The sequence below is a fragment of the Microcaecilia unicolor genome, unplaced genomic scaffold, assembly GCF_901765095.1.
Source record: "Microcaecilia unicolor unplaced genomic scaffold, aMicUni1.1, whole genome shotgun sequence".
NCBI classification, from domain to species: domain Eukaryota; kingdom Metazoa; phylum Chordata; class Amphibia; order Gymnophiona; family Siphonopidae; genus Microcaecilia; species Microcaecilia unicolor.
Window position 1 is genome coordinate 1 of NW_021963760.1, and position 55,522 is coordinate 55,522.

At 43.6% G+C, this 55,522-nt stretch overlaps 1 protein-coding gene across 1 annotated transcript; it reads right to left on the reverse strand.

Moving 5' to 3' along the window:
• Positions 1 to 1,429: 1,429 nt before the first annotated feature.
• Positions 1,430 to 41,039, reverse strand: LOC115459615 (heat shock protein 75 kDa, mitochondrial-like; the record flags this gene model as incomplete). Its single annotated transcript, XM_030189425.1, has 4 exons — positions 1,430 to 1,585; positions 9,104 to 9,177; positions 36,868 to 36,977; positions 40,879 to 41,039. Coding segments are annotated over 4 exons (501 nt in total), but the record flags the coding sequence as incomplete, so codon positions are not given.
• Positions 41,040 to 55,522: the final 14,483 nt, after the last annotated feature.

The following is a 55,522-nucleotide window of genomic DNA, read 5'->3' on the forward strand; positions in this document are numbered from 1 at the left end:
AACACACAACTTTACAGCATCATCAATCACAACAAATCACAAACATCTCCCTTATTACTGACTTAGTAGGGTGCAAGGTATGGAATCAATAATGGAAAACTACATAATGAAAGGAGAAATTAGGTCTCACCTGATAATTTTCTTTCCATTAGTCCTTCCCACTATTCCAGAAGACTGCCTGAGGTTTCCAAGATGTTTAGTCAATGCAAAGTAATGGGTCAAATAATGACTGTCACCTTACATGCACTTCCTGCATACCTCTTGTTCTCTACAAGCAGTCCAGAGATAAGCAGTCCACACATTTGCTCATCTGGTAAGTGTTAGGTTAGGGAGTTGTTTGAGGTGGTGTGTTTATTCTGAGTTTCTCTTTATCGCTTGTCTACGTAAATACTGAGGAGCAGGACTGGATGCTAAGAGATATGTCTCAGATCAGTTTTTAATTCTCTGTCTCCACTTGCTGGTTGATGGTGAACTATCCAACAGAATAATAGAATAAAGGTTTATGGAATTTTCTTTTAGGAACTTGTCCTAACCCTTTTTAAACCCTGCTAACTTGTTTTTATCATATCTAGAATTTAATTACATGTTAATGTTTTCTCATATTTGCTTTAAACTTACTACTTAATAGCTTCATTATGTGCCTCCTAGTCTTTGTATTTTTGGAAAGGGAAAACAAGTGGTGTTTTATCTTTGCTGTTCTTACATGGTATCCTTGAAGTAAGGTTATCAGTAGTGCTATGAAACCTGCTATATAGGCTGTGTTTTGACGGTTGGGTGGTAATTTGATGGATTTGAATAAAATTCAAATTGAAAAAATGAAAAAAGAAATCTTCAGTAGCATTTAGGGCTCTTAGAAGAACTAGTCCTCCTTGCTTAAATAAATAGCTGTCGTTTTATGAATCTTGCTTTTGAGAGTTAGTTTAATTTGACTTTCTGAAACACTTTCTGGCAGGCAGGCCAAGTGGTTAAGCAGCACTACATCTGACAAGTCTATGCACTTTCTATTCCATGTTTTATGGGCTACTGCTATGATTATTTTATTACTTGCCTTCTTATGAGTTACCACCTAGGTTTTCATCAATTATAAATTTATGAAGACTGAATGTTTTTATTTTTTTTCTTGTTTCCATTATACTGTCCTCTACCTTGTACATCCTTTAGAAAGGTGGGTTACAAATCAAATAAACAAGACAGTGACTCAGCAAGGTGAAGTGTGCAGTTTTCCTCATAACGATTCAAGGTGTGTGGCACCTCTCTCACTACTGACTGAGCAGGGATCAAAGTATAGGTTGTCTCCCTTTAGTGACTGAGTAGGGGGCAGAGAGAAAGGTTCTCTCCCATTTGTAACTGGGCCTTGGGTGAGTTGTGGGTGGATGCTGATGGAAGAGAAAGCAGCTCATTAGTGCAGTAAGATAATGTCATTCCTCACCATCTCAGGAATGTAGAAGATACTGCGGATGTTCAGAGGTGCATCAGTCTTGTAGTGGAGGATGTAACGTGGTTTATCGTAAGACTGTGCTATGAAGCGGTAAAATTCTTCATGCTGCCATTCACCAATCTCTTTAGGGTCCATCATCCAGAGCGCCTGCCCCAAAGAGAAAGGAAAGCATTAACTGAGAATCAAAGGATTTATAACAGGTAACCATGATACCCTGTCCCAGCGCCTTGGAACTCAGAACCCAAACTAACAAATGACCACACATTCACTTTGTCATTAGTGAAACAACTTGGCCGCAGCTTTTTACAACACAGGACTACATTTGATACAATCAAAAACAGGATACCCGAGCCAAACTAAGCTCTTAAAAGCTACCATTAAAGCACCCAGCACGCCGCCATAAGCAAGACTGACAAATGCGCTATAGGCTGTAACCAGGATGCTCTCGCCGTGCAGCAGGGTGCATCCAACCCAGGTGCAGTGAACCCATCTGCAGCAAACTGCAACTTGATGACTTAGCGCTCCTCCAATCACTCAGGCTCGGGTATTCCCGCCCTCCAAGCTGCAACATGCGTAAATTAACAGACATAATAAATAAAGCAGTGGGTGTGTGGGAGGGTATGCTACTTTCACCATCACTTGACCCTACCTGTCCCTCCAACTACCGCCCCATTTCCCTCCTACCCTTCCTCTCCAAGATACTTGAACGCGCTGTTCACAACCATTGCCTTGATTTTCTCTCCTCTCATGCCACCCTCGATCCGCTTCAATCCGGCTTTCGCCCCCTACACTCGACGGAAACGACACTATCTAAAGTCTGCAATGACCTGTCCCTTGCCAAATCCAAAGGTCACTACTCCATCCTTATCCTCCTCGACCTATCCGCCGCTTTTGACACTGTCAATCACAACTTACTTCTCGCCACACTGTCCTCACTTGGGTTCCAGGGCTCTGTCCTCTCCTGGTTCTCCTCTTATCTCTCCCACCGTAGCTTCAGAGTACATTCTCAGGGTTCTTCCTCCACCCCCATCCCGCTCTCTGTTGGAGTTCCTCAGGGATCTGTCCTTGGACCCCTTCTTTTCTCAATCTACACCTCCTCCCTGGGTTCCCTAATCTCCTCCCATGGGTTCCAATATCATCTTTATGCTGATGACACCCAGCTTTCTCTCTCCACACCAGACATCACTGCAGAAACCCAGGCTAAAGTATCAGCCTGCTTAGCCGACACTGCGATCTGGATGTCCAACCGCCACTTGAAACTGAACATGGCCAACACCGAGCTTATTGTCTTCCCTCCCAAACCCACTTCTCCTCTCCCTCCACTCTCTATCTCTGTTGATAACACCCTCATCGTCCCCGTCTCATCTGCCCGCAACCTAGGGGTCATCTTTGATTCCGCCCTCTCCTTCTCTGCACATATCCAGCAGATAGCCAAGACCTGTCGCTTCTTCCTCTATAACATCAGCAAAATTCGCCCCTTCCTGTCTGAGCACACCACCCGAACTCTCATCCACTTTCTCATTACCTCTCGCCTTGACTACTGAAACCTACTCCTCACTGGCCTCCCACTTTGCCATCTATCCCCCCTTCAGTCCGTTCAAAACGCTGCTGCACGTCTTATCTTCCACCTGAACCGGTACACTCATATCACCCCTCTCCTCAAGTCACTTCACTGGCTTCCAATCAGGTACCGCATACAGTTTAAGCTTCTCCTTTTAACCTACAAATGCACTCGATCTACAGCCCCTCCCTACCTCTCTACCCTCATCTCTCCTCACATTCCTACCCATAACCTCCGTTCTCAAGACAAATCCCTCCTGTCAGTACCCATCTCCACCACCGCCAACTCCAGGCTCCGCCCTTTCTGCCTCGCCTCACCCCATGCCTGGAATAAACTCCCTGAGCCCATACGCCAGGCCCCCTTCCCTGCCCATCTTCAAAGCCTTGCTCAAAGCCCACCTCTTCAATGTCGCCTTCGGCACCTAACCATCATACCTCTATTCAGGAAATCTGGACTGCCCCTACTTGACATTTCACCTATTAGATTGTAAGCTCCTTGGAGCAGGGACTGTCCTTTTTGTTAATCTGTACAGCGCTGCGTAACCCTAGTAGCGCTCTAGAAATGTTAAGTAGTAGAAGTAGTAGTAGTAGTAGTGTCCGCAAGGAAGAGGACGTGCCCACTAAACCCTGTGGGCTTTAAAGCCCATGTCTTTGGCCCCTCCTACCCAGTAGGGAGATCTTCCAGGGGTAAGATCTCTTCCGGCTGCCACGACTCCCTGCCTATCACAGCTCACCCTCCCTCTCAGCCGGGGCCTGGTTGCTTGGGTGCACGGCGCCATGTTATGGGTGGTTCCGAGCACTCCAGCCCTCCTCGTTATTTATGCTGATATCTGGATAACAGCACAGGGATGCCAGGAAACAACCACCCATAAATGAAGGACCGCTTGATCCACAGCCAGTTCGGACCAAAAACAAGTTTTCTTTTCAGATAGACATGACTGAAAAGACACTGAAGATGCTTGCAATAGGATCTTATCAGGGCTGTAATCATCAAATAGATTTCTAAAGCATGAATGGGGTACACAGCACTGTATAAGATAACCAGAGGGATTAAAGTGACTGGTCTGAACAAGTCAAAGACACCATATATAAGATGTGTCTCTTCTCCAGTGAGCTTACACTAAGTAGGGTGAAAAGAATACACCGAGGGGGTAATTTTTCAACAGCCTGCATATTTTTCAACATACAGTGGTACTTTTAGCTCACATACATTTTAATTGATATTCATTTTTATTTGCATTTTATATATACAAGAGAACATTTTATGTATGTAATTTTTTAATGTAACATATTGGGGGGGGGGGGGGGGGATATAAGAACAAAGTCCTCCAACACTCCAACAGTGAGGTTGCTGCTGGGTGGATGGTGGGAGGTTGCTTGGGGGAGCTCTGGGGGGGGGGGGTAATCTTATAGCATTGCTGTTGTTGGAATATGGAGCATTTTATTGGGGTAGTAGGGAGTGGGGCAAGGTTGAGAGAGCCTATTGGGCTCTTGTTCCTATCATCTCGGGAATATCTGGCCAGTGTATGTAGTATAAGGTTTCTCAGCTACTGGTGTTGCAATTGTAACAATAATTGGGCATGCTGTAATTTCTGTCTCTTTCTTAGACTGTGAGCAGTATGACCCCTGGTAACATATGATTTGCTTCTTGGAATGTCTGTGGAATTAACTCCTCGATAAAGCGCACTAAAATGTTGGGGGCCTGAACTGCCATAAAGCCAACATTATCCGCCTTCAGGAAACTAGATTTTCTTTAGCTAAACATCAGAAGTTAAAGAACCAGGTGTCTTCAGGGGTTATACTGATGCTGTTTTTTATTTCAATTCCAAGACACTATTCTGAGGTGTTCTCCAAAACAGGCAATGTAAAATGGCACTAGTGTTTACCCTGTTTACTAACACTACGTGCAAGTCAAAAGGGGTGGTTTATTGATTAATCTGCCCATGCAATAAACTTTACATAGGTCAGACTTCGCGTCAACTATATGTGAGATTGATTGAGCATAAAAGTGTCATCACTACTAAAAAAACGACCTCACCCTTAGCCATTCAGTGTACGGAACTGTCCCATGGTTTCGCTTCACTGAAATCTGTAGTGTTACAACAAATTGAAACAGCTGAGAATGACGATGAGCACCGCCGACTTCTGTTAAAGAAAGAACAGCAATGGATCTTTCGGCTGGACACTGTATTTCCCAAAGGACTTAACGGAAAAATAGAATGGGCACACTTCTTCTGAACCCTTAGACTTACCCCTCATGTTAAGCCGCTACAGGGTTGTAAATGTCAGGGTTTCGATTGGATAGACTCCTGGGTGTCTGACGTCATCATAGGCTTAAAGACCCACCATGTTTGATTATGCTTCCGTCTTTCGTGATCCGTCAATGTACTGAACGGACTGTAAGCATTATGCTCTGTAAGCTGTCTTTATAGTATTACTTTCATCTGACCAAGTCTGTTTTTTATTTTTTTGGCAGAACAATTGACCAGTGGTTCTGATGCAGCAGTGGCATAAATGGAGGCCACCATTAACAACGGTCTGACTTATGTGGATGAACACTAACTCTAACAGAAGACCCCTGACTTAAGGTAAGTACTTTTGTGGAAATGTACTGAATTATCCAGTAGGGGATTTGAGGTTTAATATCAGGAGGTTTTTTGCCAGTGATGAAGCAGTCCTAGCCCTTTCTCTACCTATAGAGCGGAAACGGTGCTTCTTGAGGCTTTTTCCTCCGAAAATAAATTTACTCCTGAGCTGCAGGCTTACACAACTTGTCTCTTTGGTTTATACTAAGAAGTTATTCTTTAAAGTACAGACTGGTACCCTGTGATATATATTATTAGCTCACCTCTACAACTAGTGTTTTTAATGCATACTGATATTTTTTTTTTAATAATTCTAAAGATTTGCTATATATGAAAAATAATTATGTGAGAATATTGTATTGAATCATCTTCCCTGTTCCTTATCCCAAGTGACTAGAATTTACCCAAGTTTAGAAATAATATAATTCATTAGGGATATCCTGAAACCACAACTGGCTGGTAGTCTCCCAGGAAAGGTCTGAGAATCACTGGCCTAGGTTACAGAATATTGACATTAAATAGTACTAGCTTCTGAAACAAGAGGAGCAAATGTGCTGCTTTGGAATGACGGCTCTGTTTCCAACAAAGCTGCTTAAAGCAAGTTTTTCATCTCTCATTCTTTCCATCTTTCTGCTCTAACCGAGACCTGCCTTTCCTCTGTGGACTCTACTTCAGTTGCTGCTTCCTCTCATGAAGGTTCTTTCTTTCCCCACACAACTCATTCCATAGGCCTTGGTGGCAGTGTTGGATTACTGCTTTCCCCATCCTGTAGGTTTTAACACCGCCTTCCCTGTTTTCTTCTTTCGAACTCCACTATATCCATCTTTAGGCCCCCTGATGTCCCTCTTCTCCTATCTTTACTAATGGATTCCTGTATTTATTTTTTCCTTTAATCATCTTCCCTGTTCTTTATCCCAAGTGACTTGAATTTACATACAGAAAACCCCTCTAACCCTTAAGTTTCCTTCATTTGACCTCCAACTATCCTCTACCACTCCTCTCACCACCATGGCCATTGTCTTGACAAACTCCTTTCTTCTCTCTATAACACTATTCTCTCCGTATGAAGGTCGTAAGATGATTCTTATAACCTTCATACTTAAGAATATAAGAATTGTCACATTGGTTCAGACCAAAGATCCATCTAGCCTAGTATCCTGTTCCCAATAGCCAATCCAGATCCCAGGCACCTTGGCAGGCTACCAACCTCCTAGATTAATAGCAGTTTAATGACTTTTCTTCCTGGAATTTGTCCAAGCCTTTCTTAAACTCAGCTACACTAAATGCTTTTACCATATCCTCCTGCAACCAATTCTGACCTTAACTATGGGTGAGTAAAAAACGCTCTCTCCTATTTTTACTCTGTCAAAAAATACAAATACTGGAGGAAATGTGATTTTCTAGACCTCTATCCTATCCCTCTTCAGCTGTCTCTTCTCCAAGCTGAAGACCTCTAAGCTCTTTATACTTTCCTCATACGAGTCATTCCAGTCCCTTAAGCAGTTTGGACACACTTTTCTGTACCTTTTATAATTCCAACGTAAATTTGAGATATGATCAGAATTGCACACAACGCTCAAAGTGCCAATTCTCTCCTTAGTCTTAACCATTCCCCTACAACACTTTCAGCAATGTCCAGGCTATTAGACTATTGAGCTATGAACTAGTTGCTACCGTCTCTACTCTCCCCCACAAACTTAAGACTGTTGATGAGGCAGTTTCTTCCTATAATGCTCTATTTCTGCTTTGTTTTTGACAGTCTCACAGCCCATCTTTTCTCCTTCTCCAAACTATTTGCTCCTTCAGCTCACCCTACTTACAAAATATATCTCCCCGGCTATCAAGCCCTCTTGTCTGTCACAGTCTCATTGTCACTTTCTACTACAATGCTTCCCACTGCTTCACCCTCTCTTAGCTGTATTTTGGAAGACACTGGGCAGGGGGACACACATGGAGCCTCAGATTCTGGGAGTCACTGGACAGGGACACACATGGAGCTCAGCCTCTCTTAGATGTACACTGGAATAACTGGGCAGAGACAAATGTGGAGCTTCAGCTTCTCTCAGCTGTATGTTGGGAGTCACTGGGAAGGTGCCCACGTGGAGCCTCAGCTTCTGTCACCTGTACACTGGCGTCAATGGACAGAGACTCACGTGGAGCCTCAGCTTCTCTCAGCTGTACACTGGTAGGTCATTCGACTGGGACACAAATGGGGCCTCGGTTTCTCTCAGCTTTACAAAGAGATTCTGTGCAGTATGGTTGTAGTCTTAAGAACAGTGCTCCTTTTAGACAGTGATTCATATGTGCCTCTGCAGGCAAACAGGATGGCTTGTTAGGGCTGGCAGTGTTACTTTTTCAAAGATATTTATTTAAAAAAAATGGAAACCTTGGAAGATTAAAAGTAAGTGAATGTGTCAGAGCTGTACCTGACTCAAGACTCACTGAGTGATGATAGTTCCTAGAACAATACTGTTAACCTGTTACATAACTCTTACAAATAATGTGGTTCCTTCAAATGCAGGAGCTGGCTTGCAGAAGGGTAAGGAGCACAGGATATTTTTATACTTTGACACAAAATAACGATGACAATTCCCCCACAATTGACCGCCCTTCCTCTGCTGCCTTGCCTGTTTTCTCAATGTCTGTTCTACATCCGTTATCGCCCTTTCTGTGAAAACAAGAACAGCACGTCTCCAGAAAAAAGACGTTTCCAAGGTAGTACCGCTGTAAACGACATCCTCTGTAATGGGTATATATTCAGAGGCCTGAGGATTTAAAGGTAGTTATCTGATTAGCAGGCACTACTAACTAATTAGTGCCACTGAATATCATGCTCATCCACACTTAACTGAATAGTGCTACTGAATATCCCCCCCCCTCTGACTACCTTGGCTCCATCTGGCCAGTGCAAGGGGCAATCTACGGACAGAGCTTAGGCAGAGCCAGAGGTTACCCGATTAGTGGCATATTCAGACCGGATTGTTTTAACTTCGTCTGGTTTATCTGGTTAGTGGTGTAAATATGACCACTAATTGGATAACACTTCTGGGCTGATGCTGAAAACCAGAGAGTTAGTGCCAGCCAATATTTTGATACCGGTGCTGAGTATCTGATTTCAGTTTAACCATGGTGGATGGTGTTTTACACACTGACACGACAAGCTGAATATTGGCTCCTCAATGTCTAGCCTTACTGTGTTTTTACAAAGTAGCTTGCTGAAAGGTTTAAGGCTGAGCTATGTACTAAGCTGTCCACTCTGCTCTTCATCCTGAGGAAAGCATCATTCTTTAGTCAGTCAGGAACTTTTATATGAGAGAGTACTGGGTGTCTCTTGGTAGTGCAATCATTATACTCAGAAACGTTAGCATCGATGGTAAGGTCTCAACACACAGCCGACAACTTCTCCTAGAGGTTTTCCTCCACCCTCAGCCGTTCTCAGAGTAATGAATGCTAGTGGTATTTATTTTACATATCTAATTGTCTTATACTTAAGGGGGACACTCAGAGGAACATGAGTCACCTGTAGGGTGTTGACGCGCCGGCCATTCAGGTACACGGGGAAGCTGATGAAATTGCTGTACTTGGTTACCACCTCTGAAAGAAAGAAGGGGAAGTGTGAAATTACTTTGGACACAAGTCATCAATCACCAATAGACATTTCTCCCCCTCTCTCATCCAGCAGATGTATAATTTTATCAGGCCAAAATGATGTGCACGGTTCAAATGCCCTGCCATAAACTGGACATAACCCCCCTGGAATCTATATATCACACCTAGAGAACCGCGTCAAACTCCAAGTGTATTCTATAATAACTTGCGTAACCTAATTGTCTAATCAGCGTTGATAACAGCTCTCAACAAGCATTAATGAGCACTAATTGACAATAATTAGAATTTACACACACAACTCGCTAAGTGCATTCTGTAATGCAGTGCACCTAACTTCTAATGTGGACAAGCAAAAAAGGGAGTACTTATGGACGGGAAAATTAGCATTTCATGGGCGTTCCAAAATGTACGAACTTAGTCATAGAATATGGTCCAGTACACCCAATCTACGCACTGGGATTTAAGCCACATTTTTGTTGGTGTAAATGGATGCGCATAGCATGCAGACTAAGTGTATTCTATATACCGCTCCTAACTCTAGGCGCCACTTATAGAATACGCTTAGTTGGCACTGATTTCTGTGCCGATTGTTTAGGTGACATATATAGAATCTCCCCCAATGTACTGAAATTAAATTGTGTTTTATCAGTAATGTACAACTTGTGCTCTTGTGTTGACTATGTCCATGTGAGACTGCAAGACCCTGACATTGCTATTAAAAGAATCAAAACACCTATGTAAGCAAAACAGTCTTATAATGGGAGTTACTTCTATAGACCAGAATAGACAGAGATTTATAAAAGATGTTCTGATAAAGAAAATTCAGTAATATAATTAATTCTTATAAAGAGATGCAAACACTAGCATTCTAGGAAATGTTCCAGAGTCTTTTTAGGCTGTGACCATTGTTACTGCACCAGCGTGTGAAGGGCTGTAGCACATGAGCTCTTGAAACTTTGCAGTTTCAAACTTTGGAATATATCTGAGGAGGCGCTCCGAGTGCCTGAAAGACTTGTACTTCATCTCTCTTTTGTTGGTCCATTAAAAAGGTACTGTGACAGAACAGTGTGTTTTTTTCAGCCTGTAAATTGTACTGAATATTTCTTGAAGTATATTTTTCTAGTTTGGCCAGCAGGTGGTGCATGTTGTTAATATATGGCCTAGCTTTAAGGCTACCACTGGAATAGTGATGGCCAAAGCTATGCAGCCAAGAACAACTGGAAAAAATACTGACTAGGCCAAAGAACAAGCAAGTGAATTAATATTTGAGAATCTGCAAAAAGCAGGTCTGAACAATGAGTCCTGATACAAACTTGGTACAATTTTTAAATCAAATATAGCATCTGTAATGAAAGATCAGATGAATAAAATGGAGCTTATTAGTTTTGGTATACAATGATACAGAGGTAATACAGAGTTCATGAGAAAGGTATGAAAAGTATTGCAGCCGGAAGATGTGAAACTGTTATCTCAACGCTTCCCAAAACATGTTGATAATTAGCAGTAGCTGAGAACGGAAGGAGTTGGGTACATCAGATAGCAGATCGCATGGGAAAGTATGATCTCAGAAAGTGAGAAAGATTAGGAGCAAGGTATCTCACCATTCACTTCTATGGAGAGGATAGAGTATAAAAGATGGGAGATTTTGGCTTAGTTTGAGAGTCTTCTCCAAAGCTTCTGTCAGACGGCGAAGCCCTGTGCGGCTGAAACCAGAATCTGATGTCTGTATTTGTATCAACTTGAAGACCTGTGTTTGGGTAAGAAATAAAATGTATCTATCTATCTAAACCTATCTCTGTCTCTATTTTTATTGATTCTATCTTCTCTTTACCTAACATTTAGCCTACAAGGTAGATCACATACAAGTGACACTCAGTTTTGGACAGAAAGCAGTAGTTATGGGAATTAGTTTTCAATTACGGCTCCTAATGCCACTCCCTTATGATTGGGTGACAATGGAGGTTAGAGAAGCTATACAGAACCTAATATATGAAATAAGTACCTTTAGTCCCCTGTGGGAAGGAGTCAGAAAGAGGTCTATAAGAAGAGGTAATTAAAAACAGTGGTGACCCCGACGTGATTTGAACACGCAGCCTTCTGATCAGATACATCAATAGTTGAACATTTACCATCATCTCTAAATTCTAATTGTTTTTTTAATCTTCTCTTTTGTTCCATATACTTTACCATTGTTATTTGATCATGCCATTGTAATAATTACCAATCTGTCTTGCATTTATGTAAATTGGCTTTTCATTATTGAACCCTTCTGGGTTCCCTTTTGCTTTTGCACCTAATTAACACTGTTTTCTCCATGTTGACATTGTCTTTCATGTCTATTCAATTCACACCGCATTATGCCCACTAAGATATAGCAATGTATCATTCAAGCATACAGTTACTTTGCTTATTCCTTTACCAACCTCTGACTCTTCATGGACTAATTATGATTGTGCATGCCTAGAATAAAGACATGGAAAGATCCAAGTTTGTACACCGCAAGTACGTCTTCAAAATCTATCCAGGCCCAAATGATGTTAGATCCCCCAAGGTTGTGGCAATGACCTTTACACCTTGCAAACTACTGGACCACAAGTCTTGGGTCCATGTGAAAGATATACGTGTTTACTCAGCCGCAGAACCAGATGTTACGAGCCTAACCATCTCAAGACCGGCAACTTCCTTCAGCAAGCCAGCCTGAAAACCCAGCCCTGTTGGATCTTCCAGAACTCCGTCCAGATTCTTCAACGCTTCCACCGTCTCGACCATGTTCGATGAAAGAAACTTTTGAACTGATACTTAATTTGAGAACTACTGTTGCTGTTTATGGACATTATAGATTCATATTATGTTTTATTTTCAGTTTAGCAGCAATCCTGTCTAGATAGTGAAAAGGTTTTATTTCCTTTATTGTTCTAAATGTTTTTCCACGAGTTTCCCCGTTATTTCTGTTTATGTAATTTAAATTGAAATTGATATTGTTCAGATACAAGGGTAACATCAAACCCTAATACTGGCTAAGATATCATAATGTAGATGTAAACTCTGTTAGTATCAACCTGTTATGCAATTGTTTAACTTTGGTGTAGGCTTACTTGAGCTGCATGTCTTTCTGTAGGTCTGACTAAGCTCCAAGAGGGGTAACGGATATATACAATGCTTCCCATACTTCCAGGTCATTATGCATATGTCAAGATCCATGCATGAACTTGGTTAATATAAATTTTCCTAGGATTGACCATTTTTGCTGTATGAGGCAACCTCATACTTGCTATCCACTTATTAGTGCTCATGATTGGATGCCAATGATGAGTACTAGTAAGATCCAGGAATCCCGACCTGTTTAAGGATTCTGAATACCTACAACCTTAAACAGCCTATTAGTATGATCCACCTGAAATTGCTATTACCCGCATACCTATATTTCATGGGATTTTGTAAATGAGCTCATGGATTAGTCCCATTCATAAAAACAGATTAGTCACATGACTGTCTGCCGGTTACAAAAGTATCAAGTGCTTTTGTTCAGTGTAGTGCACTCTATTCACCCATTAACTTTAACTGACCTTCAACGCCTGGATCCATTACTCACTGTAACAGAGACAGCACAGAATGCTATTTTTCCCCATGAGTGCACTACCCGATTATCTGTTCCTGAATCACTCCATCTACATTCAGAAATCTTGCAAAGTGGCGAGGTTTGGTTTACAGATGGTTCTCAGCAAAACGGAGTTGCCGGTTTTGCCGCCCTCCGTTATACACCAGAAGAAGATATTCTGGATCCTATACAATTCAGGTTACCTGATTCATTCACAGCCCAAACCGCAGAACTTGCAGCAGTTCTGTATGTGTTACTGTTTAAAGCACTACACTCAGATTTGAGCATTGTCACCGACTCAGACTATGTATTCACTTCCTTGCATTCCCATGTTCGCAAATGGAACCAGAGGGGTATGATCTCCTCTACCGGGCAACCCCTAAGTCACTTACCTTTGTGGACTGCACTTTTTGAAGCATTGGAGAAGCGCCATCAAAAAGGCCTTCGCACCAGTATCTCCTGGATTAAAGCACATCAGGAGACAGTTTTCTCTTTCGCCATTAATGGTAACCATGCTGCAGATGAACTAGCCCGTGAAGTCACTTCCTTTTCCAATCTTCCTACTATATCCACTTGCGATGTTACACTTCCTGTACTCGCGTCCGAAGCGCTTCCCTTTGAGACGCCCCCTTCTACTCCCACGGATTCATCACCCTCTGAATCCTCCTCCCCTGACATCCCACCTGCTTTCAACACCCCTCCTGTCATCACCCCCTTGCTGTCTCCTGAATCTGAGCCCCCTGTAACGTCCCCTCCCTCCGAATCCTTAATCTCAGACTTCTCCACTACCCTCACTTCCTCCCTTTCACAAGCAGAACTCACTTTGTGGAAGCAGGCAGGATGTTTCCTAAATCCGAATGGAATTTGGACCCATCCCAATGGGCAATTATGTGTTTCACAGCATGTTTTATCTCTTCTTTTGCATGCCCTCCACTACCCCTTACATTTAAATGCTACTACACTGTATGATCAATTGTCTTCCAGATTATGGGCTCCCCAAATGATGCCCATGTGTCACACCGTAGTTCATAATTGTTACAAATGTTTTCTGTACACACCTAAACGAGGACCTGTTATTCCTTCAGGTCATTTACCTGTTGTCCAGGGACCTGGCCAACATTGGTATATCGATTTCACAGATATGCAGACGCCCGTTCGTGGTAAACGGTATCTGCTTGTCTACGTGGACGCTTTCTCGAAGTGGGTGGAAGCTTTCCCTTGCTCTAGAGAAACCGCCCAAACTATGGCACAATCACTGTGCACTGAAATTATTCCTCGATTTGGGATTCCTGGCAAAATTACCACAGATAATGGTACACACTTTGTAAATGAACTTTTGCAGAACCTTCTTCCTGCACTCGGCATTACTCACAGAACTGTCTGTGTTTACAAACCCACCAGTAATGGTCTGGTTGAACGATACAATGGATTGCTCAAAACAAAAATGCGTCAGCTTATGGCAAATGGGATAAAGAATTGGCTTGATGCCCTTCCTTTGGCACTATTATCTCTCCGTGCCACTCCATCCTCTTCCCTTAAACTGACGCCGTTCCAATTATGTACAGGTCGCCAGATGCGACTCATACCTGGCAATCCAGACACTCAAGTACCCGATCAATACTCAGTATATTGGGATATCTTGCAGACTATTGTAAGTTCTCTGTCCTCAATTCCACAGGCCATTTCGGACAGAAGAGGGGATTGTGATGCCGATAGATCCCCCCCTTATAAGGGGGGGATCTGGTGCACCGGCGTTATTACACGCACAAGACCTGGCGAGATCCGATCTACGTTGGGCCCTTCAAGATAGAAGCCCTGTCAGCCACAGCTGCAAAGCTGGAGGACCACACATCCTGGGTCCATCTGAAAGATATACGAGCTTATCCAAATACCCCATCAGGTCTCCTGGATGTTCCCATTGATGTTCCCACGAACCCCAGCTCCACCGCCACCGTTTCCAGCACAGCAGTCACTGGAGAGACCAGTCCCACCACGAACTCCATCACCACCGCCACTGAGCCCGAGACCACCGACCCCGCACCCAACACTTTTGAATCATCTTGATCAACTTGACCAAAGACTTAACCACCTTTCCCCCTCTCCTGAATCACACCTCCTTGATCTGGCTGACATTATTATCCAAGCCTTCGCAGAATCTCCAGAGTCACCATCTGAACAACCACCTGTATCTGAACCAGTATTTGAGTTGCCTTCTTCACCTCCACCTCCCACAGTTCCTGTTCTTCCACTTCCCTACGTGGATCTTCGCATCCGCCTCATCAGAATCCGCAATCTGGCAGACGATCTCCTCCAAGTCCGCAACCTAGCAGGACAGTTGACCCCGGAGGAACGAGAGTCCATTGTGTTTTCTACAGTAAACATTTTGCACAGCAACACCTGTGAGCTGCTCGACATTCTACATCGGTACTTCCCAAATCAAGCCAGATAAATGCCACAGCAAGTTCCGCCGCTGTGCACTTCAGAAGTACAGACTGTTTTTCTACATAAGTTTGACTCTGAACAGGTATCTGAAACAAATTCCCATTGGTCCAAAGACTTGGATGACAATTATCTGGAAGCCGCCACCATTTCTGACGACAAGCACGGAACCAGTGCTCGTCCAAGCGTTGCCTCTGCTGTAACGGTGTTATATCAATACACCCTCTTCTTCTGCTTCCCATCTGCCAGACTGTTTGCTGTTGGACTCGTGTGCATGATCATACTGTGTATAGGTTTGGTTTTGTTTCTCACTACCTTGTTTTCCTATACTGCTGACAATAACCTCTTTGACCTTTGGATCACACTTACAGCCATTCCCACTGGCAACGTTACCTTGCCAACCGGAAACGCTACGGTACTTGCAACTACTTCTGTACTTGCAATTACCCCAGCAGTACTTGCAACTGCTTCTGTACTTGCATCTACTCCTGCTCCACTACCTACTACAGCATCTTACACAAAACTCCAACAGTACACCACATTCATACGCCCGTTTGGATATAGATCCCCCCAGACGATCTCAAAGATCAGCCCCATTGCCACCAGTCATCCCACCCCCTGGGCAGACACATCTGCCACGACAGACTTTTCAACTGGCAATCCTCCAGATCCTATTGAAACCTCTGCAACTACTCCTTTCCTCACTGATCCTCCTGTTTTGTATTCTACAACTGTTCCCAATCCTATCAGTAGCTCGGTCCATATTGTCCCCAATCGTACAACTACTTTTGAGGATAATATTGCCTTGCTTGAATTACGACCCACCCCTCCTCCTTCTTCTTTGGTTCCTGCTAGTGACGCTCCTCCTCCCACACATACTACTTTAGCCACGTCAAACATCACCGTCCCAGCCACTCGTCCTCCCAGATAGCTCCACACGCCTAAGTGACCATCAATATATGTCCCAGAATTTACCAGACACTCCGCCTTCTCCACCTGATTCTCCCCCACCGTCGCCTTTAAATTTAGGTGCACACTTGATCCCTGAACCCCCAGAATATCTAAGACAATTAATTCGTCCTCATTGGGACCCTGCTCCAGAAGACGACACAAATTGGGACCCCTTCACCCGATACCACACACTGTGTGAACCTTTGTTTGACAGTTGGACATTAGGTCCTAGCCGTACGGTTATACACACTCAGTTACTGTTTGGAGGAACCTTAGGCTTACAAATTGAACAAACAGACGACCTCCTAATCAGGCCACAAACTGGTGACATTGTAGATTTTTGGGTAATTACATACGCCGTACTGGGCACTGACTGGATTCCCTTCCTGTTTATCAGAGAGGTTGGATTGAGACCTTTGGAAGTATATGGTATTTTCCAAATCCCAGATCCTACTGAAATAGGGGCTATTAGAATTTACCCCCCATACCCAAATACCTGTTGCTAAAACCCTTGGGATAAATTTGTCGCTCTCCTTAATCAGTAGCCGTTACTTACCTTTCGTACAATTGTGATACAGTGCCTCATTATGAAAACTACCAACATGAAGGGCTTAGCCCTCCTGTTGTGTGTGCTGTTTTTAATTACCTCTTCTTATAGACCTCTTTCTGACTCCTTCCCACAGGGGACTAAAGGTACTTATTTCATATATTAGGTTCTGTATAGTTTCTCTAACCTCCATTGTCACCCAATCATAAGGGAGTGGCATTAGGAGCCGTAATTGAAAACTAATTCCCATAACTACTGCTTTCTGTCCAAAACTGAGTGTCACTTGTATGTGATCTACCTTGTAGGCTAAATGTTAGGTAAAGAGAAGATAGAATCAATAAAAATAGAGACAGAGATAGGTTTAGATAGATAGGTACATTTTATTTCTTACCCAAACACAAGTCTTCAAGTTGATACAAATACAGACATCAGATTCTGGTTTCAGCCGCACAGGGCTTCGCCGTCTGACAGAAGCTTTGGAGAGGACTCTCAAACTGAGCCAAAATCTCTCCTCTTTTATACCCTATCTTCTCCATAGAAGTGAATGGTGAGATACCTTGCTCCTAATCTTTCTCACTTTCTGAGATCATACTTTCCCATGCGATCTGCTATCTGATGTACCCAACTCCTTCCGTTCTCAGCTACTGCTAATTATCAACATGTTTTGGGAAGCGTTGAGATAACAGTTTCACATCTTCCGGCTGCAATACTTTTCATACCTTTCTCATGAACTCTGTATTACCTCTGTATCATTGTATACCAAAACTAATAAGCTCCATTTTATTCATCTGATCTTTCATTACAGATGCTATATTTGATTTAAAAATTGTACCAATTTGTGTCAGAAGTCATTATTCAGACCTGCTCTTTGCAGATTCTCAAATATTAAATCATTTACTTGTTGTTTGGCCTAATCAGTACTTTTTCAGTTGTTTTCGGCTACATAGCTTTGGCCATCACTATTCCAGTGGTAGCCTTAAAGCTAGGCCATATATTAACATTCCCCTCTTCACCCTATCCCATAGGGTGACACCAGGGTTAACGTACCTTGGCACCATCCATTCCAGAAGGTATTCTATGAGGCCATAAAATTATCTGAGTCTTAAGATCAGCTGGTACAATTTGTTTCGTTTTTGGTTTGAAAGTATCATCTCGGCAGTACTTCAATTATGTCAATCCTACTAAAACCTATGGTTACTACAATATAATTTTTCTTCAACCTTTTAATATGCAGGTTCTATCTTATTCTTATGTATGTCAATATATTTATATTGTTATAAATCACAAATTCATTGGTTATATACTGATTATATCTTAATTATACATTTGCATAGATTTGCACAATTGATCACATCATCTTATACAGCTTTATATGGTTACATTCTATCCCTGTGCGTTATTATCTGATTATACAGTTGCAGACATCTCTCCAGTGTCTCTAACAGTTGCATAGCGATTGGTACTTCTCGGAGGGAGATAGTCCAATGTGTTTTCTCCTGTGGTGTTGGGAAGGAGATTTTCGTACAGGGCATATTGTCCTGCTGTGGTCCTTTTCATTATTGCGGTTTCAATTAAGCGTTCTACTAAGCCTCTAGCACAAGGGATTATGCAACATCCTACTAAAACAAAAATTGCTACCACTATGATTATAGTCGTGGCTGCTGAAATGATAAATGTTTTCCATTTACCAAAAGCTCTATCCATCCAACCTGTCCAGGATGTATCAACGCCAGAGTTCTCTGCCAATTCTTGCGACAGTGAGGTTAAGCCTTCTAAAGCTCTGGTAATTGATCCATCTGGAGCTGTATTGTTGGGGATAAAGGTGCAACACTGGGTGCCTATCTTTTGGCACACCCCTCCATCCGCTGCTAGAAGTTGGTCAAGAACTAATCTATTTTCCAACGTCATCCGGCTAGTGGCGTCTAATTGTGTTGCAATTCCTTGAACTGCATCCCTAGTGTAATTCACAAATCTCTGCTGATTGTAATATATATAGTTGATCCAGTCAAGATTCTTATTGATAGTCGCCCACCAAAAGAAAACTGATTCAAATCCTGCAGCTACCTGGTTTCTGGCTTTAAACTCATCAGGAACTCCTCTTGGAACTCCAATAGCATCTATATAGACCCGATCATCAAAAGATCCAGGCATTGCATTTCTCTTCACTCGTGAGGAAGAGCTGCTATGAGGAGGAGGCAAGGATGCTATAATGATTGGAATGACCAATTTTACTAGGGCACATCTGCCTGTCCAATTGTTAGGAAGTGTATGGCGGATAGTGCGGGTTCCACAGTACCACCATATGTCTGCTCTAGCTTGTGAGAACCGTGTTAGGTTCAGATTTTTCAGAGTCCCATTTCCTAAGGTTGTGTTACACTTGGTTAAGTTTCCTAAAAACCGTGTCTGTTTCACCCCATATCGTTCCAGACATGTATGATATCTGGTAGCAGGATTTGGAATCCTGAATGCAGGTGGAATCCTCATCCGAGGGGGTAAGTAGGGGTGGTGCTCGTCAAGGTACTGACAAGACTGATTAATGTCGTCTTTAGCCTGCAATAACTGCAACATACACCAAAATCCATCTGGATCATTTTGGAGATCCAAGGGGAAAGGAACAACTGTTGGTTCTGCTCTTGCATGGGAACAAAAATAACAATTAGAGACATTCAAACTCTTTGTAGTATAATGTGCCCATTCGAGCCATAGGTTTGTCTCTCCAAATCCTGTTTCCAGTGCCATTAAATCTTTAGAATTATTAATTGGTACAATCTGGTAAGGAATTTTTATTTCTGGGATCTTTGTCGGCACTAAAGGATTGGTCGCTGTAGGTTGGGCTGGGGGTGGAACAATCTTGATTTTTCCAATGGGGTCTCTACCTGTGGCATCAATTCCTATGGAATAAGTTCTGTATGTAACATCCGTTACTCCTCTAAAAGTGATAGCCACTGGATTACATTTGGTCATTTGGCAGAGGCCAGTGACTCGCAATTTCATGATGGAAATGCTCCTTTTTTAGATCTGGAATCTCAGTACCTGAGTAGGGAACCCATGAACCTGTATACCACCATACTTGTGCCCAACTTCCACAATTGGGGAAGGGACACAGGTATACTTCAAAAGCTGACAAATATTGCTGCACAGGATGTTCCCCACACATTGTGTAAGCACACACATCAAGGGTGATAGTGGTTGTGTCCTTGGTAGTGGGTAATGTTATTTCATAAGTGGTTGTAAATTGTTCTTGAAAATTTGCTAGGTACTGTGTTCCATGTATCATGGGTGTGGTGAGCACTGTTAATATATGGCCTAGCTTTAAGGCTACCACTGGAATAGTGATGGCCAAAGCTATGTAGCCGAAAACAACTGAAAAAGTACTGATTAGGCCAAACAACAAGTAAATGATTTAATATTTGAGAATCTGCAAAGAGCAGGTCTGAATAATGACTTCTGACACAAATTGGTACAATTTTTAAATCAAATATAGCATCTGTAATGAAAGATCAGATGAATAAAATGGAGCTTATTAGTTTTGGTATACAATGATACAGAGGTAATACAGAGTTCATGAGAAAGGTATGAAAAGTATTGCAGCCGGAAGATGTGAAACTGTTATCTCAACGCTTCCCAAAACATGTTGATAATTAGCAGTAGCTGAGAACGGAAGGAGTTGGGTACATCAGATAGCAGATCGCATGGGAAAGTATGATCTCAGAAAGTGAGAAAGATTAGGAGCAAGGTATCTCACCATTCACTTCTATGGAGAAGATAGGGTATAAAAGAGGAGAGATTTTGGCTCAGTTTGAGAGTCCTCTCCAAAGCTTCTGTCAGACGGCGAAGCCCTGTGCGGCTGAAACCAGAATCTGATGTCTGTATTTGTATCAACTTGAAGACTTGTGTTTGGGTAAGAAATAAAATGTACCTATCTATCTAAACCTATCTCTGTCTCTATTTTTATTGATTCTATCTTCTCTTTACCTAACATTTAGCCTACAAGGTAGATCACATACAAGTGACACTCAGTTTTGGACAGAAAGCAGTAGTTATGGGAATTAGTTTTCAATTACGGCTCCTAATGCCACTCCCTTATGATTGGGTGACAATGGAGGTTAGAGAAACTATACAGAACCTAATATATGAAATAAGTACCTTTAGTCCCCTGTGGGAAGGAGTCAGAAAGAGGTCTATAAGAAGAGGTAATTAAAAACAGTGGTGAGCCCCGAACGCTGACAGTACTCGCTAACCTTCTTTATCTTCTTTTGAACGCAAGAGGGGATACTTAATTTTGTGCGTTCAAATGTTCTCTGTTTCTCTCTGTTACTTTATTTTCCTTCTCTCTCTTTCTCTCATACTCACCTGCCTCTCCCTGCCGCTACTTTCTGTCCTTCTGCCTCACACGGACACTGCCCACTTCAGGGGTATTGGGCACTATTGTTCTGTCCAATTTTCTTGTTCTTACCCCTGTCTTTTACCTACTCCTCTATCTTTTCTGTCTTCTTCCTTTGTTTTTTGCAGGTTCCCTTCTTTAGCACTAAACTTGCACACTTTTTCTGACCCCTATCTTTCATATTCTTTTACCTTCTTGCTGTCTTCATGCCCTGCGCTGAACTAACACACCTGCTTCCCTACATTTCTTCTATCCTGTCCGTCTCTTTGATTTGCGTGATGTGCGCAAGAGTGTGCTTGTTGTGTGAGTGAAGCATAACAACGAATCCAGGCGACTGCGATTTGGGTTTTGCTGTAAGCTTATTTCAATGTTCAAAATCTTTGGATTGGTCTTTATGCTAGCATTCTCGCTTAACAATCCTTAGAGATTGCGCATTTTCTGCTTCCAATCCCACCCTGTGTTCTGTCTTAATCCCTCCTTTTCAAATCCCTGTTCCCCTGTTCTTATCATGTATTCTGTTCTTTCTTCTTCTGTCGACCTTACTTTCCTCCCCAATCCCTTTTCCTATTCTCCTTCATCTAAACTTCTTTTACCTACCTCTTCCTATTAGTCCCCTGGGTCTTATTCTTGCTCTTCTCTTTCCTTACAATTTCTTTGATGTTCCCGTATCAAGGGAATTTCCTTTACTTTAGGAGAACAGCACGCTTTAAGATTGCTCTCCCTTAAAATCCTTCTGGTTTCTCGGTTCTTATAATCACTCTTCAAAACTGACAGACAGCCCCCACCTTTTCACATCTGCTATTGCCTTCACTCTGTGTGTGCGACAGTTATCCACGAGATTCTTTTTACGTCTCGGGACTGTCCCTCCTCATTTTTTTCCTATTGGAAACAGTAATTACGGTGTTCAGCTTTGTAGCTGCTTACCGTCGTCCAACTGCTGTTTTCCTCTTATCTAATCAGTTCCTTCAGTCTTCTGAACTATGCTTTCTCTCTAACCACTCAGCCCACACCCCCCCTTCCTGTCCACACTTTTCTCGGCTCTTTTTCATAGTGCAGCATGAATAACTGCGTAGTATCTCTTATTCCGTTCCTTTTCCTTTTGTATCTTTGTGTGTGTCTTTGCACTCTGTCTGAATTGTAACTATACTGTTCCGTCTCTGCTTTTCTTATTTCTTATTTCCACCTGTCAACATCTTTATTATTTACTGCGTAGTTCAACTGATTGTTCTTTTTCACAGCTGTTCAATCCTGTGCTCTCACCCCACCCCCATAGTCATTTTTTCCTTCCTTAAGTCCAATCTGAATCCCTTCCTCCACAACATTTTGTTCTTGTCCCCCTTTCTCTGCCACAATAATCCTCCCTGCCCTCCTCTCTGATGCTCTACCGACTCCTACACTATATGTCTGTGGTCCGTGTAAAATTTATAAGGTACCAATTGGGGTAACTTAATACCTTACATACACCTTTTTGGCTTCTTGTGCAAACCAGAAATCATTTTTTTTTATTTTTTGATTTCCTAGAAAACTTTTCTTTTTCCTTCTCCGTCCCATGTGGTGTGAGTTTTGATTCTCTTTCCGGAACAAAGCTTATTACATTACTAGTAACTGTCATATTTGATATATACTCCCTCTTGGGCTTCGAATCTGCCTTTGTAAATCTATTTAAACTCGCTCGAAGAGGTGTAAGTTCTAAACCCCTTTTTCTCACATTTTTTAATATCCTTATCCAGGCTTCCGTAACTGCCATTTCTTTCTGTAGCTTTTAAAGGTTTTCCCTAACAAGTGCTGTAGTTCACTATCTCAAGGACATGAGAGTCTGGGAAGCTTGCCCACTTTAGCTGCCTTATCAGTCCAGCACTGCTTTGGCAGAGGAGGCTCTACAGTTCACTTTTAAAAGCTAAGAAAGTGATTTTTTTTTCCTCTCCCCCTTTTCCGTTCGTTTTTGTCCCTGTTCTATACTGAAGTGGTACAAGTTAAACAGTCCTTGACACAGATATTCTTTTTAACTTCTCACTGTCTATCCTCTGTCAACTGTATTGCTCCTGAATCCATCTCTTTCATATCTTTCCAATCCGGTTTCCCCTCGAAATTGGTGGACTTATGCAAGGGTCCTTCCCTTAACGCCGAGGAGATTATCTGATTCTCTGGTTGTCTCCCACTCCCCAAAATTGCTGAACTTTTGGGTGTTGCCCTCTATTTTATTTCATTTCCCTTAAACAATACACCGTCTGATATTCTAATGCTTTCTCATTCTGTCTCTGCAATTGACAGCTTGATAGACCTTATTGTGCTACACCATGTGCTTACAAAGTGTTAAAAGGGTATCTTTCCTTCAAACATACATTACTTGACTTTCCCTTTCTCCTTTCTCCTTCTTTGTCCTAGTGGCCCCCCCCCCCTGACTTATACTGCAGATGGTATTACTCACATCCTAGATATATGTCTTAATAGTCCACTATAATGTATTTCTTGCTGAATGCTTAACCGGCAGTATTTTAGGAAGGCTGTTGCATATTTTGTTTTATTGTTCTATTTAATTAATATCATATTGTGCTTGTGTTCTATGACACAGGGGTTTAGCGTGGTTTCCAAGGCATATTAGATACAGACTCTTTCTTGTAAAAATATTTGTGCTCAAATCTTCATAACTCTTACTTCCGTGATGGCTGCGCTGGTCCGCTGCTCATCTATAATCTTTACATGTTTATAACACTAATCTTATCAGCCATACAAGAAAACATTAAGCTACGTATACCAAAACTGTTCCTTCCTGTTCTGCTTTACCACCTTCAAGCTTTCTTTTCATATTTTGCTGTGTGGCAACCTTAGTATACACTGTAAAGTTCAGGTGCCTCACCCGAAGAGCTTACATGTTTTTTCCCCTTAAAATAATTTTTTTCTTGCTACTTCTGGATTAGATTTCAGAGGTTCTTTCTAGGAACATGCCATATTTATTATTTCCTTTTTCCTTCTTTCTCCTTTATTTCTTAATATTTTTTTTTTCTCTCTCTACTTTATTGTACTAGTGTCATGCAATTAACTTTGATACCGATGTCTGGGACTTACATGCATTGAAGGGGATCCTTCAATGGATAACGGCATCTTATTTATTAGGGGCAGACTTCCATTCCATTTTCGGAATGGCCTGCGGTTTCGGCATTATTGCCCACCTATGAGTTACCTGTATAGATGAGCGCGGGGTTAATAAAGAGACGTCTAATAACTTTCGTTGCGATTGTATACAAGGTGACTCGGGCGTATCTAAATTCTTAAATTTTGGTTGTTTGAATTGAGCAGAATCTTCAGTCTAAAATTTTAGCTGTATATTTAAAATACCCGGTGGAGGTTAGTCGAATTGAGCGGAAACTTCATTTGAATAGAGCAGAATCTTCCTAACCAGCGAAAATCCATGGGGTATCTGTTCTCCGAGTTCAGGGAACTAGTTTCGCAGTTTCCTGCGCACTTTCAGGGGTAGTAGTCTCCCCTCCTTTGAGGGTTCCACCATTGGAGCGAATCATGGCCAATGGAGCTGACTCTTGGCAGCTGGTAGAGTAGAATCCTAGTTGTAGGAAGCCTACCCTGGGGAAACAGTTTTTTATTTTTACGTAGGATACATAAATAAGCAGATACTAGGCATTTATTTATTTATATACTGACATACCACTTGCTCATACCTAATTTCTTACATATTCCTTTCATCTTTGCTACTATTGTTCGTCTGTGATTCTAATGTGCGGCAAAAGCATTGAGCTTTCCGCCAATTAGTAATTTATATTTTAGGTTCCATTTCTGGGACGCTCTTGAAGACGCGTGAGTATAAAGGTGTTTTCTGTACGCATGATGCATGTTTTCGTTTAAATAATTTCCCTTTGCACATTTTTTTTATATATATTTATAGAGGCACGTATTATAATTCTTTGAACTAGGATCCAACTTGAGATTTCTTTTGCCATTTTACACTGCACACCTATGTGGATTGTTTTCCCCTTATTTTTAATTCCATTATGTCCACTCAGTCCTCCACTAGCCCCCTGGAAAGAGTTCTCAACTTTTTCCCCGCTGATAAAAAAGACCTTTCCCGTTTATGTCAAACCTGGCATACCGTTTGGTCCGCCAAAGACCCGGGACTGGAATGGCCAACAAAGGGCTCATTTGATCAGGGCAAGCTCCAAGCCTTGGTCTGCTATAATGAATCCAACAAAACAGGAAAATCTAGGGAGAAGCATTTAGCTGCTATTAATAAATTTATACTTATTGCACAACACCAGCATGACAGAGCCCTAGCGAAGTCTGATTGCGATCAAGCCCCTTACCAAGAGACAATAACACCTACTGCCCCACCACCCTATGATACTGCTACCGCTGCAGGTACTACCAAGCTCCTACCATGTGCAGTGGGATATACACCAATACCCCCAGGATATTGTGATAAACCTCAGCTACACATATCTCAGGGATCTCAGACACAGATCCCCTTACCTCAAGGATCTCAGACAGTGATACCCTCGCTGCCTGCGATATCTCCCGCGCCTATAAAATTCGACCCACCTACTACCGTACACATTGCCGGTGTAGTTGATCTATCTCTTCCCTCATCACAAAAAGACTCAATTTCTATATCTCATGGGTCGGTACAAACTCAGACGCCTTTAACCCCTTCAACAATCCCAGTGGCCCAACCAGTAGCCCTGACTTCGGCCCAATTACCCACTGTGACCTCTGCTGCAACGATGCAAGCAACAACCCAGACGCTAACCCCACCCCCGCCTCATGTATATCGTACTATTGGAGGCTATGAGATTGAGATACCCCCACCCATTATTGAGCAGTATCCTTGTGTTCCGAACCCATCGGTTCCGGTCACCGTCCAGCACCCTGCTATCAATCAAATTGATGTGGCCGCCCAGACCTCCATTTATCCTGGGCTAGGATCAGGATTGACCTCACACATGACCACCCAAACTTCTACCTACCCACATATGGGGCACACAACTCAGACATCACCTCCACCACTACATTTGGACTCTTCTGTCCAAACTGGTCCCTTGCCCACTGAATCCCTACAATACCCTATCCTATCCCAATTACGACAGATGGGTTTCGTTCCATGTAGTCCCGCCACACAGGCACGGGCTATTTGTCAGGAACTCTATGATCGGGGTTTCCTTAAAGCACCCCCGGTTCCAGTGAACTCTTCCATGCCTACTCTAGAACCTGAGTGTTCTACTCCTCCTAGATGGGATCAATTGGGCGCACGCCCCAAGGGTAAAATTCCCCAATTAGCAGAGGATCTGGCTCTTCTCCGCCGTCCTCTCATACTTCCAGCCAAACCAGGTACTGGGGATCTACCAAAAGTAATATCTTCCCCATTAGAAGAAGCATGGGAAGTTTTAAAACAACAACTTCCAATTAAAACAGATTTGATGGATATTCGAAACGAACCTCCCCCAGTACTAAGTTTCTCCTCCTCGATGGAAGGAGATTCTTCTCACCTTGACCTACCCAAGCCCCTTCCCCTTGACACGCCAGTTCCTTCAGGTGCAGGCTGTCTACCGTCACCCGCTCTCACCTTGGCCGGTATAGGAGATGATCTCGTATACGTTTCTGAAGGACTTCGTTCTCTACGGAAGTCCATGTCAACGCTCCCTGACACTATTGCACCTTCTGCATCAAAATCCGAAATACCCCAAATATCCCAACAACATGATGTTATTTCTCATCATACTAGACAGCGCGATCCTCACAGTTATCTTACTGATGAAGGATCTAGCCGCTGCCTTGCAGTTATTGACAGTCCCCTACACCCTACAAGTCTGAATATCAGTACAGAACCCATCCTATTTGGTCCACCTAACACACCTGCCCAATATGTGGCTTTGCATGAGAATTCATGGCATTATGTTCACCCATGGGTTGATAATCTCGCAGGATGGTCTGAGGCGCTCCAGCCCCAGTCCGCCCTCTTCCCGCGTGAAGGATCCTTACGGTCTGACAAGCTTTCACTTGTAAGAGATCTTATTTATGACCACCCCGACCCCCATTGGGATCAGAAAACAACCCTCTATCTAATCCAAGGTCTTCAGGTTTGGAAAAAGTATGAGAATCAGTTTCCCCCAATCACCTCGAATGATCTCCTTAAATCAGTGAAACTTTTTCCCCTGCTGAATAAAATGTCAGGTGGTGTCCCTCATACGGAATACACCCCACTCTCAGCTGTTGAATTGAATAGCCTCATACTACAGCTCCCGGATATTGCACAGGGAGGCAACCGATGGTTAAAGAAATTACAGGACATAACCCTGGGGACTACTCTATCAGTCGGCGATATGAAAGCGCTCCTGGGCAGAACCCCACACGCTAGTATCACTGACATATTCACTCAATCGGGCTATGCAAAATTTGCCACCGATACTCAGTATGATGGCAACCCTTTGACAGAAATTCAGACCAAAGTATTTCAGGAAATTCGGACCATGTATCCGACCCTTAAAGACTTTTCAGTCATCACTTCCCAAAGATGGGAAATGGATTCAGAGCCTATTGAAGCTTATTTACTTAGACTCCAAGACCTATATAAAGAACAGACAGAGGAAAAATTTGACTCTGATAATGCCCTCCCAGTATTCTACCATTTACTGAAGGGAACCTTACCCTCAGAGATTAAATTAAAATTGGAGAATACAGTGGGTCTCCAATTAGAAAAATGGCCTAAAATTCGTGAACACATCCTTCATCATTGCAGACGGCTTATTAAAAGCAAGCAAGATGAAGCCCAACATCGTAAGACAGTACACACCAACTTGGAGATGCTACAAACTGAAGATCTGAAAGAAAAAAGAGCCTCTAAGAGCGCTGACCCTGATACCAATACTCCTGACACTTCTCCCCCTGTTATTGTTATGTATGCTGACCAACGTTATGACAATAACGGTCAAAACCAGGGCCCACGGCCCTACCGCCCCGACCGTAGACCTGATTACCCAGAAGAAAGAGGTCGGCGCGGGCAACCGCAGCGGGGTCCCCTACGGGGCCCTCCTGATAATAACAGACGGTTCCGAAACGATTATTCCCGGCCTAGCCCTGATCGCTATATAGATGTTCAGTGTTATCGTTGCCAACAATTTGGTCATTACGCTGCTCAATGTCCTCAGCCGCCATCCCATAGAGTTATAAGACAGCTTCGGCGAAATCCTCCAGAACGCCAGTCTTTCCCTTTATGGAACCCAGACCAACGCCGCCCACAGTGACTAGGCGTAGTCCGTACCAAGGCAGGCATGGATGATCCTATGATCACCCTGCTTATCTGTGATGTCCCTGTCCACTTCTTAATTGATACAGGCGCCTCTCGCTCTGTGTTGGCCCACGTCCCACACAAACTGCAGAAACTTCTTAAAATTTCCCCAAACAATATTACCACCACAGGATTTGATGGTGTTCCTACGGACACACCCCTGCTTGAACCCCTGCCAATTAAATATGCCACTCAACAACTATCTGCTCCCTTTTTGTACGCTCCGTTGTGCCCTGTTAATTTACTTGGAAGAGATCTATTGACACTGTTCCATTTTGAAATTCATTTTGATCCTTCCCCTAGTGAAACCACTTCACTTTTGATGGCTGTCACCTCTATGGTTGAAAAACAAATAGAGGTAGCATTGAATAACCTACCGGGTTTTCTTTGGGCCACTCCTGAGAAACCCTATGGTAAGGTTGCAGGCCCTCCCCATCTTATTCAGTTGTTACCTGGTTGTAAAGGTCCTAAAATTGCCCAGTACCCTTTGAAACCTGAAGTCATTGCTGGAGCTCAAGAACAAATTGATTCCCTATTACAGCAAGGTATTATTGAAAAATGTAATTCACCATACAATACTCCATTATTCCCAGTTCCAAAAAAGGAACCTGGCGCCTTCCGTATAGTACAGGACTTACGCGCGCTAAATGACCTCACTTACGCGGTATTCCCGAACGTGGAAAACCCAACCACACTCCTCAATAGTATCTCCTTGCAGACATATCATTCCACCATTGATTTATCCAACGCCTTCTTTTCCATCACCCTTGACCCCGTAAGCCGCCCGCTAACGGCTTTCCAATTCAATAACACAACATATCAGTGGACTCGTCTCCCTCAAGGATTTACTGACAGTCCTACAGTCTTTTCCCAGACCTTAGCAGCACATATACAAGAATTCAAACAGTACAGATATAGCCTCCCACCACAAACTTCCATTGTTCAGTATGTAGACGACATGCTCATCACCTGCCCCGATTTTGACACATGTGTTCAGGTCACCTGTGACTTTCTTGGCTTTCTTGCTACGAAAGGTTACAAGGTTAACAGAAAGAAATTAAAAGTTGCTCAGACACATGTTACCTTCCTTGGCCATCACATTGGCCCCCGTCAGAAGGGCCTAGGTCCCGACACTTTGCAACATGTCTCCTCCTTGCGAATGCCCACTACCATTTCTGATCTCAGAGGTGTCCTTGGTATGTTAAATTTTTGTCGCCTGTGGATACCAAATTATTCAGCTCGGACTCAGCCCTTTTATATAAAACTACAAGGCAAACAGAAAGCAAAACATGAACCCGTTCTTTTTACACCTCAAGAAACAGCTGATCTTATGGCCCTTGTAAAGGATGTTATGCTTTCCTCACCATTGGCAACCATTGATGTCTCTCAGGATGTGCACCTTTGGGTCGTGCATACTGAGAATACCTGGTCTTGCCTGATCACTCAAGAACATGATGACCTTGCTTGTGGTTATCTCTCGGGTACTTTTTCACCTGTCGAAAGAGCTTTTGCTACTTGTGAGAAAGGCCTTGTTGCCGCCAGCACAGCTGTTACAAAATTATACAGCTACATTCCTCACCTTCCGGTGATTCTTCACACATCCCATGATGTTAAATATCTGTTGGATAAACAGATCAGTCACATGACTGTCTGCCGGTTACAAAAGTATCAAGTGCTTTTGTTCAGTGTAGTGCACTCTATTCACCCATTAACTTTAACTGACCTTCAACGCCTGGATCCATTACTCACTGTAACAGAGACAGCACAGAATGCTATTTTTCCCCATGAGTGCACTACCCGATTATCTGTTCCTGACTCACTCCATCTGTATTCAGAAATCTTGCAAAGTGGCGAGGTCTGGTTGAACGATACAATGGATTGCTCAAAACAAAAATGCGTCAGCTTATGGCAAATGGGATAAAGAATTGGCTTGATGCCCTTCCTTTGGCACTATTATCTCTCCGTGCCACTCCATCCTCTTCCCTTAAACTGACGCCGTTCCAATTATGTACAGGTCGCCAGATGCGACTCATACCTGGCAATCCAGACACTCAAGTACCCGATCAATACTCAGTATATTGGGATATCTTGCAGACTATTGTAAGTTCTCTGTCCTCAATTCCACAGGCCATTTCGGACAGAAGAGGGGATTGTGATGCCGATAGATCCCCCCCTTATAAAGTGGGCGATCTGGTGCACCGGCGTTATTACACGCACAAGACCTGGCGAGATCCGATCTACGTTGGGCCCTTCAAGATAGAAGCCCTGTCAGCCACAGCTGCAAAGCTGGAGGACCACACATCCTGGGTCCATCTGAAAGATATACGAGCTTATCCAAATACCCCATCAGGTCTCCTGGATGTTCCCATTGATGTTCCCACGAACCCCAGCTCCACCGCCACCGTTTCCAGCACAGCAGTCACTGGAGAGACCAGTCCCACCACGAACTCCATCACCACCGCCACTGAGCCCGAGACCACCGACCCCGCACCCAACACTTTTGAATCATCTTGATCAACTTGACCAAAGACTTAACCACCTTTCCCCCTCTCCTGAATCACACCTCCTTGATCTGGCTGACATTATTATCCAAGCCTTCGCAGAATCTCCAGAGTCACCATCTGTACAACCACCTGTATCTGAACCAGTATTTGAGTTGCCTTCTTCACCTCCACCTCCCACAGTTCCTGTTCTTCCACTTCCCTACGTGGATCTTCGCATCCGCCTCATCAGAATCCGCAATCTGGCAGACGATCTCCTCCAAGTCCGCAACCTAGCAGGACAGTTGACCCCGGAGGAACGAGAGTCCATTGTGTTTTCTACAGTAAACATTTTGCACAGCAACACCTGTGAGCTGCTCGACATTCTACATCGGTACTTCCCAAATCAAGCCAGATAAATGCCACAGCAAGTTCCGCCGCTGTGCACTTCAGAAGTACAGACTGTTTTTCTACATAAGTTTGACTCTGAACAGGTATCTGAAACAAATTCCCATTGGTCCAAAGACTTGGATGACAATTATCTGGAAGCCGCCACCATTTCTGACGACAAGCACGGAACCAGTGCTCGTCCAAGCGTTGCCTCTGCTGTAACGGTGTTATATCAATACACCCTCTTCTTCTGCTTCCCATCTGCCAGACTGTTTGCTGTTGGACTCGTGTGCATGATCATACTGTGTATAGGTTTGGTTTTGTTTCTCACTACCTTGTTTTCCTATACTGCTGACAATAACCTCTTTGACCTTTGGATCACACTTACAGCCTTTCCCACTGGCAACGTTACCTTGCCAACCGGAAACGCTACGGTACTTGCAACTACTTCTGTACTTGCAATTACCCCAGCAGTACTTGCAACTGCTTCTGTACTTGCATCTACTCCTGCTCCACTACCTACTACAGCATCTTACACAAAACTCCAACAGTACACCACATTCATACGCCCGTTTGGATATAGATCCCCCCAGACGATCTCAAAGATCAGCCCCATTGCCACCAGTCATCCCACCCCCTGGGCAGACACATCTGCCACGACAGACTTTTCAACTGGCAATCCTCCAGATCCTATTGAAACCTCTGCAACTACTCCTTTCCTCACTGATCCTCCTGTTTTGTATTCTACAACTGTTCCCAATCCTATCAGTAGCTCGGTCCATATTGTCCCCAATCGTACAACTACTTTTGAGGATAATATTGCCTTGCTTGAATTACGACCCACCCCTCCTCCTTCTTCTTTGGTTCCTGCTAGTGACGCTCCTCCTCCCACACATACTACTTTAGCCACGTCAAACATCACCGTCCCAGCCACTCGTCCTCCCAGATAGCTCCACACGCCTAAGTGACCATCAATATATGTCCCAGAATTTACCAGACACTCCGCCTTCTCCACCTGATTCTCCCCCACCGTCGCCTTTAAATTTAGGTGCACACTTGATCCCTGAACCCCCAGAATATCTAAGACAATTAATTCATCCTCATTGGGACCCTGCTCCAGAAGACGATACAAATTGGGACCCCTTCACCCGATACCACACACTGTGTGAACCTTTGTTTGACAGTTGGACATTAGGTCCTAGCCGTACGGTTATACACACTCAGTTACTGTTTGGAGGAACCTTAGGCTTACAAATTGAACAAACAGACGACCTCCTAATCAGGCCACAAACTGGTGACATTGTAGATTTTTGGGTAATTACATACGCCATACTGGGCACTGACTGGATTCCCTTCCTGTTTATCAGAGAGGTTGGATTGAGACCTTTGGAAGTATATGGTATTTTCCAAATCCCAGATCCTACTGAAATAGGGGCTATTAGAATTTACCCCCCATACCCAAATACCTGTTGCTAAAACCCTTGGGATAAATTTGTCGCTCTCCTTAATCAGTAGCCGTTACTTATCTTTCGTACAATTGTGATACAGTGCCTCATTATGAAAACTACCAACATGAAGGGCTTAGCCCTCCTGTTGTGTGTGCTCACCACACCCATGATACATGGAACACAGTACCTAGCAAATTTTCAAGAACAATTTACAACCACTTATGAAATAACATTACCCACTACCAAGGACACAACCACTATCACCCTTGATGTGTGTGCTTACACAATGTGTGGGGAACATCCTGTGCAGCAATATTTGTCAGCTTTTGAAGTATACCTGTGTCCCTTCCCCAATTGTGGAAGTTGGGCACAAGTATGGTGGTATACAGGTTCATGGGTTCCCTACTCAGGTACTGAGATTCCAGATCTAAAAAGGAGCATTTCCATCATGAAATTGCGAGTCACTGGCCTCTGCCAAATGACCAAATGTAATCCAGTGGCTATCACTTTTAGAGGAGTAACGGATGTTACATACAGAACTTATTCCATAGGAATTGATGCCACAGGTAGAGACCCCATTGGAAAAATCAAGATTGTTCCACCCCCAGCCCAACCTACAGCGACCAATCCTTTAGTGCCGACAAAGATCCCAGAAATAAAAATTCCTTACCAGATTGTACCAATTAATAATTCTAAAGATTTAATGGCACTGGAAACAGGATTTGGAGAGACAAACCTATGGCTCGAATGGGCACATTATACTACAAAGAGTTTGAATGTCTCTAATTGTTATTTTTGTTCCCATGCAAGAGCAGAACCAACAGTTGTTCCTTTCCCCTTGGATCTCCAAAATGATCCAGATGGATTTTGGTGTATGTTGCAGTTATTGCAGGCTAAAGACGACATTAATCAGTCTTGTCAGTACCTTGACGAGCACCACCCCTACTTACCCCCTCGGATGAGGATTCCACCTGCATTCAGGATTCCAAATCCTGCTACCAGATATCATACATGTCTGGAACGATATGGGGTGAAACAGACACGGTTTTTAGGAAACTTAACCAAGTGTAACACAACCTTAGGAAATGGGACTCTGAAAAATCTGAACCTAACACGGTTCTCACAAGCTAGAGCAGACATATGGTGGTACTGTGGAACCCGCACTATCCGCCATACACTTCCTAACAATTGGACAGGCAGATGTGCCCTAGTAAAATTGGTCATTCCAATCATTATAGCATCCTTGCCTCCTCCTCATAGCAGCTCTTCCTCACGAGTGAAGAGAAATGCAATGCCTGGATCTTTTGATGATCGGGTCTATATAGATGCTATTGGAGTTCCAAGAGGAGTTCCTGATGAGTTTAAAGCCAGAAACCAGGTAGCTGCAGGATTTGAATCAGTTTTCTTTTGGTGGGCGACTATCAATAAGAATCTTGACTGGATCAACTATATATATTACAATCAGCAGAGATTTGTGAATTACACTAGGGATGCAGTTCAAGGAATTGCAACACAATTAGACGCCACTAGCCGGATGACGTTGGAAAATAGATTAGTTCTTGACCAACTTCTAGCAGCGGATGGAGGGGTGTGCCAAAAGATAGGCACCCAGTGTTGCACCTTTATCCCCAACAATACAGCTCCAGATGGATCAATTACCAGAGCTTTAGAAGGCTTAACCTCACTGTCGCAAGAATTGGCAGAGAACTCTGGCGTTGATACATCCTGGACAGGTTGGATGGATAGAGCTTTTGGTAAATGGAAAACATTTATCATTTCAGCAGCCACGACTATAATCATAGTGGTAGCAATTTTTGTTTTAGTAGGATGTTGCATAATCCCTTGTGCTAGAGGCTTAGTAGAACGCTTAATTGAAACCGCAATAATGAAAAGGACCACAGCAGGACAATATGCCCTGTACGAAAATCTCCTTCCCAACACCACAGGAGAAAACACATTGGACTATCTCCCTCCGAGAAGTACCAATCGCTATGCAACTGTTAGAGACACTGGAGAGATGTCTGCAACTGTATAATCAGATAATAACGCACAGGGATAGAATGTAACCATATAAAGCTGTATAAGATGATGTGATCAATTGTGCAAATCTATGCAAATGTATAATTAAGATATAATCAGTATATAACCAATGAATTTGTGATTTATAACAATATAAATATATTGACATACATAAGAATAAGATAGAACCTGCATATTAAAAGGTTGAAGAAAAATTATATTGTAGTAACCATAGGTTTTAGTAGGATTGACATAATTGAAGTACTGCCGAGATGATACTTTCAAACCAAAAACGAAACAAATTGTACCAGCTGATCTTAAGACTCAGATAATTTTATGGCCTCATAGAATACCTTCTGGAATGGATGGTACCAAGGTACGTTAACCCTGGTGTCACCCTATGGGATAGGGTGAAGAGGGGAATGTTAATATACGGCCTAGCTTTAAGGCTACCACTGGAATAGTGATGGCCAAAGCTATGCAGCCAAGAACAACTGGAAAAAATACTGACTAGGCCAAAGAACAAGCAAGTGAATTAATATTTGAGAATCTGCAAAAAGCAGGTCTGAACAATGAGTCCTGATACAAACTTGGTACAATTTTTAAATCAAATATAGCATCTGTAATGAAAGATCAGATGAATAAAATGGAGCTTATTAGTTTTGGTATACAATGATACAGAGGTAATACAGAGTTCATGAGAAAGGTATGAAAAGTATTGCAGCCGGAAGATGTGAAACTGTTATCTCAACGCTTCCCAAAACATGTTGATAATTAGCAGTAGCTGAGAACGGAAGGAGTTGGGTACATCAGATAGCAGATCGCATGGGAAAGTATGATCTCAGAAAGTGAGAAAGATTAGGAGCAAGGTATCTCACCATTCACTTCTATGGAGAGGATAGAGTATAAAAGATGGGAGATTTTGGCTTAGTTTGAGAGTCTTCTCCAAAGCTTCTGTCAGACGGCGAAGCCCTGTGCGGCTGAAACCAGAATCTGATGTCTGTATTTGTATCAACTTGAAGACCTGTGTTTGGGTAAGAAATAAAATGTATCTATCTATCTAAACCTATCTCTGTCTCTATTTTTATTGATTCTATCTTCTCTTTACCTAACATTTAGCCTACAAGGTAGATCACATACAAGTGACACTCAGTTTTGGACAGAAAGCAGTAGTTATGGGAATTAGTTTTCAATTACGGCTCCTAATGCCACTCCCTTATGATTGGGTGACAATGGAGGTTAGAGAAGCTATACAGAACCTAATATATGAAATAAGTACCTTTAGTCCCCTGTGGGAAGGAGTCAGAAAGAGGTCTATAAGAAGAGGTAATTAAAAACAATGTTTAGGTTTAAAATTGTTACAGAGGAATGATCGTTCCTTCTTTTAGTTAGCACACAATTAAAGGAAATGCCTGTAGTGATGTAACCATTTTTGAACCCTGTTGTTGTGGGCTCCAATTGGCCCAGGAGCTCATTTCATTTGGATTGTACTGGGTTTTGCTCCAGTTTCAGCCCGGTGGAGAGAGAGAAAGCTCTTTGCTGAAGCCCTGTAAAACAGTTATATTTGATAACTAGTGAACAGCTATATGCCCTGATCTCCCTAGGTACGTTGTAGAAGTTAAACAAATATTTAGTTAGTGTTAAAATGGATCTATATTTCAGTTACCTGTTATTGCTCGACAATTGCACATTTTTTTGTTCGTTGTTCAATTTTTAAGGCAATAAACAATTTAGTTTGTTGCCTCTGCCTGTCTGGACTGAAAGAATCCTGGTGGTGTGTGTGTTGGGTCTGCTTTCTGGGAGTGTGGCTCCAGTAACCTAGAAATCATGGTGGATAATTTGAGAGCGGGAGAATCACCCAGAGGCAGTTGGGACCCAGTCGGTGGGAGGAGGGTGTTAATGTAGAGCACAAGTGGCGGGTACTGGCAGATCTGAGCTGTGCTGGGTATAGATCCTCTAAGTGGCCGTGAGGTAACCCCAGGTGGGTGGCCAGGCATTTCGTGGAAGGTACCATGCTCTACAAAGCCTACTGCTAAAAAGGCACACAACAGATACATCTGTCTCTATGCTCTCTGTTAGTATACAGTTTACCCTTTAAAGAAAATTTCTCACACAACATTCTACTCACCTTTCACCCTGTCTTCTCGGGCAAACTCTTTGCAGTCTTCTTTCAGATAAATGACGATTTTTGTCCCTGTCCTCACTCCACTGGCTTCGGCAATCTCAAACACACCAGAACTAGTAATACCAGAAAGACAATCCAATGATTAATTGTAATAAAAATCCTCCATATGCATTTCTTGATAATGCACTCAAAGCACAAAGTGATAGTCACTCAGCACAACAAAAGCAAGATGTTATCCCCAAAACAGAAACCACCTACACTACTTTTAACACAGACCATTAAAGTCCAAAAGAATTTGCGTTGCGGACACAAATCCAAAGAAGGTTGGTGCATTGTAAAGAGACCCAGCAAGGATTAATCATTTTTATACAGACTAAGCACTTCACTACGATTATTAACCCCCAGTTTTTCTTTTGGTTACAAGGTTACTATGTCCTATAGAAAGCTCTGTCTATTCACTTTGAGATCAAAGCTGTACATCTACCTGTTCAGGGCAGGGGTGTAGCCAGACTTGACATTTTGAGGGAGGGAGGGCAGAGTTAATATGGGGGGGGGGGGGGGGGCACTAGGCATCTAGGCGTGAGTAGTGCTTGGTATACTCCTAAATAATGCCATAGAGTACACTTGATAACGGATTTTTAAGTAAACAGTCTGTCCTGCATTAACGTAAACCACATGCACACTTATGGAAACCTTGGAAACACTGACATTTTAAAATGAAGTTGCATTATCCCATAACTTAAAACTCTGCCATTATAACAGACTTGAATCTGGTCAACCTCTCAACATACATCACAATATCCTGGAAAATAATTACTGCAGAGACACATATCCCTCAACTTTACTTTATAAGAAATATAAGTCTTCTTGTCCCTTCCTCTGGTTCTACTGCTTTCTCTCCTTTCTGAAGCAGACATTAACCAGTTAAATTCCCTGAAGTTCCTGACAGTGTTCCTTCCACTCCCTTCTCCTTATGAAGAAGACAAAGGATTGTCTGCCAAATTACTTTGTGAAATAACACTAAATCCTACAAAGAAGCTTCTCAGAGCCTATGTAGCAAGCTTAACACCACCAATTCTAAACACACAAATATCAGTAACTGTACCTTTAAAAAGGCAGCAATGAATGTACAGAACCGCAATATGCTTCCTATTGGAAAAGTCAGACTCCTACGGATCTACGTACAAATTACATGCTACCTTGGTCACCCACAGAACACAGACCAATCATCACCAATTACAGAATAAAGGACCAAAATTAGAAAAGGAAACGCTGAGAAATCACATTCTCTGTAAGAAGCACAGGAGAAATAAAAATAAAAAGGGATTATGTACAACAGGGAGCAAAATACAAGATCACTTTCTACCCCAAAATAAAACTCACAAAAATTATCTAGATACCCAAGTTAAAAGTTGAGGAACAACAGTGAGCTGTATTTTCAAAGCACTTAGACATACAAAGTTATGTGGGGGCATATTTTCAAAACACTTTAGACTTACAAAGTTCTATACATCACTATGGAACTTTTAAGTCTAAGTGCTTTGAAAATGAGCCCCAGTGACTTCAGCCAACTTATTAGAGGCACATAACCACAGAAGCATGGCATGGTCGCATTTTAATATAGTAAGACTAAAGCCTAGCTAAGGAAATAAAAATTAAGCGTTGGCTATACTCCGTAGAAGTTTTTGCAATGTGTGTATGGATGTCTGTTCTGGTGTGTGCATGTCTGTACATGTGGCTATGATTTCTGAACATGTGGCATCATTAAAGGAAAGACTTTTAAATGCCCAGTTGGGTATATACAGGGCTTTTTTTGAGGGGGTACTTGGGAGTACTGAGTACCGGCACCTTTTCCATTGTCTGCTAAAATTGACCCATGGACCCTAAGTTTTAATGAAAGAGCTCAGGCTCTACACACCAATTCTGCCTTGTCATAGATTCTGTGACTGGTTGCAGGGGGCCTGGCTATTCTAGGGTGGGTCCCTCAGTGATCACCCCACCCCTGAAGGGTGGCCTAGCATTTGAGTACCGGCACCTTTTTCGCTAGAAAAACTGCACTGGGTATATATGATAATTTCAACTTTGTTAAATGTTTCAGACATATGCATCTATTTGCTCCCATGATATAACTGAATTCTACTATTCTGTCTCGTTGTATTTTCAAATGTAAGTCACATTGAACCTGAGCTTGCTTGGGATAATGTGGGATATAAATGCAAAAACAAAACAAAAAACAAAACAAAACAAAAAACTCAATGCAGAAAAGACCCAATGCCTAATACTAACCTCCCAACTCAACAAGAAAGAATACATCGCCATCAACACACCAACCCTAAACCTTCCTATTTCAAAAACCTTAAAAATTCTTGAAGTCACCATAGATCGACACCTTACACTAGAGAACCACGCGAGAAACACAACCAAGATGTTCCACTCAATGTGGAAATTAAAAAGAATAAGACCTTTCTTCCCAAGGAATGTTTTCCGTAACCTGGTACAATCATTAGTGCTCAGTCATCTAGACTATTGCAATGCACTATATGCCGGCTGCAAAGAACAAATAATCAAGAAACTCCAGACAGCCCAGAATACTGCAGCTAGACTCATAGCAGCCCCAGAAATCATTCACACTCTCTCCCTGAACCAGTGGCGTGGCTACGGGGGGCCTTGGGGGCCCAGGCTCCCCCAGCCCTGGTGGCCAGTCAGTACCTGTGTTTTAGGCACTACTGGCTGCCCCTCCCGCTCCCTACACTACTGTTCTTCACTGCTTTCTGCACTGCAGTCCTTCAATTTTACATGCAGCCGGCAGTGTCGGTGAGATAAATACACTACCTTTGGCGGCCAAGAAACTGTCCTTGTGCTACAGTTTCCTGTCCCACATAGGCGGGTTGCTGCAACAGAGAGAGCGCTTCTGGGGCCGCTGAAGGCAGTGTGTTTACTCCAGTGCATTTTTTCTAGCAAAAAATCATTATAGATAAGAACAGACTGCAATGCGGGTTGGGCCCTGAGATAGGGTTCAATCCTGGCTTGTGTTTGCTAAACATATCACCAAGAGGGGGCCGGGGTTCTCCTCATGGACTTTTAGCCTATATTGTTACAGCAGCCAGGATTCTAATTGCAAAACATTGGAAACAACAGGTGATACCCACTGTGGATCAAGTACTGGCTAAAGTGGACTATTGCTGCCTAATGGACAAATTTACAGCCCTGAGGCGAGGGGGAATGGAGAGATTTCTTAAAACATGGCCCTCCTATGCAGAGTGGCGGGGTCTCACCGGATGACACACGCACAATGAGGGATCTACAATGCTGAAAGTGAATATTTACATGCCTGAGATATTCAGAGGGGGGAGGAAGGGTGGATGGGGTCTTTGATGTTGCTTATATGCGAGATGACTAGATTTCTCTGTTAGCCTGAGTTGATATTTTGTACTGAAAAGTTACTAATAAATACAAAGATGTTGAAAAAAAAATCATTATAGATAGTCAATTGTTTGTGTTGTGCCTAAGACAGCAACAGCCAGACTACAATTAATTATTCTGTGCCATCGACTACCCAAAGCCTGATAGAAAACTAATAATCGTAGATGCTTCCTAAAGCTTACTGCATCAGTTATGAACCTTAATTCCACTGTAATTTGTTCCATGCATCCACAGCTGCCAGAGAAAAAGTTCAAGCCCATAAGGTCCCTGAAGTGTACAGGCTATCCTCCAAACTCAATGAACAAGAGGGCCTATAAGTTTTAAGGACTGTGTTGATGTATTGTAGTGCCTCACCATCAATAGACAGATGAATTAGCATCATCAAATTACACTTAATTCTCCAGGCAACAGGAAGCCATTGGCGGGACAACACGCTGGACCTACAGTCCTCTCCTACAAGCCTAGCGAGTCCATATACCAACATCAGAATCATATGAAAATCTCACAATCATCATTCATTAACCAAATGATGTTAAAATACTTCAAGACATATAGGGTTATAGTGGTTTTTCCAATGCAGATGACACTTACCCATCAGAAGACCACTTATATCCCAGACTCCCATCCTCCAAGGAGCGTGAATAAACCTCCACTTTGTTGGCTACCATGAAGGCAGAGTAGAAGCCTACGCCGAACTGGCCAATGATCTTGCTGCCGGCCTCAGTCTGATTCTGTAAAGCATCCAAGAAGGCCTACCAAAGATAACAAGGTTACAATTTGCTGCCTGGGCTACAGTCTCACAGCTAATCCAATCTGAATCTGATCACTTAACACCGGAACTCTTGGCAATTACATTTCAGTTCTCACTGCTGTAGCATATAACTGTACCCTTCAGCATATTCCAGGTCCCTGAATCTTCAGACTGCAATACTTGTTAATGGTCTAACAGATGTTTATGCTTATTAAAGACATTTGATACAACACCTTTACTAAGTAGTAGGCACACAGCGGTTTACAAAAAATAAGCAATAAGGAGGAAAAACAAGTTAGAAAGAAATGCCATTTTAAAATGGGAAAGTAATATTCACTCCAGGCAGATATAGCAGGCAGAGGTATCTAAAAGTTCATTGGAGTGCCTCAGGAGTCTATGCTGGGGCCGATTCTGTTTCACATATTTGAGAGAGACATTGCTGAAGAGTTAGAAGGAAAAGTTTGTCTTTTTGTGAATGACAATAAGATAGCCAATAAAGTGGATACCCTGGAGGGAGTAGAAACCATGAGAAGGGATCTCTAAATGTTGGAAGAATGGTCAAGGGTCTGACAGTTAAAATTTAATGTGACGAAGTGCAGAGTGATGCATTTGGGGTGCAGAAATCCAAAAGAGATGTACCAGATAGGAGGGGAGAGACTGGTAAGCTCAGCTCAGGAGAGAGAACTGGGGGTGATATATCTGAGGATCTCAAGGTGACAAAACAATGCAACAAGATGATGGCTGTGGCCAGAAGGATGCTAGGCTGCATAGAGAGGGGTACAACTAGCAGAAAAAAGGACGTATTGATGACCCTGTACAAGTCGTTGGTGAGGCTCCACTTGAAGTTCTGTGTTCAGTTTTGAAGGCCATATCTTGCTAAGGATGTAAAAAGACGAAGCGGTGCAGAGAAAAGCGACAAAAATGGTATGGGGTTTGCGTAGCAAGATGTACGAGGAGAGACTTGCTGACCTGACCACACGTATACCTTGGAGGAAAGGAGAAACCAGAAATGATACGATACAGACGTTCAAATATTTGTTAAGATATAAATCCATAAAAAAACTTTTCACCGAGAGGGTGGTAGGTACCTGGAACGCCCTTCCACAGGAGATGGTGGAGATGCAAATGGTAACGGAATTTAAAAATGTGTGGGATAAACACAAAGGAATCCTGTTTGGAAGGAATGGATCCAAAGAAGCTTAGGGGAAATTAGGTAGCAACACCACTAATTGGGAAGCAAAGTCAGGTTGGGCAAGACTTCTACAAACTGTGCCCTCACTGCAGCTGAATAGATTTGGATGAGCTACAGAGATGCTTTTCAGGGGCTTTGACAACTTCAGAAATTTAGAACAAGGACAGTGCCAGACAGACTTCTATGGTCTGTGCCCTGAAAATGGCAAGGACAAATCAACATCAAGTACAAATATGAAATATCACATCATACCGTATGTAATGAGTTTATCTTGTTGGGCAAACTGGATGGACTGTACAGTTCTTCATCTGCTGTCATCTACTATGTTACTATGGCAAGAGAACGAACACATCTTGAGGGAGTATGTGGGATAGTGAGGGAAGACAAGTAGTTGGGGGAGGGAGAAATCATGGTCCAAACAGAGAATCTTAAATTTAACCCTAGCCATAATAGAAAGCTGATGTGACTATACGAGAAGGGGTGTTGCTCAATCAAAACGTTTTGCCCTAAGATTAACGCAGGTGGCGGCATTCTGCAATGTCTGAATGCATTTTAGCTTAGACTGAGGGAAGGAAATGAAGTGAAAGTATTTTGCACAGGGTAAGAAAAACAGCTTTTATGAGATTTGAGACCTGTGTACAGAAAGTTCTGAATCCAGTATAATTCCAAGATAGCAAAATTAAGTACCCAGGGAGATCTGCAAGTCCAAAAGGTTAAGCGATTGGGAGGGTGGTGGAAGATCGCCTGTGATCCAACTTGCTAAAGTTTTGCCTTTATTCAGAAGTAGTTGGTGTTCACTAAGCCAGGAAGCAACTGAGTGCAGACACTTTTGTAGGGGGGTTACATCCAAGCATAAAGGAGAGGTTGGGGGAAAAAAAAGAAAGAAAGATTATTATCCGCATAGATGAATGCCTTGATACCTGCGCCTTGAATGACATTGGCTAAGGGACTTAGAATAGAACCCTATGGAACACCATTGGCAAGTGGGAGAGTGACCAAAGTAGATGATAGGGTAGAAACTGTAAAGAACTGATAATTAAGAAAAGATATAAACCAGTTAAAAACCCAACCTCAAAGACCGATTTCAAATAGATGTGAAAAAAAGAGAGAGTGGTTAACAAGGTCAAAAGCAGAAGATGAGGGAGACTAAGAGAATGATATGACTGCAGTCAAGCGTGGAATGAAGACTACCGAGGAGAGCTGTTATAATTGTTTCTGTGCTATAAGTATCTGAAACCTGTTTGGAGCGGATGAAGAATCAAAGAACTGTCCACATGAGATAAGAGCTGAGAAAAGAATGTTCCCAGCGAGTTCGGACAAAAAGCACAAATTTGAAATGGGGCGAAAACTTGCAGCTTCCAGGGGATCTAAAGTGGGCTTCTTTAGGATGGGCAAACCAGAGCCCATTTCCATAGATGGGACATACTGCCTAAGGCAGAGGTATGCAATTCCAGTCCTCGAGAGCCGCAGGCAGGTCAGGTTTTCAGGATATCCACAATGAATATGCAGGAGACAGATTTGCATACCAAGGAGGCAGTGCTTGCAAATCTATCTCCTGCATATTCATTGTGGATATCCTGAAAACCTGACCTGCCTGCGGCTCTCGAGGACCGAAGTTGCCTACCCCTGGCCTAAGGTAAGGCTCTGGGAAATAACTAAATAGGCAAGAAGTACAAGGTCGTGACCCTGTCCCTTTCCAAGAGGTAAGGGACAGGGTCTAAAGAGCATGTTTTGGGACACATGCTGGCTAACAGATGGGACTGAAAATGTATCCCAGGTCACTGAAGTGAATGAGCAGATATGGGCATGACTGAAAAATGGTTAGGACTGGAAGAAGTAGAGGACAAGAAGCTTGTAAAGTAGTTATCTTAGATTGAAAAAAAAAAGACTAATGTATCAGCAGAAGGCATCAAAATAGGTGAAGATGAGTGATAAGTCAGAGAATTAACACAGAATCATTTTTTTACTCAAAAAAGGAGAGTTAATTAGATGGGAGAAGTAGGCTCGCTTTGCTTTTTCACTTTTTTTTTATTTTATTAAAATTATAAGTGCTGTTTACTGTTTTGACTTGAGCTACAGATTACGGGGAGTGAGATTGACACCAGAGACATTTGGCTCTTCTAAGTTGTTGTTTTAGAAGGCATAGGCCCAAGTGGAGCCATGAAGTTTTACGAGAATTAAAACAGGAAGAAGTATGGAGAAGAACCAGGTCGAGGGTGTGACTTGCAACGTGTGGGGAAATTAACCAATTGTTGTAGCCTATATCAGTCAAGTCAGAGAGAAAGAAGCAGAATGAGGGAGGCTGAATTGTCAACATGGATGCTACAATCCCCCAAAATAAGAATGTTGGAATATCTAATAACTACGTCAGCAGGGGACTGGAGAAGAGAGTCCTAGAAATCTGGTGTAGAGGAAGGAAGACAATAGAGGATAAGAACATATAACATAGTAACATAGTAGATGACGGCAGAAAAAGACCTGCACGGTCCATCCAGTCTGCCCAACAAGATAAACTCATATGTGCTACTTTTTGTGTATACCCTACTTTGATTTGTACCTGTGCTCTTCAGGGCACAGACCGTATAAGTCTGCCCAGCACTATCCCTGCCTCCCACCACCAGCTCTGGCACAGACCGTATAAGTCTGCCCAGCACTATCCCTGCCTCCCAACCACCAGTCCCGCTTCCCACCACCGGCTCTGGCACAGACCATATAAGTCTGCCCCGCCTCCCGATCTTGACTAAGCTCCTGAGGATCCATTCCTTCTGCACAGGATTCCTTTATGCTTATCCCACGCATGATTGAATTCTGTTACCGTTTTCATTTCCACCACCTCCCGCGGGAGGGCATTCCAAGCATCCACTACTCTCTCCGTGAAAAAATACTTCCTAACATTTTTCTTGAGTCTGCCCCCCTTCAATCTCGTTTCATGTCCTCTCGTTCTACCACCTTCCCATCTCCGGAAAAGGTTCGTTTGCGGATTAATACCTTTCAAATATAAAGGAGAAGGAAGAGCAATCTTGACAAGTAAAGCTTCTGGGTAACAAAGGAAGTTTAGGGAAAGTTCTATAACTGGACGCTAAAATCCCCCAAAACAAGAACGTTCGAATATCTAATAACTACATCAGCATGGGATTGGAGAAGAGAGTCCCAGAAATCTGGTGTAGAAGAAGGACAAGAGGATAAGAATATATAATGTAGAAGGAAGAGCAATCTTGACAAATAAAGCTTCTGGGTAACAAAGGAAGTTTATGGAAAGTTCTATAACTGGGAAATCAGAGGAATAAAAGAGCTATCCCACCAAAACGGTAAGAGATGTGAGAGGAAAAGAACGCAGAAAAAGGAGGAAGTGACGTCACGGGGCTGAATGGACACCCGAGAGTTTAGCTCCTGCACTACCCTGCTTTTAATTGCTTCATCCACCGACATCTACTTCCTTCCGTCTTTACTTACCTGGGAAGGTTCGTGGTGAGTTCTTGGTAGCCATGAGTAAGCTTTCTTCGTTGCAGCATAAGGAGGGTGAGCACCACTCGGTGAGACAGCTGGCTAAGGACTGTCTCCTGCTCGCTTGTAGGAGTCTGACTCAGCCTCCTCCCACGCAGCCCTGCATCATTCTCTCCCCAAGAAAGGCTTCCCGAAGGAATTAGTCAAATGCCTCGAGGAGATCCGTGCAGATATTCAAGCCTCTAAGGTTGAAATCTTGGAGCACATGGACGCCATCAGTCTGGATTTGCGTGAGCTCAGGGACAGGGTGGAGGTCTTGGAGGAGCAGACTGATGAGTAGGCTGAGCAAGCGACAGTAGTGGACTCTCGATTTTCTCAGCTGTTGGAGCAAACTGAGGAGCTTCATTACAAAGTTGATGATCTCAAGAATCGGGGATGCAGGCACAATCTCCATTTCCTTGAGGTGCTGGAGAATGGTAATGTGGAAGATGTTCCCGCCATAGTGCGACACTCTGGATTCAGGTGCAGTGGAAACAGACGGGGCACAGAGTCTTGGGAAAGACACTGGATAATAAACCCAGGGACATCATAGCGAGATTTTCTTCATTTGCTTTCAAAGGAGAGCTTGTTGGTGCATGCTCGTCAACTATCATCCGTGGATTATAATGAAGCTAAAGTGTCAGTCTATCAGGACCATTCCTTGTTCACGTTAACTAAGAGACGCGCTATGAAGCCAGTGTTGGAGATCTTAATCAAAGAGAAGCTTGCATACAGATGGGATTTCCTTTTGCTCTATGTTTTATGATCAAGGGAAAGCAGAGCAGGCTTCGCAGAGTTACGAAGGCTTGGAAGATTCTTCATGAGGTTGGCCTGACTTCATCTGCTCTCCCGCCGACTGATCTGGCTCCCTCGACGAGGGACAAGTTACAAAAGTGGAAGAGAGTTGCTCAGAAAGCTAAGAAACAATTGGCCCAGACTTGATTCTTGATCAATCATTACTGTTTTGCTTGCGAGCTTATTGCGAGTTCTTTGATGACTGTTTGTTATATTGCCTTGCAATAATTGGGTAGTTCTGCATGGAGAATATGCTAACTGCGGTGAATGAGTGGTGCGTGGATGTATTTCTACCAGGTGATAAAGGCTTGGGTGGGGTGAGAATGTGGGGGATGTGTGTGAAGTTGGGGGGTCCATTTGGTCTGGTAGTTACTTTCTCCTGATTTCCCATTCAGTGCTGTGAGATGCTGTCTGGTGGGTGTGTGAGTGTGTGTGTAGGGGGGGGGGGGGGGGAGTTTTCAAGGGATTATGTGAGGGGGATGTCTTTAAATTTGCTTTAGGCTTGAGGGGTTCCCATGTTCCTATGTACACTCTGCACAGCTGCCTGTCATGTGTCTGATAGGAGTAAGGATTTAAAATTTTTGACTTACAACATGAAAGGCCTGAACTCTCCTCAAAAGCGCCAAAAATTATTTAAGGAATTGTTGCACTTTATATTTAAGCGTTTTTTAATTAAATTTTAACACAGTATACAACAGCAACACAGTCTGTTATACATATGTTACTAACAGAACACCTTGCAAATTAACAGCGCACAACTAGTCAATATCCAAACTGTTTTACAAAATTAATTCCCCCCTCTCCCCCCCGTTCCCACCCCTTATCCCCCCCCCTCTCCACTAGTAACCTTCTCAACATACCCTTATAGCAACAGTATTATCCATAGGAATACATTCCATACTCCCAACAAGCGATTACCTATAGTTGCATAACAATAAATCATTATTATGCACATACACCCTCCCCTTTCCTCATACATAAACTCTCCTCATCAATACCCCTGGAGGCCTGGGTTCTGATAACCCCCCAGAGCGATGGAGAATTGTCCAACCTACTTTACATCTCCCCCTTCCCCCCTCCCCTCTGCATCCATTATGTATTTATTAATTCCCACAAAACAAAACTGAAAGGAATTGTTGCACTTTAAACCACATGTGGTGTTTCTTCAGGAAATTCACTAATTTATTTATTTTGCTGCTTTTATATCCCACATTTTCCCACCTATTTGCAGGCTCAATGTGGCTTACAATATAATACAACTACAATCACATTGATGGAATAGAGAATCAGAGTATATATAACAGATAAGGTACACAGGAATATTATGGCAATCATATTAACGGAGAAGAATTTCAGAATTATTGCTATTAAGGTTCATACGAAAATTATGTTGATTAAGAAGTGGGTAAGTGGATAACAACATCTCTCTATATATAAAACGCACCTCCAACGTTCTAATGAAGCCTCAGGCGGAAACTTGAGGTTGCATAGATATCCGGTTTAGTGTCTGCCCCGCCCTCGCGTCACAACGTGATGATGTCGAGGGCAGAGCACTAACACTGAACGAATGGCATTGCCTAGCCAACCCAAGAACGGACAAGGACTCACTACGACTGCCCATCATGGTGCAGGTAGGCGCACGCGCGCTGCACATGGGGGCAGGGAGCAGGGCTCGCATACCCGGCGATCTCGCTCATCATGCAAAACCTTGCTAGCGCCCGTTTCATTGCTTTCTGAAACGGGCCTTTTTTTTACTAGTAATATAATGATATCAGGAAAAGGTATAATTGTCAGTAATTAGGATAAATAGATAACACTTGGCGATTGATGGTTCTAAGAAGCGGGGGATAACAATTTTGCTCCACTCCTCCTTGCAGACGCAGGTAGTTAAAATTCAGCGTGATAAAGATGAGCGGTTCTTGCTTTTGAGTCTCAGGATAGATGACTTGGCCTTTACTTTAGCCTCAATAATATCTTGTCCCAATGGTAAATTGATAGTGGGGGGGGGGGGGGGGGGCGCGGATTTCAATACCACACAGCACCCTGCGTTGGATAGGTCGGGCCCATCTTCCGGTCCAGATGTTCAAGTTTCCCAAGCTTTAAATAGGTTTGTTCGAGATCTTGCCATCTCTGATGTTTGGCATGTATCTCATCCGAGGGTTTGTGATTATTCGTTTTATTAGCACTCTCACGATACTTATTCTCGCATTACCTTTTCGTTGATATCTCTCTGACGCAAGCTGGATGGACTTCAGATATTGGAACTTTTACTTTATCGGACCATGCTCCTGTTTGGGTCCAGCTTCCCTCTCTACGTGAGGAGGTTAAGGAGAGGAGGTGGACATTGAATACTACCTTGATAAAAGAGGATGAGATTTTGGCTGGTTATAGAAAACCCTTGCAGGAGTATCTTGAACTTAATTTAAACTCGGGACCATCTATGGGTGTTGTTTGGGATGCACTTAAGGCTGTCTCTAGAGGTTTCTTTCTCCAAAAAGCTAGTTTCCGTGCCAGGCAGCAAAGGGCTGAGGTAGCTAAGTGCCTTACTGAATTGACTCACTTGTCTGAAAGTCACAAATCTTCTCATTCGGTTGCTACCCTGCGGGTAATTCAAGCACTTCGTTTGAAATCAGACCAGATATATTCTGATCAGTTACAATTCTTTTATGCTCAACAGCGACACTCTCAATACGTGTATAGTAATAAACCAAGTAGGGCCTTGGTGGTTAAGTTGCGTCAATGCCAGGTAGACCACACTATTCTTAAGGTGGGGGGTGGTAATGGAAAGTTTGTGACATCATCCTTGCAGGTCCGTCAAAAATTTCAGTCATTTTATCAAACTCTTTACACATCTGACACCTCTACTACGCCTGAAGCGATCAATAATTTTCTATCGACATGTTCTTTCCCTACACTTACAGTCGAGCAACAGGATGCTCTGGATGGTCCGGTTTCAGTTGATGAGGTCTCTAAGGTTATTAAAGCACTTACAATTGGAAAATCACCTGGTCTGGTTTTAAATTAAATGTGAATAAATCAGAGGCCTTAGCGATCGGAATCTCTCGTCCAGTTCTGGAGTCCATTTAGCACTCTTTTTCTTTTAAATGGGTATATGGGGGTATAACTTACTTGGGGGTTACTCTTACCCCTACTCTTTCAGATTTGTTTGCTGCTATCTTCCTCTTTTGAAGGCTCTTTATAAGGATCTGGAGAGGAAGGATGCCTCTGATTTGTCTTGGTTGGGTAGGATTGCTAAGTTAAAAATGAATATACTACCTCGTTTGATGTATCTTTTCCAAGTCCTCCCCTCTTAGAGTTTCTAGGGGCTTCTTAGCGAGTTTGCAGGACAAACTGGCTCATTTTGTCTGGTCTAACAAGCGCCCTAGACTGCCCAGGGCGTTAAGTTATCGAGACCGGAGGAAAGGTGGTCTAGGGGTTCCTAATGTTCTTTGGTATTATAAAGCGGCTCAAGCTTGAGCGGCCTTTGAGAGGTTTCAAGATAATCCACAAAAGCTATGGGTTCAGTTGGAGCAGGTTGAAGTGAGTTCTTGTCCTCTTTGCTCGTTGATGTGGCTTCAACTCAAATATAGGATTTTAAGCAAGGACTTGTGCCCCTCGATTTTTTCAACTGGGATGGGTTATTTACTAAGCCAGACTTAGTCCTTTCCAAATTGTCTCCAATAGCTAACAACCCACTTTTTCCTCCTGGTCTCTCTCCCAGGCTGTTTTCTAGATGGGTATCTCTGGGCTTGGTGACCTGAGGTCAACTGTTTGACGAGGATCACCTGATTCCTTTGATTCATTGAAATAACAATATTCTATTCTAACCACAGAGTTGTATGCTTATTCTCAGCTGAGACACTTTCTTTCCTCTAAGGAGATCAAGGCTAAAATATTGCGAGAGGACTCCTTTACAGAGGATCTTCGTGAAGATTCTAAAACTACTAGGGGTCTTATCACTTGTTTTTTATTCCTATCAGCGTAGGCAAATTTGTCCCAGTTTTGCCTATAGGGAACGCTGGCATCGGGAATTAGGGGTGACTATTGAGGATGCTGATTGGTCCTTTTTGGAGACTGGATGGACGAAGGTGTCGCTATCGGTTCCCTTTCAGGAGAGTGTAGTTAAAAGTACTCTATAGGTGGTACTTGACCTCCTGTACGCAGTGGTGTGCTGGTAAATTTTTAACAACAAGCTCTCTCCCTGGTCCACATCTGCGCTCCCCCCCCCCCCCCCAAAAATAAAAAAACATTTGCGGAGCTGGCTATACCTGGGGAGGGAGAGAGCGTGCTTTCAAACAATCCTTACAGCCAAATTTACCTTCTTTTAATGTAAAAAAAAAAATCCACTTAACTTGTCCTCCCCCAACAAAGGGGCCCAGCAACGTCAGCTTCTTAAATTCTTACCAGCAGAGAGGGTAAGGTGCATTTCTGTTGCAACGATCAGCCCAGCAGGGCTCTCCTCTGTCCTCTCTGGCAGAAAATCTCAGGACAGAAGGGGAAGCCAAGTTGAGGTTATTGTTGGGTACAGCTCCACAACCAGCTGGGCTCTGATCAGGAGCGCTGCTGAGATGAACCGCGAGCACATGAACCTCTTGCCTGCAGTGCAGCACGAGGAGGCAGGGTTGCCACATACCATGCATGCACCAATATCAGGTGACAGCTGGTGTGTTTGGGCATGAATGCCTCCAGCCTCCCGCTGCAAATAGTGGGGAAAAAAAACGTCAAGTCCAGTCTGACAGCACAACAACTGGCTCGCAAAATTGTTCAAAAATTAACAACTGGCTCTGCAGAGCCGGTGCGAGCCGGCTCCAGCACATCACTGCCTGTACGTCTGTATCACATGTTTCCAAGTGCATCACCACTGTGCTGGCGTGGATGTGGTCAGAGAGGTACGATGGGCCATATTTGGTGGTCCTGCTTTAAAGTGCAGGCCTACTGGAAAGCTATTCAACATAGATTACAAAACTGGTTTCTTAGCCCAATTAAACGGTCTCCTGAATACTTCATATTTGAAAAAAAAAAAAAAACCCAGGTCTTACTAAATCTCAGGCGTTGTTGACTAGGCAAGCTATGTCTGCGGCAAGAGTTGTGTTAACTGCACATTGGAAATCTCCAACCATCCCTCCTTTGGTGAGATGGTTAAACAAATTATGGTTAATTTGTGAAATGGAAAGAATCCGGGCTCTGCGTTGTCGTACTGTGGCAAAGTGGGAGGCAATATGGGAGCCCTTCCTGAAACACTGCTCTTATTAAGCTGGGGGAAGTGAAATGGGTGGGGGGAGGGGGGGAGGGTATTTCACCAAAAAACTTCAAAAATTTGAGGTTATAGTTTGTAACCATAGCTGCATTGAGAATGTGTATGTTCTTAAAGTGAGGCAGAGTATATGCTCTAGGGTACACTGGTTGGGTTTATTTTGATTGGCATTTTGCATTTACTCCTATGTTTTAACTGCTGTTGTATTGTCTTTTCAATGTTGAATAAAGACTTCAAAACATTAAAAAAAAAAGAATGCAGAAATGCCAAAAGGCAGGAATTGATAAAGAAAGGCATCCTCTCTGAGATTAATCTATGTTTCTGCGAGGCACAAAAACTGAAGACTAGGGATTGAAATCTGGGCGGATTTTGTGCATAGCGACGTACAATTCAAGAACCCTATTGAAAGATTTGCTTGTGAGTTTGATGGTTGGGGACAGGAATTACAATGAATAAGTGCACTACACTGAGGGACATTGGGAGGTGGGGGTAAAGGAAAAAAGGTCTGTGGCCCCAGTGGGAATGAATTGGATAAATTGGTGCCGGGGGGGAAAACACACACATGACATGAACAGGAGAAGAGCAAGGGGCAATAAACAGCAATCTTCTAAGAGACAGTAAAAGGAATGTCCATGATAGAAAGCGAATGCTACATACCTGTAGAAGGTATTCTCCGAGGACAGCAGGCTGATTGTTCTCACTGATGGGTGACGTCCACGGCAGCCCCTCCAATCGGAAACTTCACTAGCAAAGTCCTTTGCTAGCCCTCGCGCGCCCGCGCGCACCGCGCATGCGCGGCCGTCTTCCCGCCCGAAACCGGCTCGAGCCGGCCAGTCCAGTATGTAGCAAGACAATACACTTCAAGGGAAGACACAACTCCAAAGGGGAGGCGGGCGGGTTTGTGAGAACAATCAGCCTGCTGTCCTCGGAGAATACCTTCTACAGGTATGTAGCATTCGCTTTCTCCGAGGACAAGCAGGCTGCTTGTTCTCACTGATGGGGTATCCCTAGCCCCCAGGCTCACTCAAAACAACAACCATGGTCAATTGGGCCTCGCAACGGCGAGCACATAACTGAGATTGACCTAAAAAATTTACCAACTAACTGAGAGTGTAGCCTGGAACAGAACAAACAGGGCCCTCGGGGGGTGGAGTTGGATCCTAAAGCCCAAACAGGTTCTGAAGAACTGACTGCCCGAACCGACTGTCACGTCGGGTATCCTGCTGCAGGCAGTAATGAGATGTGAATGTGTGGACAGATGACCACGTCGCAGCTTTGCAAATTTCCTCCATGGTGGCTGACTTCAAGTGGGCTACCGACGCTGCCATGGCTCTAACATTATGAGCCGTGACATGACCCTCAAGAGCCAGCCCAGCCTGGGCGTAAGTGAAGGAAATGCAATCTGCTAGCCAATTGGATATGGTGCGTTTCCCTACAGCCACTCCCCTCTTGTTGGGATCAAAAGAAACAAACAATTGGGCGGACTGTCTGTGGGGCTGTGTCCGCTCCAGATAGAAGGCCAATGCTCTCTTGCAGTCCAATGTGTGCAGCTGACGTTCAGCAGGGCAGGAATGAGGACGGGGAAAGAATGTTGGCAAGACAATTGACTGGTTCAGATGGAACTCCGACACAACCTTTGGCAGAAACTTAGGGTGAGTGCGGAGGACTACTCTGTTGTGATGAAATTTGGTGTAAGGGGCCTGGGCTACCAGGGCCTGAAGCTCACTGACTCTACGAGCCGAGGTAACTGCCACCAAGAAAATGACCTTCCAGGTCAAGTACTTCGGATGGCAGGAATTCAGTGGCTCGAAAGGAGGTTTCATCAGCTGGGTGAGAACGACATTGAGATCCCATGACACTGTAGGAGGCTTGACAGGGGGCTTTGACAAAAGCAAACCTCTCATGAAGCGAACAACTAAAGGCTGTCCTGAGATCGGCTTACCTTCCACTTGGTAATGGTATGCACTGATTGCACTAAGGTGAACCCTTACGGAGTTGGTCTTCAGACCAGACTCAGACAAGTGGAGAAGGTATTCAAGCAGGGTCTGTGTAGGACAAGAGCGAGGATCTAGGGCCTTGCTGTCACACCAGACGGCAAACCTCCTCCAATGAAAGAAGTAACTTCTCTTAGTGGAGTCTTTCCTGGAAGCAAGCAAGATGCGGGAGACACCCTCTGGCAGACCCAAAGAGGCAAAGTCTACGCCCTCAACATCCAGGCCGTGAGAGCCAGGGACTGGAGGTTGGGATGCAGAAGAGCCCCTTCGTCCTGCGTGATGAGGGGCGGAAAACACTCCAATCTCCACGGTTCTTCGGAGGATAACTCCAGAAGAAGAGGGAACCAGATCTGACGCGGCCAAAAGGGAGCAATCAGAATCATGGTGCCTCGGTCTTGCTTGAGTTTCAACAAAGTCTTCCCCACCAGAGGAATGGGAGGATAAGCATACAGCAGACCTTCCCCCAAATCCAGGAGGAAGGCATCCGACGCCAGTCTGCCGTGGGCCTGAAGCCTGGAACAGAACTGAGGGACCTTGTGGTTCACTTGAGATGCGAAGAGATCCACCAGGGGGGTGCCCCACGCCTGGAAGATCTGTCGCACCACACGGGAATTGAGCGACCACTCGTGAGGTTGCATAATCCTGCTCAACCTGTCGGCCAGACTGTTGTTTACGCCTGCCAGATATGTGGCTTGGAGCACCATGCCTTGACGGCGAGCCCAGAGCCACATGCTGACGGCTTCCTGACACAGGGGGCGAGATCCGGTGCCCCCCTGCTTGTTGACATAGTACATGGCAACCTGATTGTCTGTCTGAATTTGGATAATTTGGTGGGACAGCCGATCTCTGAAAGCCTTCAGAGCGTTCCAGATCGCTCGCAACTCCAGAAGATTGATCTGTAGATCGCTTTCTTGGAGGGACCACCTTCCTTGGGTGTGAAGCCCATCGACATGAGCTCCCCATCCCAGGAGAGACGCATCCGTGGTCAGCACTTTTTGAGGCTGAGGAATTTGGAAGGGACGTCCCAGAGTCAAATTGGAGCAAATCGTCCACCAATACAGGGATTCGAGAAAACTCGTGGACAGGTGGATCACGTCCTCTAGACCCCCGGCGGCCTGATACCACTGGGAGGCTAGGGTCCATTGAGCAGATCTCATGTGAAGGCGGGCCATGGGAGTCACATGAACTGTGGAAGCCATGTGGCCCAGCAATCTCAACATCTGCCGAGCTGTGATCTGCTGGGACGCTCGCACCCGCGAGACGAGGGACAACAAGTTGTTGGCCCTCGCCTCTGGGAGATAGGCGCGAGCCGTCCGAGAATCCAGCAGGGCTCCGATGAATTCGAGTTTCTGCACTGGGAGAAGATGGGACTTTGGGTAATTTATCACAAACCCCAGTAGCTCCAGGAGGCGAATAGTCATCTGCATGGACTGCAGGGCTCCTGCCTCGGATGTGTTCTTCACCAGCCAATCGTCGAGATATGGGAACACGTGCACCCCCAGCCTGCGAAGCGCCGCTGCTACCACAGCTAGGCACTTTGTGAACACCCTGGGCGCAGAGGCGAGCCCAAAGGGTAGCACACAGTACTGGAAGTGGCGTGCGCCCAGCTGAAATCGCAGATACTGTCTGTGAGCTGGCAGTATCGGGATGTGTGTGTAGGCATCCTTCAAGTCCAGAGAGCATAGCCAATCGTTTTGCTGAATCATGGGGAGAAGGGTGCCCAGGAAAGCATCCTGAACTTTTCTTTTACGAGATATTTGTTCAGG